This window comes from Canis lupus, chromosome 13, assembly GCF_048164855.1.
Source record: "Canis lupus baileyi chromosome 13, mCanLup2.hap1, whole genome shotgun sequence".
In the NCBI taxonomy this organism is placed as follows: Eukaryota; Metazoa; Chordata; class Mammalia; order Carnivora; family Canidae; genus Canis; species Canis lupus.
The window spans coordinates 44,523,715-44,595,803 of NC_132850.1; the positions used below are offsets into that span (position 1 = coordinate 44,523,715).

The 72,089-nt window shown below is 38.3% G+C and overlaps 2 long non-coding RNA genes across 2 annotated transcripts; one reads left to right on the forward strand and one right to left on the reverse strand.

The window, feature by feature from the left end:
• Positions 1-2,916: 2,916 nt before the first annotated feature.
• LOC140602223 (uncharacterized) lies at positions 2,917-32,477 on the reverse strand. The gene is made up of 3 exons (XR_012005201.1): positions 32,373-32,477; positions 9,795-9,925; positions 2,917-3,187 (listed from the first exon to the last, which is right to left on the reverse strand). It is a non-coding gene; the product is annotated as an uncharacterized lncRNA (long non-coding RNA).
• Positions 32,478-46,480: 14,003 nt separating this feature from the next.
• On the forward strand, positions 46,481-49,920 carry LOC140602224 (uncharacterized). The gene is made up of 3 exons (XR_012005202.1): positions 46,481-46,605; positions 46,920-47,051; positions 49,546-49,920. It is a non-coding gene; the product is annotated as an uncharacterized lncRNA (long non-coding RNA).
• The last annotated feature ends 22,169 nt before the right edge of the window (positions 49,921-72,089 follow it).

Here is a 72,089-nt window from a genome sequence, read left to right on the forward strand (position 1 = left end):
CCATGGTTCTGTTTGTTTATATTTCCATTCTTATTGATCTGGAATTTATTGTAACATCTGGAGGCAGTAAGAATCTAAATTGGTTTTTTGTTTCCAAATAGATAACCAATCTTCTGCAGTATAATATTTTTTCATAATCCATTAATTTTCAAAGGATTTGACATGCCCTTTTTTAAAAGCAGGTATTAACTGCTTATATATTATAGGTTATATTTAGCTTTCTGCTGTTATTTATTATAAATAATTCCTAGCCAGTTCTACACAGATTTAGTTATTAGTGCTTAATGTATGTTTATATATCCAACAGGCATATTCACCAACCATATATCTAAATGTCCTGTCTTATATTATTCTTCTTCCAAAAAAATCATTTTGACTTATCTTTAACACTTTAGTTCATCATCATGAACTTATTTTATGAACAAAACAAAATCTTTTCTATATATTCAGAGTTCTGGTCGTGAACATCAAATGTTTTGTTACATTGTGATACCATGGTACCCTCTGGATGTTTGCACTTAAATAAATACTGTGGTATGTTTCACCTAAAAAGTATTTCTTGACCAAGAACATTTGGGAAATATTGCCTAATTACTCCCCTCATGAAGATTCGCAATAAATATGAACATATAAAAGAGAAAAAAATCTGTACAGTGAAGAAATCTATACAATATTGTTTAACTCAGTATTTTCCAGATTTTCATGTTATGTTATTTTGTGCTTAGTAATTACTAGCAAACCACCATAATGGTTTTCTTGCCCTGTGTGGTAAGAATGATACTTCCTTTGGCTACTCCCAGTGCTTTTTCATCATTTCTGCCTGAAATGCCCATTGGTCCCCCAGATCAGCAGAGCATTTCTGTACTATAAACGTGCCTCTAGTTTGCAAAAGACAGAAGTGGTTAGGGATGGCAGGGATGCTGAATGTGTGCTCTGTAGACCCATCAAAGAGATTTCCATTCCTTCAAGGTGCAGGAGCTAATGGAAGTGACTTCAGTCAAGGAAACAGAGAAGCTGGAGCGGGTTGCCTGAGCCTTCAGAGGAGAGGCAGTCTCCCAGCTCGCCTGCAGCCCAGGGAAAGTGGGTCATTTCACCACTGAGGAATGGCTCTGGGTGGCACTTCAGAGACACTGTGGTGAGGGAACAGACCCCTTATTCATCAGGGGGCAGATAGTGTTTTTCCTCTCCTGTGATAGATTCACGCTGGCCCAGCAGCCTTTATGGTTAGGCGTGACTTCCTGAGGGATTTTCTCTGGATTCACAGAAGGTTCCCTGAATCCCAGGGAAAGCCTGACTCACCCTCAGTCCTGTCAGGGTGGGGCTGGCATGACTTGGATGTGACTGCTACTTGGCTGAACTTACATGATGGTAATTTCAGCCCGAAATCAGCTGCCTCTAGGAGAAATGGAAGCACATGAGGCGGAAAGGCCCCGCGAAGGTGCTGACAGGGGTGGAAAGCCTCCTCTCACAGACTCCTCCCTGGTGCCCTAGGGTGACATGTTAGGGAACTTGGAAAATATTTTTTTCTCTACAACTTCCTTTTTTCCTACAGCAGCTTCTCCCACGAGTTCACGTCCTGATATACTAATAACTGATGCCAGCCTAATACCTGGTACCCTGCTTTGGACAAGTGGACCCGAGCCAGGAGCTGACCGCCCAGCTTCAGTCCTCAGCTCCCATACACATATGCTGAAGACTCCTTCCAATGCCATGTCTTGTGTTCTTTATCACTTTAAATTACAAGCATGATCTTGTTCCATTTAATGACATCCCTGGAAGAGGTACTTATGTTTTTATACACTGTCACACCGGTGCCGACACAAACACATGTATGAGTTCTGTAAACACACAGGGTGATGGAGCTGTCCTGTCAATAAGCATCTCCAAGGAAGTGAAGGGAGTGTTTACCATTACTTAAAGCTCACAGTAGCCAGCCACCAGATTGAGACCAGAATAAGTTGACTCTGAGATTGGTTAGGGAAGGACCTTCCTGGTCAGAGAGGAGGAGAAAAGACACAAGGAAGGGACACTTTACCAAGCTATTGGAATCCCAGGTCTGACTCTGACTAGCTGAGTGGCTTCAGGTGATCCACTTAATCAAATCTTTAGCGTCCTGTGAAACCAGGGGTGGCAAAGGTGGTTGCTTCATGGGAATGTTGTTGACAATTAAGAGAGATAACGTGCATATATAAAATGCAATTTGCACCCCAGAAATGTGCAGAATTGTGGTGACAACAACAGCCTTTGAGGGGTGAGTGGAGCCTTGGAAATTCGGTGCCCATGAGCGGCTATCTGAAGAAAGGGTCCATAAGTTTCATCGAGAGTCCTCCAATGATTAATGGCTCCCGGAATAAGGGAAAACAGTTGGAAAACATTAAGAGTAGCACCAAAGTAAACATAGTTGTTCCAGATAAATTGATCTTTCCAAAGTTACAAGGATAACAATTTCAAGTTGCTATATTTGACTAAAACATGTGTTGCTTTTCTTCACTTACTGAAATATTACCCTCCTTTCTTCAAAACTCAGGTCATGTGCCCCCCTTGCTTCATACCTGACCGGACCACTCAGGTGACACTTGCGTACTTCCCTTCTTACAGCTTGGCCCTGTTCCTCTGGTTTGTTTCCAGCCGCTGGCAAGCAGGGCTCCAATTTTACACCTTCCTTAATGCCCAGAATAACCCTTTGCACGTGGTGACTAAGAAATAAATGCATAGCACTGATAATGACATGTTTTGGAGTGTGCTTAATGAACTGCTGAGGAGATCCACATCATAGCCTACCCTATCCATACAGCAAAGAAACCAACATGTCATAACTTCCCCATGAATAAACGGTGAGGGAAGAAAAGAAAATGGGTCACTATGAGAAGTAGTACACCAATAAATGGATACATCAGGCAGGTGAGAACACTAGGAAGTAATTTTTTAAAACGATGCAGGATATAACCGACCCTCTAGGCATGTATTTCACACAGTTTATAGTTTTCAAACATTTATGACTTGTGCATCAAAAATTCATGGCGGCAATCTATTTTCACCAGGAGACTGAAGTTGAGGTTTAAAGGATAAGCCATCTTTACATTCTGCTGGAGAACAAAGTCCCAATCATTGTTTCCTCTTATGCTCCTGACGTGAAACGCATCGCCCATTGTTGACTTGTACATTTATAGAAGTCTCCCAGCACTACCTAGGATAAACAGAATAGGAAAGGAAAGATTCTTAAAATCAAAAGAAAAGCAGCCAAAATGGCAAGTAAATTATCTTTTGTGGTGATAGGGTTGGGAGAGAAAGGGGATATGTTTGTGCAAAGCAACCACAAAGTGCCATCGGAGCTATTGATGGATAAGCTGTTTCTGAAACCTCTGCTTTTTAAAGAACCGTATCAGCAGCACCAAGCAGCTCATTTGCTGCAGATTTGTCTTTAAACTGTTTTGCATAAAATGCTGATAAGTACAACTTAATTTGAGAGAGAAACTATATACATTTTTCATTTAAACACAGAGCAAATGGGAAACCACAGGACATATACAACTGTGGGAGCAGGAGATGAATATGCTTAGGAGAAGGCAAACAAAGATGCTGGATGGGTAAAACAAAATCCTAGGCAGAGCACAAAGTCAGAGAAAAAAAAAATGACCATTGTGAGTGGAGGTGAATTCCTGCTAAAAACTCAGGCCGTTGCTCTTTTTTCTCCCACAAAGGAGCATTTCTGCTTAAAGATCCTAAGAATTTCTAAACCGAAATTATACAGTATCAACTAACAGCTTCCTCTCTGGCCAGTGTATTTTTATGAAGCCCCAGACTAGAATTGGAAAAATTAATTAACTGATATAGATCATTGTGTCTTTAATAAAGCAAGCAGTGATGTCATATTCTGAACACGGTTAGATACAGAAAACCAGCATCAACTCTTGGGATGAATAAGGGTCATGTAGCCCCAAAGCATCATTTGTAATATCAGGGAATACTGCAGAGCCACATTTCTTAAATTATGTCACACAAAACATTAGTAGTATCGAATGTTAGCAGGTGATAATGCCAAATTAATGGTTCTGTAGTCAAATCCCTCACTCTCTTGCTAATAAAGAAGCACATATATACAGATACACATAAGAAACATGATCAATGCAGAAATGTTTACAACATGTGTTGATTAATTTTTCAGGCTATGTCCTAAGATTGATCATAGTTCTCCATCCTACTTCTACTTCTATATCCAGAGGTGTCCAAGGGAACACATGTTTAGAAAAACTACACAAATATATACAATATATGTAATATATAAATAATATACTTGGTAAATAATTTAGAGAACTTCTGTACTATATCCCTTATTTTAAGAATCACAATATACATTAAAGACTTCCAAATGTCCAATAGCAGAAAAACCCTGTTTAACCCAAGACTGCTAAGATTTAGCTAATCAAGAGTCTTTTCTTTTCTTTTTTTATATGTAATATTTATCAATAACTCATGGAAGACAGAACTTACTTTGCAGTATACTGGTTTAGGAAAACATTTATTAACATAAATGAAAAAAATGTAAAAGAAAAATGTCACTGTATACACGATGATCCTATTTTTGTAGATAATTACATACTTGTTTTTCTATTTTTCCATAACATATATTTTTGTTAGAAAAAATATGCTATTGATAACATTTTTTAGATGCTTCATATTATTTTATTTGGCATGGGGGAAAAGTATATAGAGTATGACCCATTTTCTAAAGTTTCCAAGCTTTCAAATCTCTATAACTGGAGCCAAACACCTTCAGTGAGTGACGGCCTAGTCTTGCTATGCTGGGTGTTGAATGTTGAATATTGAATGTCATGGGAAGTGCCCCAGGCTCCTATTTCTACTCCTAATTGGTGCACCTGAAAAATAACCATTGAACTGAGCTTTGAATCGCCCTGCATAATTAGAATAGTATATAACAAGGAGGCCAAATGTAAAGACGAAATATTCCCATGCTTTTTCCCCAAACACTAACTTAGGCACCTGACCAAATACTATTCAATTTCATCTGAATGTCTCTTTCCTGCTTGACTGAACAAAAGGCCCGGGTTTCTCCCCAACTTGGGCAGATGGGCAAAGGGGAGTTGAGCAGCAAGCACTCACCCCACCAGAAGCAGCTGGACTAGAGGGAGAGAGGAGGCACGCCTGGGTGGCTCCGTGGTTGAGCTCTTTGGCTCAGGGTGTTATCCTGGGGTCCTGGGATCAAGTCCCAAATTAGGTTCCCCACATGGAGCCTGCTTCTCCCTCTGCCGGTGTCTCTGCCTCTCTCTGTCTTTCGTGAATAAATAAATAAAATCTTTTTTAAAGAGAGGGAGAGAGAGAGGGAGAGAGAGAGAGAGAGAGAGAGAGAGAGAGAGAGGAGGTACATGGCTCTTCATTCCCCATAAGCCTCCTGTTTTAAGGAAAATAGAACTTACAGAAAGTTTGCTATAGCAAAGAAGTCTACTGTATATGAAAATGTGCTATGTGTACATTTTGCTGTAGCAGAGAAGGAGCTGTGGGGAGTGACAAAGAGGATGGGGGGGATACAGCTTCTGCCTTGAAGGTGCTTATAATCAAATGCTTAGTGCAAGAGAAAGGTAGGTAGTGGGATTCATACATTTCAGCTCTACTGGGACGCAGCTCTAAATTATGCACAGTCAGGGAGGTGGGAAGGATTAGAGAGCTGGACAACATGTAGTGTACAGCATTGATTGATCTGGCAAGACGGGGTAAATAAACCAACCAAGAAGTATGTGTGTGTGTGTCTGTGTTACTCACGAGGCTTGCCACAAGACGTGTATGCGCAGGCCCATGCCCTGGGGAGCAGGCTTTTTTTCTGATTGGTTAGATGGCATCCCTAGAGGAAACATACATACGTACATACATACACTTTGTAATTTGGTTCTAAATAAAGGGATAGAGCCTGGCACTGAGCCTGGAAAATAGGTACTTACTACTTGTTTATTGAATTTAATCAGACCTGTAAGCAGTCAGAGGGCTAGACAGGAGACCACTGCGGTAACACAGGAAATGAGGATTCCTAAGAACCAGAGTTTCTGGTGAGACTGCTTGAAGAGAGAGAAGACTTGAATGAGGTTAACTTACAAGTCTATTTCTAGGTTTGTCCTACAGCTATCATGACACTATCACTTCAGAAAAATTGCTAGGATTTGAGGATAGACTCAGTGTGAAGGACTGAAAAAAGCTTATACATGGTTCATTGCACACAATTCATTTATTCTGAAAATCTGCTAGGGCATTCGGCCACTGTAAGAGATACGTCATGGTGACTCCATCCCTTTTGTAGTATAGTTGACACACAATGTTACATTTGTTTCAGGTGTGTAACGTATGATTCAACTTCTATGTTATGCCATGCTCCCCACGAATGTAGCTGCCATCTGTTACCCTCTGTATCATCTGTGCAATGCTGTTACACTATCATTGACGATACCTTTTATTCCCAGGAATTACTCCTTCCATAATTCTACCTATTTTTGTAATCAAAAGACATGTAAAGTGTTTCACTACTTGCTATGTTTTAAACCATTAATTCTAATGCAATACAACTGTGTGTGTGTGTGTGTGTGTGTGTGTGTGCAAGCACACATCTGGCAACTTGGGAATTCCTGTCCAATATCTGGAATCCAGCAAAACCAAAAAGCATTCATATGGACTTAAAAAACAATAATCTGAACAGACAAGAAGATCCTCACTGCACTGACATCATCTTAACAGGGAGAGGGAAAGGAGGACATGGCTGAAACTTCTGCTGGAGTTTCAAGTGATCTGCATCTGACATGGGAAGTGAGCCTTCTCAAAATGAATCCCCCTCTTCTGGTGCTCACAGAGCATACTGCTCTTGAGCCCAACCCCAGGACAGCCCTGTTTGCGTTGTCAAGTCTTGTATGCATTTGCCTATTGCTTAAATATGAATGTTCTATTCTTGGCTGTTGATGGCAAAGGCCATGTTGCATGCACATCAGACATGAGCAGAAGAAATCCTTGCTTAATATGTGACTCACATGTCTCCCTTCATCACAGGCAGAGCCACAGATATTTCCAAACCACAAAACAAAACTCATTTATATCTCTGCCTATAGAAGCTATAAATACTTCAATTCTGTGCATTTGTACAATATTAGGCATAGCTGAGAGTGTTTGTTCTTTCACACATCTGTCCTCCCTGCTTGTCTGGGGAAGCAGCCCCCGAAGAGTATGATGCTATGCATTTCAGTTACTGCCAGCACAATGCCAAAGTATATGGACATGTCTTTTTGTTGCTTTATTGCTTAGAGTGGAGTTCTGACGTGTATTCTGAACAAGGCTTTGTGTGAGTTAAGTTACCAACTAATAATCCAGTACTAAAATCTCAAAGAAAAATGTGTAGGTTGGAGGGGTGGGGGGAAAAAAAGTTGCTTCTCTTTTATAGTATATTTGTCTTAATTAGATTAAGAAACTGCCCATCTTCTCTTTCAACCTGGAAATTTTGAAAAAAAAAGAACAATACAGGACCTTCTAGCTCCAGGATGATTTCAATAGCTTCACCATTCATTTATTTTCCTAAAGGCATTTTGTCCCTGAAATAATTATTCCAGATAAGAAAATTCCCTATCACAACTATGTGAAATCAGACCCAGAGAACACATTCGGGCAGTGTTTCTTGCCGAAAGAGTGGTACTCAGTATCGGGACTTGTTTTTCTCCCAAAGACAGATACCACCAATGTTAGACTGCATTCGCAATGGAAATCATCATTTGGGCACTGAATCCAGCCACAGAGGATTTGGCAAAAAGGCTGTAACCTCTTCTCTCTCCTAACCAGTGAGAATCCCACCACAGTTTTCCATCCGTTGGTGACCTCCATCCTGGATTACCTCAATGCCCTTTGCTTAGGGCTATGGTTAAAGACCTCCCAGAAGCTCCAGCTGTTGGTACAGAATGCATCAGTTGTCTAGTTGTTAACGGTCATAGGCTGACATGACTGAAGTGTCTCTGCCTCCCCAGGGCCCATCTGGCTTAGGTTGGTGGTCTCATGCCCTTTCATCAGCCTGAGTCACTGAGCTTTTTAAGAAATGTATTGGGACTGTTGATATTTTGCAACTTTTGAATCTCCATGTAAATTCACCACTTCTAGGCAAGGAAGTGGATTGGATACAAGTACAAGGTAGGAAACACCCTTGAGAATGGATACCTGTAAATGGAAGTTTTGGTGAGTTCCCTCAGCTTCCACAATAAAGTAGGTAGCAGTAAGATGGCATGACTCTTCGTGACACGGTGCCATGAGGTACACACACTTGCTGGCTGGACGCCACAGACAAGTTGGTCTGCCTATTCAGCTCTTACCATCACAGAAACTAATTATGATTTTGAAGAAAATGAATATGAAATAGCAATTTTCAGTAGAGAATACCTACAATCTGATTCTTCTGCCTCCAGTCTTTAATGAAATCCAAGATTATTGGCTAGTATTCTGGGTCTGTTGACTAAGGAAATATGATTTAAAAATAATAAGGCCAAATGTCATTGTCCTTAAATGCTTCACTTCCAAAAGTTTCCTTCTGTGTAACACTTACCTGGAAATCAGAAACAGGAATCCGCGTACCAATTATACGGAAGGCTCTGATGTACCCAGTGGTTATCTGAGCTCATATTAGTGCAGTATTTTTGGTTTGGACTAGGCAAGCATTATTTAAAACTGGGCAATAGAAAACAACTTAAAAATATTGAGAATAACTGAAATAACATTGTAGATATAAAATACGAAGGTATACTAAATAGGTCAGGCATGTGATACAGTGGTAACTTCTGTTCACTCAGAAGAATCAGTTAGGGACACCTGGGTGGCTCAGTGGTTGAGTGTCTGCCTTTGGCTCAGGGCGTGATCCCAGAGTCCTGAAATCAAGTCCCACATCAGGCTGCCTGCATGGAGCCTGCTTCTCCCTCTGCCTGTGTCTCTGCCTCTCTCTTTGTGTCTCTCATAAATAAATAAATAAAATCTTTAAAACATAAAAATAAAAATGAAGAATCAGTTATGATTGCTGATAGCAAAACTTGAGTTGGGCTCAAGGAAGATAATCCATGCACCAAATGGGATGTCCCATGAAAGTGGGACAATCAGCATCCATTTCAGTGGCAAAATATTCTAATGAGTAGGCGGAATGACCTGCACAGGTATAAGCATGAAATCATCCACTATCCAAAGGAGAAAGATGGCAGATAATCAAGCATTTTAAGTAAATGCTCATAAGTTGAGAAAGTTAGCTGACAGGAAAAATAGAATTAGCTTGATTTGTAGAACCAATTCCCAGAAATAATGCCATTTTATACTACTCAGTGTATTAAAGTCACTGTAAGCATTATTACCATCCATATTTCAGATATTCCCAGGCAAGTGACTGTTAAAAAAGGTCAGCATATTCAATGAAAATAATTATCTTAGAAAATGCATGTCAGAATATAGGGATAGAGATACTGTACACATGTCACAGGACCTTGAAATACACGTCTCCCTAGAAAGAGGCTGGAGCTTCAGTCTTGACTCCTCATTATACCCCCTTCACAACACCAGTTACCTTCATACTGATCCCCACACTAGCTGAGGTAGTTACCAGTGACAGGGCCACAGGTCTGTCTGTGCATTTACTGCAAGTGTAATGACTCTGCCAATGGCTTCAGCATTCTGCCCATGGGCAGCGGCACATTGCCTTACATCATATTGGAGTCAATTTCCCTTCATATTTACTTCTAGCCCTTAAAGACCCTTTGGATCCAGCACCCTAAGAACAAACATACCTTTGGTTCTTCTAGTCCCAAAAGTCACCATCCTTCAGAGTCAAGGAAGTTACTTCTGACATTCCACAATGTCTGATGCTTCTAAAGGCCAGTGCAGTGACCAAAATACTGTGTTGAAGTATTTTGCTAGTCTGTGGCAAAACACAGAAAGGAAACAGAGGGCAAGGTAGTGATTTGGTTTTTTTTTTTTTTTCCCTAAACTTAAGGTAGACTCTATAGAAGCTATCTAGGGGCGTCAGGTGGCTCAGTCAGTTAAGAGTCTGACTCTTGTTTTCTGCTCAGATAGTGACCTCAGGGCGCTGGGATTGAGCCCCATGTCTGGCTCCAGGCTCAGTAGGGAGTCTGTCTCCCTCTCCCACTGCCCCTCCCCGTGCATGCTCTCTCTCTCTTATATAAATAATTTTTTAAAAGGTTATCTGTAGGCTAACTTTATGTATTTCTAAGAACCTTTCCACTTTTTGGTGTTCTTTCTTCTAAAAAAATGATGGCAATGAACCTATGGCAAGTTTTCCCTTATATCCTTACTTTGTGAAATACAAAGATGAAAATCATGTTATTCCCTTCCCTTCCTCCCTTCTTTCCTCTCTCCTTTCCTTCTTCATCTTTCTTTCACTCTCACATTAGTTTGCTTATTCATTCTTTGCTATTTTACAGTTTTGTGAAATTCAACCATGCAGAAAACATAGTGTCATGGACTCCCACTGGTCACCAAGACAGACTGTCATGTCCTCCTTGTACTGATCATGCAGCTCTTTTTAAACCTCCTGAAATCTATCCCTGCACATTCTTAGTATGCAGCTCTCTATTTTCCTTGAAGGACCTGTGGTAGATCCAGAAAGAAGTGAGGAGGGGCTAGAAAGGAAGAAAAGAAACATGAAAAGACAAGACCAGAGATACTCTGTTATCGTGGTTTCCCATGTTTTCCATGTGTCCCCTCAATCAGGCTCATCTTTGCTGCTATTTACAGCTGACTGAGAGAAACATCTCCTTCATTTGCTCCAAGTTTGGGTTGAACATGTACCACTTGAGTAAATTCAATGGATCCAGAGAGGCTGTGGGTCACTTTCTTTCACTCTAGGGAACTCCAGAGCGACTGGATCACTCCTGTGACACCTTCCCACTGACAGAACAAATCACATTGTCGAAGCACTGAGGGCATGTAAAGACCTGGGGCTCCTAGAGATAACCTGCCCTCCTCAAAATGCAAAAGCAGCAAATGAATAAGAAGGAGACCAAGGTCCCATCCCAGCCCTGCTCTCTCTGACCCTGTGATTTTGAGGGTGTCAGCTTGCAATTTAGGATCAGTTCTCATTTTCTACCTATAATAACTGAAGGTTCCAACCTGCCAGAAAGAGATGTCAGAATATGATGAACCATGCCTGGATCTGAAGGATGGGAGTACTCCCGAATCTGATTTAACCAGTACCCCTCAGATGGGCTCCTGAGGTGAAGTGCCACAAAACAATATTATTCATTTGAAATACAAGGGGCTAGCGACTAATATTCCAATTATTCATTAAAATTTCAGCTACAGACTAAAAAGAGAAATTCTGTCCATAGCAAGTAATATTTACCTCAAGACATCTGACACATTTCTATTTCCACTAATATCAGAAACAAGGTAAGAAGGTCCATTACTGCCCCACCATTTAGGATTATCTTGAAGTTTTAGCCAATACATTGAGATATTAAACATAAATAAGATACCTCACAAATGAAAAGGGGAGTGAAAATTAATCTTAATTTCTCATGATTGTGATTCTGCCTTTTTAAATAGCCAATATAAGGAACTGGCAAGCAATTAAAACTAATAAAAGAATTACAGCAAGAGGGTGTGAAAGTTAAAAAATATATGTAAAAAGTAATTATTTTAAAAATTATTAAGTTGTTAAAGAGATTATTTAGAAGATTAATAGCATGAGAAGGGAAGTGGGTAGACGTTGGTGGCTGGTGATTATTAGAGTTGCAGACAGATACCTGCCCTGTGAAGGAGACAAAGGAGCAAAGACAAAGAGCAGATGGTGTGGTTGGAAGGGTGGGGTGAAGGATGGGGTCTAGTTAAAGTGGAAGTCAAGGAATATAGAGGAAATAATCTGGTTACTCAGAGCCTTCAAATCGAGGCAGAAAAATTTAAACCTGATACAGAAAGACATAGAACACAAGACCTAACAGAGAAAAAAATACCAGTGGTGTAAGGGTTGATTCAAAGCCCATTGTTCTTCTACCTTTCCTCAATTTTCTGCTATTTTATAGTGAAGAATAGGTACTTCTCACAAATCTCCTCAGACTGTGTTTACTGCTTAAAATTGCATTCTTCCATAAATATTTGTTGGGGAGCAACCCCACACTTAGCATATAGCAGTAAAGTAGAAACATTGTCTTCTTAAAAGGGAAAAAAGTACCATGTCTCTAGATAAATGTTGTGACAATAGAAATTTTTCTTAAATAAAACTTTTGGTGGTCTAATATATATTTAGTCAAAATTTTGGTGAGATTTGTGTTGATTAATAAATGGATAACTAGATCAGTTGAAAATGAAAATCAATGGAGAGGTGCATTCAGTCAGTTCTCATTGTTAAAATCCTTATAAGAGGTGTAATAATTAATAATATAAAGATTCTACAGTCAAATAAATGGTACAAGAAAGGAAAGTCAAAGACAGATCCTGTTATGTGTAATAATGTTATATTATAAAGGCCACATTATAAATGAAATAAAAAAGAAAAGGCAAAGTTCGAATACAATCTATTAATCAAAAATTGATAATAAAAAAAAGGCAAAAATTGATAATAAAATTAGAGCTTTATCACAAACCATTCACTAAAATTCTTTTCAAGTGTGTTAAAGAGTTAACTGCATATATAAAACTATAAAAAAAGGAAATATAGGTTAGTTTTATGTGCTCTCTGGATGGAGGTCTTTCACGGCATAAAAATCAATGAAAGAATACAGAGAGTATGTACAGATTCAAATACATAATAAATCACTGCTTGTCAAAACTTACACATTAACTTTTTAAAAGAAAAAATCTAAGCAAATGGCCTAAATATTGATACTAATAATTAAGAAAATAGAAAACAAACAGAAGTAATATTTGCAGCATTTATGTTCTAATTGTGAAGCAGGCACTTACTTGATAAATCTAAAAGATGTGATCTGACACTGCTATCATCTGAATGCTTGTGTCCCCCAAAAATTCATACAATGAAATTCTAACCCTCAAGGATGATGGAATTAAGAGGTGGGGCCTTTGGGAGGTACTTAAAGTGATAAGGGTGGAGCACTAGTGAAGGGGATTAGTACCTTCACTAAAGAGGCTGCAGAGAGATCCTGGCTTCCTCCTCCATGAAAGGACCCAGCAAGAAGGCCCTCACCAGAGAACAGGATCACACTAGTGTCTAGATCTTGAACTTCCCAGCCTCCAGAACTGTGAGAACTAAATTTCTGCTGTTCATAAGCTACCCAGTCTGATATTTTGTTATAGTGGCCATAATGGACTCAGACAGACACACAGCCACAATAGCACACTAGGAGAGAAGCATTGGATTTTTTTTTTCATCTTTTTAATTAAAAAAAAAAAAAAAAAAAAACTCTTCAAAAAAATCCAGTGAAATAACACTAAAACTTCTATGTTTTAATGATGAGTTGTGTTCAGTAGACATTAATTCAATTTGGTACGCTTCCATCCCAACTGTCTGATACAATTTTCAATTCCTTCGTTGATTTTATTTTAAAGTGCTACTTTGCATCACCCTTGTCTCCTAATTTTAAGCTAAATTGGCCTCCTCAACAGCCCTATCTCAGGAACCCCAGAGCTGCTTCTTGCATCAAATCTTTTCTTCTGTAATTAGAAATGCTAACTCTCTTATTGAAAAATGTTTCCTATACACGCTTTCTCATCTAATAAGGTAAAAGATTACTTTTGCCTAAGTCTTTCCTGGAAGTACAAAGAAATCCACAAGGAGCTGACCATCTCCATGGCAGCACTATGGATTCCTCAGCTGCTTTTTCCAGTTTAAGGATCTGTCTTGACATGCTCATCACTCTCTGTTTCCTGCTTCAACCCCCTTCGCTGCATTTCCTGAATTCTAAGAAAAACATTACTTTTTACATTTTTGTACTTCTAAAACTGGAATTTTAAAAAAATATTTTAAGTAACCTATATACCTAACATGGGGCTCGAACTCACAACCGCAAGATCAAGAGTTGCACACTCTACCCACTGAGCCAGCCAGGCGCCCCTCTAAGACTGGGGTTCTAATTGAATTTGCCAAAATTTCCTAATTACCTTTCACCCGTTACCCTAATCGCAATGCAGAAGTCCTTTCAAATAAAGACAATAGATTATATTCAATATAAAACTTGTAAAATACAAAGCATCATTTAATGAATGACTGTTTTCTCAAAAAACGGATCTCTCCCCTACAAAAGAAATCTTTAAATTGAGATTTTTAAAGATGTTAATGTTTTTTCTTTATTTAGATTTTAAATAATCCCTTCAAATTTTTGGAAGGACGTATATTACAAAATATCGTCCCTGGCATTCTAATAAAAGCAATTCTGGATGATCTATAGAAACATTTAGGGATCCCTGGGTGGCGCAGCGGTTTGGCGCCTGCCTTTGGCCCAGGGCGCGATCCTGGAGACCCGGGATCGAATCCCACGTCGGGCTCCCGGTGCATGGAGCCTGCTTCTCCCTCCGCCTGTGTCTCTGCCTCTGTCTCTCTCTCTGTGACTATCATAAATAAATTAAAAAAAAAAAAAAAAAGAAACATTTAACTACTCAGAAGTTGGAAGAAACATTGTTTTGCAAGGAGACACCTGCTTTATTGAAAACAACTGGGCTGCTACTAGCGCATGCACTTATGGGGCAAAAATGACCGTGCTGGTTTTGATTGGTTCCCATTCTGCACCTGTCACTAAAAGCTCTGCATATCGCCCAGTTGTGTGTTGGTGGATGTTTAACAACTGGTTCTCTGGGGAAAAAAATGGGGGGAAGGTAGAGGCTCCCTTGATGTGTGGCATTTGCCAATTTCCTTGGTTTCCCATCACAGCTAATTTCAATCTAACAACATGGCGTCGCTGAACACCATGGGAAGACATGCAAGCACACAGGCTCCTGCTTGACTGTGGTGCATACCTGAATTGAGTTTCTTTTTTTAAATTTATTCATGAGAGACACACACAGAGAGAGAGGCAGAGACATAGAGAGAGAAGCAGGCTCCATGCACGGAGCCCGATGTGGGACTCAATCCCAGGACCCCGGGATCACCCCTGAGCCAAAGGCAGAGGCTCAACCACTGAGCCACCCGGGCATCCCCTAAATTGAATTCTTGAAAAAGAGAGTTGATAAGCTATGCGTGCCTAAAGAGACCCTCAGGCTGGTATCCAAACTTCTTGAAAGAGAAGAATTATGGTAGGAGATCAAGGATAGAAATTTGAGTGCAGAGGGGTAAGGGCCTGAGTCAGATGTTATACATCCTGTTGGGGAAAAAAAAATTGTTTACACATTTGCCTGGGGGGAAAATCGTGTAACTGTAGCTTACTAGCTTACTTATTGTACGTATTTGGGGTGGGGAGGCTACATAAGCATCCTTTCTATTTCATCTGTGAAATCTTTGGTAAGCTCTACATTGCTCCCTAGTGCTTTGGGATGAATTTTGTGTGGCAGTAGGGGTAGGGTGGGTGAGTATGAATTTAAAAATGTGGAGGCCTGCTTCAGGATTGGTGCAGAAATAAAATTTAGGTTGACTCTGGGGGTAACAAACTTGCATGTCAAAAGTAATTTCAGAGAGCAAAAAGTAGAAGTCAGGTGGACAGAAGGTTTCTAAGAAAGAAGAAACAGAGGGGGTTTTTTTTTGTTTGTTTTGGTTTTTTATTGCTAGGGAGTTTCAACTCACATGGCTGGCCATAGTTAATGGTAGAGAAAAGGCAGAGGAAGGGTAATGTAAAATACATGAATTGCATTAGGTTTCGGGACTACGTGGCTAAGCCACAATGTTATGACATCATTATCCAAGATCTCTATGTTCTCTTGATGCAAAACATGGATCCAATTTTGGTACAGTCTGATACAGCCTTCTAATCACATTAGGCCCTCAATTTTAAATATTTAAGACTCTCTCCTGGCTAGAACTTCATTAATTCTTTTCATTTTCTGAATCTTTTTCTCAGATTGTTACCTGAGAAAGTTTCATGGTAAAGTCATATGGACCCTGTGAATCAAGATGCATGCAAATACGATTTATTTATCACCATTTTGAATCAACTGGGAACAGAGTAGAGGGATTGACGGGATTTGTACCTAAGCATCTCTTTTGTTCAAGGATAGATCTGGAAATAGAACCAAGTCTTCAGACTTCTGCTTCTATGCTCTATGTTTTAAGACAGCATTTATCTGGCTAGGCTGCCAGCTCTCAGACGCACAGAGGCCCCAGAAAGAGAGAGAAGGGGTGTGGTTATACTCTAGTTTGAGAGACATTGGTCCTGTACATTGGTCCTCTCCTGAATAGAAGAGAGAAATGGGGAGGAGGACTGGACGAGGCTGTTGTCTGTGTGGTCCAAAGGCCTTTACTGCTGGAAGTGGGCCCTTCCGGCCACAGTTCTACCAGGAATCTTCTTTTCCCCTTATAGTAAAAACCCTGTTTATAAATATACATGCACCCACACACAAACATATACATCCCTCAAATGTCCAGAGCAGTTCTGTATCCACAGAGATAAATACAGAATAAAGAAGCATGACAGAGACAGATGGATATAGAAGTATTTTTAATTTTTTAAGAAAACATTTGCCCGCTTTGGGGAGAAACAGTTGTTCCTAAGGTTCTAAAGGAAAGGAAACCTGTACTTAGGCTAAACTTCCTCAGGATTAATTATTACTGTATTTGAAATCCAAATGACTTGACCCATCATTAGTGGATAAGTGTAGGCCAGGGAATAAATATCCACACTGTCCACAATAAGACAGGTATCCACACCAAGTTCAAAGGCCCCCGGACTTTACCACACACACATTTAGGCCATCTTTAGAGTTGTAATGATGACGAAAGGTTGGATGTATTCTGAAAGCCCAAGGAGGCAGCCAACACCACCTCAGGCTAATTAGCAGAAACCACAGGTATAACCAGCTGCTAGGCCATTCACGTAACCAATCCTTGAGCCAGATGCCACTTTTGGAAAAACATACCTCAGTACTCCTCATTGAAATTCCGTCTCTGGACTTATAAAGAGTGTACTGTGTGAGCAACACAGGCATGGCTTGGGGCAACTGGGGCCATTCTGTGAGATATAGTGAGAGGCTCTGCTCTGCTTTCCAAATGGCTACTCATTGTAAACAGCTTGTTCAGTGTGCCTGGGAACACAGCACAGACCCAGCCGGCGGGGATTTTATGCACGCCTATGATTCCAGTCTTGCTGTAGTCTGACTTGTGGAGGAGAGGGATCAGATGGGTATGAAATCTCATATGAAGTAAATGAATGAAGAAGTGTTTTATCAATAAAATTTCATTTACACCTCACAGGCGTATCACTTAAATGACAAAAGCACAGGAACACCTCACATCTTCTTTAAAACATATGTCTTTTTTTCTGTTAATAAACAGAGTACAGACCTCAAACACTTGTGTACTTAATAAGTGTTATTTGAAGATGGTGGCATGTGTTGAATCGAATTCATGCACTAGGCTTACAAAGGGTTCTCTTTGCTCCGTCCTATTTAATGTGACTTCAAATCAACTACTATTCCTTCTCTGAGTTTAATACAATTTGGTACCATATTCCATCCATGTTGGCCTTCAATGTTTTTAATATCTACGAGGCCATAATTCAATTTTAATACACTGTCTCTTACTTTGAACATTTTCTATAGAAATATCTACTCTGAAGAGCAACATTTGGCAAGAAAACTAAACAGATGAGGTCACAAAAGAGTATTTTGTTATAAATAGTCTTTTGCAACTCGGGACAAACACACACACACACACACACACACACACACACACAAATAACCACGTAGGGCCCATATAAGTTAGCATAATGCTTTTTCAGAGTTGGGGAGGGGAGAATTATAAAATCCAAAATGCAAACAAACACAAAAAAGGGCAGAGGGAGGGAGGGAGAGAGGCAGAGACAGAGGCAAAGGGAGAAGCAGGCTCCATGCAAGGAGCCCAATGTGGGACTTGATTCCGGATCCCGGGGTCACGCCCTGAGCCCAAGGCAGACGCTCAACCACGGAGCCACCCAAGCATCCCAATAAGGTAACTTTATGATTCGCAAAAAGGTTGGCAGAGGATAAGAGCATGTCCCACATACTTTTAGTTTGCTGAGATACACTACCTACTCTCATCATCCATTCTTACTTTTCTGTCTACCCATTTTTCACATTCTCTACATGATTGCCCAGAATCTTCCTTCTCTATATCATGGTTTCTTATTTTTCCAATCAAACCGTTTAAAGTCCCTGATAAAGCCATACCCAGAGGCATGTTGGCAATGAACTAACATGTCCTGATGTGTTGGTGGGAAAATATTTGAGGGGGTTACTCAAGTAAATCTGAGTTCATCAAGGAGCCCCCATTCTTCCTGATCTCTGTTGCCCACTATGACCCCTCCCTTGAACTGGCCACATCCCTTTGATGTTGCAAGAAACAGGGAGCTATACAGTTGTAAATTCTCTACAGCAGAGTAGGAGCGTTCCCAATATGATTAATATTCTTAAAAATACTTGGTTTGTTTCCTCAAGTACTTGGTGACTTTTTATGGTGAGTGCATTATCTTCAGTAAAGGTCGTTGCTTTTCTTGTCAGGCATGAGTCCTGTGCACCAAGGGTTGTGAAAACATTTTTAAGGAGTGGTTTTGTCTTTGCATCTGCTGGAACCCCACTGGTCCTAGACCAGTTTTTACATAAATATTTAGCAGTATGCCTTAGGTCTTATAGTTTCTGGCATTGCATTCCTTATTTATTTCTGGCATCTGGGGGTTTCTCTTTCTCTTGTGCTTGGTTTTGTAGGACTTCTGTTGTTATTCTGTTTCATATTATCAAATAAATGGAATAAGAAGGGGTGTTCATGTCAGCTTCATCTGCCATATTACCAGAAATTCTGGTCTGATTTACAGTATTTCTGGTCCTTGTAAGAGTAATTTCTCAATGTAAAGTGCTTTAAGGTTATAATTTGGTTTCTAATAAAATCTGACCACAGGAAGAAAATGGACTAGGAGTGCTGTGATTCCTATGACTATTCCTGTCATTGCCAATTCATTAAATAGCCTCTTGGGTTTGAAACAAGTGTCATGAATCTTCTCTAAAGAGAAGGATCAGTTCTCAGAGTATACATAAAATCAACTTTCAAAGCTTGTCAGTCTCAGAGCTAGATGCTGAACTTTGATACAACTTCCTAATGTCATAAATGCTACCTTCTGTAGCTTCTTGGGACACAGCCTGACTATAGATAATTTTCTCTAGTAATAACAGCTCAACATGGCTGTTGGCTGCACACAAATGTGTAGTTAACATCTATATGCTCTGGCACATGCCCAGGCTCACAATGCTTTAGTTGACATTGCACATCATCTACCTGAGTTTTTAAAAATTAATTTTCAATCATGTGAATATTTAGCAAATTATGTTTGCACTTGTCTTATTTAAAGGATATGCCATTAATTATGTCCACTGTTTAAATTTAGAATTATTAGATGACTTCTGAAATTATTTCTGCCTTTTAAGAAACTTAGATAATTTATAACTATAAGTGATCTACTAAAAAGGACTATGGAGATTATATAGAACACATTTCTTAGAGTCTTCATAGCCCAAAACAGTATTTAATTTAATGTAATTGAGAAAATAGAATAGAGTGTATGAAATAATTCCAAATGTTTTACTTTATTACATTTTATGTTTTCCCTTCTTTTATTTTTTAAAGATATTAAAACGTAATTCCTCCCCATTACCCATTACCCAATAATAAAAGACATTTTCTTCAAGGTCCAGAAATAAATTAAATTTATTTCTGACAATCCCTGAGGGCTGAAACTGAAAAATGTTTTAATTGTTTTAAACAATTAAGAAAAAAAAAAGTAATGGAAGCCATGTTAACTGAATAGGAATAAAGTTATCAATGTTCAAAGCCAAATACACTCTCTCCATTAATTATTCCTAAATATGCTCTGGCCATAATTGAATGCCTAACAAATACATTTTCATGGAAAGGGAAAATTGAACCAACTCATACACACATTCTATTATGCTACATGGCTCAGCACTGTCCACTGTGATTATCTACTTCCTGCTATTCCATTCCTCAATTCACATTCAACATTGAAAAACACTGCACTACATGCTGAGGGCAGCAAAAAGATAACCAAGATAACATTGGTCTTTAAGACCAGTCTAGTTGAAAGTCAGATGTCTAACTATATACTGTCTAACAAAACCTCCTTTAAATATAGAAACAAAGGTTAAAAAGAAAAGAATAGGGAAAGACGATCAGAAGACTAAGACTACAAAGACTATTCAAAAGAAAGTTTATTTGCTTTATTAATATCAGATAAATGATTCCTACAAGACACTACTACCATGAAAAAGGCATATTCAGATCAGTTTATTAAGAAGACATAATCCTAAATATGTATGTGCCTAATAACAGGACTTTAAAATGCATGAAGAGGGGCCCCCAGGTGGCTTAGTTGGTTAAGTGTCTACCTTCAGCTCAGGTCATGATTTCAAGGTCCTGAGACTGAGCCCCAGGATCTAACCCTGAGTTGGGCTCACTGCTCAGCAGGGAGTCTGCTTCTCCCTCCTGCCCCTCCCCTCAATCACTTTCTCTCTCACTCTCTAATAAATAAATAAAATCTTTTTTAAAAAAAATGCATGAAGAAAAAAATGTGGTAGAACTCAAAAACTAAATAAATACACAATTACATTTGGGCTTTTTAATACTTTTTTCTTAGTAGTTGATAAAACAAGTAGACAAAAATATGAATAAGGATATAAAAGATTTTAACAACACTATTAAGCAATTTGATCTAATAATTATAAAACACTCCAACCAAAGTCCATATAGAACACATATTTTTTCTAATGCAAATGGCCTATTCATGAAGATAGACCATATTTTGTGCAATGAAACAAATCATTAAAAAACTTTTAAATAAAATTATACAAAGTATGTTCTCTCATGTAATGGGATTAAATTAGCAATCAATAATTTTTAAAATCTGAGAAGAATAAATGAAATAGGTTGAAAGAGATTAAGAGGTACAAATCCAGTTATAGAATAAATAAGTCACAGGGATGAAAAGTACAGCATAGGTATAGTCAACAATATCATAATAACTTTGTATGATGACAGATGATAACTATAGCTATTGCAGTGAGCATCTCATAATGTACATAACTCTCAGATCACTAGTTGTACACCTGCAACTAATATAAGATGTCAACTGTACTTCAACTAAGTTTTTTTAAATCTGAAAATTCCCCAAATATTCAGAAGTTAAGCTTCAAAATAGCTTTTGATTGAAGAAGAAACAAAAAAAGAAATCAGATTGCATTTTGAACTGGATGTAAATAAAAGCAGACTGTATCAAAATATGTGGAAGGCAAAAGATACAGCCATTACACTGGAGGGAAATGTATAATTTTAACGTCTATATCAGAAGATTTGAAAGGCCTAAAATCATAAGTTTCCATCTCAAGAAACTAGAAAAAAAAAGAGCCAACTTAAAACAAAGTAAATAGATAGAAATAATAGAGATAAGATGAAATAGAAAAGGGACAAATAATAGAAAAAAATCAATAGAATAAACAAAACAGACTCTGAAAAATTCAATAAAATCAATAAACTTTCAGCCAGACTGATCAGGAAAAGCACAGAGAAGATATAATTTATCAAATCAAGAATGAGAGGTGTAACATCTCTACAGATCCTACAGAAGTTTAAAAAGAATATTATATATGTTTTATTGATAATAATTTTAACAATGTAAATGAACGATAAATTTTTTTTGAAAATTGCACACTATCAAGCTCACTCAAGAAAAAATAGACTACCAGTGTATGTATTAAAGAAATTGAATTTGTTTTAAAAATTGGATGCCTTCCTCCTGGATTGGTAAGTAGACACAGAAACAGGATTTTCATTCTTACCACTTCTATTTAACATCATACAGTAAAAGAGAAAGAAAAGGCATACAAATTAGGAAGAAGAAAAACTATCATTAATTGCCAATGACATGACTGTATGTGTAGAAAATCTTATGAAATTTAGAAAAGATACTTCTAGAATTTATAGAAGAGTTTGGCATGACAGTAGGATAAAAAAAGTCAACACATAAAAATCTTAAAAGGTTAAACATGCATCTGCCAACTGTTTCAACAATCTCCCCTTAGATATATCCCAAGAGGAAAAAACATTTCCATATGTATTGCTATACAACTGATATGTGAATGTTCATAGAAATGCACAGTTGAAAACTGAAAATTTAAAAATTACAAAAGCATTAATTACTTAGTTATTCATTTAACAAAATATATGAAGACCTATACACTAAAACATTGCTGAGAGAATTTTTTAAAGACCTAAATAGATAAAAAGATATATCAGAAGGCTGAATATTAATATAATTTATCCATATTAACCCACAGACTTTATATAATTCCAATCAAAATCCTATCAATAAATTGAATCTGAAATTTATATGAAAATGCAAATGTTTGGAAGACCCAAAACAAATTTGAAAACGTAGGAAAAATTTGGAGCACTCACATTACCTGATTTCAAGATTTTCTATAAATCTACCTCAATCAAGATGATGTGGTATTGGAATAAGAATAGGCATAAAGGTAAAAAAAAAAAAAAACAGACTTATGTATATATGGCATATGATATTTAACAATACTATCAAGGTAATTCAGTGAAGAGAAGAAAATCTTTTCAACAAATAGTTCTGGAACACTTGAATATTTGTATGCCAAAACAAATGAACCTCAACTATCACCTCATGTTGCATACAAAAATTAACTTGACATGATCATAAACCAGACATAATGGCTAAAACTAGGAAAATTCTAGGACAAAACTTAGGAGAAAATCTTTATGAATTTGGGATTGGTAAAATTTTTCTTAAATTAGATATCAAAGAAAAACACAAAATATTTTAAAAATTATAAATTGAACTTTATAAAAATTTAAAACTTTTTAAAGGGTACTGTTAAGAAAATTACAAAACAAGACACAATCTGAGGGAAAATATTTGTAAAACTCCTATCTGACATAAGACTTGTATCTAAATATATAAAGAGCTCATACAATTCAATAACAAGACAAATAATCCAAAAAAGGGGGCAGCAAAATATTTGAAGACAGCTCACAAAAAGAAACATAAAAATTATGATGAAAATATGCTCAATAATGTCATCAGGAAAACAATTTTTTTAAAAAAATGAGATTTCAAATATACCCCCTAGAATGGTTAAATTTTAAAAGAATCACAATGCAAGAGTTGTGAGGATGAGGCGAAACTAGATTTCTCATGCTACTGGGAATGCAAAATGGTACATTCATTTTGGAAATTGGTTTGAAAGATGAATCTATCCTTACCATATGACCTCCCATTTCTACTCTTTGGAATTTAATGAAAATATGTCTTCATTGAAAAGCCTGCATGCCAAGTAACTAAAAATGGGAATAACTGAAATATCTATCAGCTGATAAAATGTGGTGCAGCTATACAATGGAATGGCACTACTTAGCAATAAAAAAGAATAAACTCCTGATGTGTGTGTTCTGTTAAGAGGAAAAAGGCAAGCACAAAACAATTCTATCTTCTGTTAGGTGGTAGTTACCTGACTGTAATACATTTGTCAAAATCCTAAATCTATATACTTTAAAAGGATGAATTTTATTGTATGTAAACTCTACTTGAAAATATACAAGCATAACTTGAAGTAGGTTACTGGATTAGAGGAGAGAAGAGATAACAAATTTAAGAAATGGGTCGAGAGGCTCAAGAACTGAACGACCTGAGTTTCAGAAAGAGTAGAGAAAATCAAGAAGCGTGAATCACCAAAGAAATAATTCAAGAAAATTTCTCAGAACTGAAAGACATTAGATTCCCAACTCAAAGAGACCACTGTATACTCAGTCAATGGATAAAAATAGACTTATATCAAAATACTTTTAGAATACCAGGCAGAAAGGGAATATCTTAAAAGTCTCCTTGCTGAGGGTTAGGGCAGGGGGAAATGTGACAAGTCACACACAAAAGTATCAGAAATCAGACAGAGTCCACATTTATCAAAGCAAGACAGGAAACAAAAAGTCAAAGGAGCAACCTTTCAAAAGTATGCAAGAAGCTATTCTCTCTACCGCCAAACTGTAGGTTTTAATTGTCAGGTACAAGAAAGAAATGTTCAGATATACAGTATTTCAGACTTGTTTCCATGCACCTTTTCTCAGGAAGCTACTGGGTGAAGAAGCTTTGCAGATAGCATGAAGAAGTAAGAAGATCAGAAATCCAGGAAACGGGATCAGACTAAGAAAAGGTGAAAGTTTATACCTAGAATGGCACGAAGGATTGCCCTGAATGAGAGCTGTCCAGGAATAGGCTCACATACCCTGACTAGAGAAGGTCACAAAAGGAAGCTGATAGAACTCTAATTTTGGAACACAGGGAGAGAAGGTTTAGCACATGGGGAAGAATGTGAGGATGAATTAATAAGAAGACTATAGAAAACCAAGCAAATAAAAAACCATGACATTTATTAGCTCCAGGATAAGGTTTTCAAGGAAAAGAAGGAGGAGAGGAGAAGAGGAAGGAGTCACAGAATATACCCTTGCTCAGCTCTGAAAAATATTTACATGGTCATAATAATGCAAACACATAACATTGCTCAAAACCAAAGCATAGCTAAATTTGAAGGCCTAGAAGATGTGGGAGTTGTGGTGAGGAGAAGGATTGGCTTTAAAAAAAGAAGAAAAAAAAAAGCGCTAAATCCTCATTTTCCATAGTGGCAACACTTCGCATTGAAACGTCAGGACTAGCAATCTAAGCATGTTATTTAACAAAAGACTTGAAAGGGGTTGCCATTAAGGGGTGGAAAATGAGGAGCCAATGTGGGCAGAACACTGTGGGGTTTGTAATTATTATTTTGTTTTTTATATTTTTTATTATTACAAAATGTAGAACAACAGGATTATTCAAACCATGTGCGTGTATAGATTTAATAAAAATTAAAGTCAATTTTTAAGTCTGAATGCCAGCTAATAAAACCATCACTCCAACCAGGTGTGCTGCCTGGGGCTTCTGTGGGAACGCAGTGGGAGCACCGACCTGCACCTCGGTGCACCCTGACGCTGGTGCACCACACAGACTTCACAAGGCCCTGTGCTGCGTTGATATAGGAGTGTAGCACTTCCTTAGCACTTACCTGTGTCACACTGGTCATTATTGACTCAGGTAAGCCTCACAGCAACTCTGTAAGGAAGGAGCCGACTTTACCTCCAGGTTAGGGAGGAGGAAACTGAGAAAGAACTTCACTACCTCCCGTGGTTGCCCAGCTGTTTTGCAGAGTTGCTGACATGCCTTATCAAGCAGGATGGCCCTGGAGTCTGTTTCTCAGCACAGAGAGTTAAGGAGTTTTACGCGCCCCTAAGATCTCACAAGATGAAGGATCTTCCTAACCAGGTAGGATTAGATGCCAAGCAGCCCAAACCCACATGCCCATCACAATCCATAAGCTGGAAGGTATACGGAAATCGCTGCATTGGGCCCTCGGTAAATATGAATGCAAGAGAAAATCCTGTCTTTCTCAAATATTTTTCAAGGGAAATACAACAAAGAAAAGCAATAATCACACCAGAAACCTGCTCCCTCCTCAGGTAAGATACTAGTTTTGGAGACACTGACTTGAATATATAACTGCTAACTAATGCTTCAGGAGGGTGTGTTCTAACATATCTTGAATCTACCCTGAGGTATTACGTGAGTAATTAGGTAATTTGGACGAGAATTATATTGTTCAAGATAAGTTCTATTTGTAGTAAGAGACTTTTTAAGCATTTCTTTCTTTTTTTTCACTTTAGACGATTTCAAATAAGAATTCAGGAATTAAAATATTTGGGAAGATCACAAAGTATCTTAAATTTGAGTGAAATTTCTCTTTCAGCCAACTTTTGTGTCATTATTTAGAAGTACGCATTAGCCAGAAATAACCATGATAGCTCAGTGTGCATTTCCCCCCATTTTTCTAAATTTATTCAATGACTCAGACATACATATCTGCAACAAAATAAAATTATGTTATAGATACTAGGATGCAACTTGCTTTTCTTTTGTCTGTAATACATAATTAAAACATTTCCAGATGAGGTACAGAGTCTTACTTGGTTATTTTTAGTAACTACATGGTATTCTATAATATGAATATGTTCTAATTCATTAACCATTATTGATAAACTATTAGATTGTTTTCTTTTTTCTTTGCCTTTCTTTCTTTCTTTCTTTCTTTCTTTCTTTCTTTCTTTCTTTCTTTCTTTCTTTTTCTTTTTCTTTCTTTTTTGCTATTACAAACCATGTCACAGTGAACATCCTTGTGCAAATATATTTACAGATTCATATTTTTAATTCTGTAAGATATGACCTAGAAGAGGTCTTTTAAAACACAAATTAGATCATATTTATTTGCTTCATACCTTCTAATGTCTTCCCATTTAGAATAAAATCCAAACTGTTTTCCATGGCCTTGCCAACCACTCAACCCCACCCTGTGTTTCACAAGAAGGATAATGGCATTTTGACTTTCACTTCTTTATCCCATATACAATTTCCCTTGTTCCCTCAACCCATCACTTCCATGTCGTACTGCCTCTCGTGAAAGGACATCGCATCCCTAGGCTTTGCTGTAATGAGCAGAACTCATCACTAAATGTTCACCTTATGAATCTTAAGGCCTAAGCTTGACTTTAAGCAAGGGGCCACATGATTTTGCTGGGCCATGCGAGCCACCTGCAAGGAGCCTGAAACAGTCAGTTCAAGCACATTGACAAGAACCTTTCCAATTCGTCTAGATAATGTGACATATTAGTTTTCTGGCCAGGATACCTCAGAAGGACCCAGTCAAATGTCTGCGAGTGGATTTTCTTCTGATCCTTGAAAGGATACCACTCCAGATTCAATCTGACTTAGAAAAATAAGAAATGTGTTCTTTCTTCTACAAATATAATAGAGCTAATTGTACTAAATAGAACTTAAGGAGAGCACTAGAAATACTTTATATCTCATAAAATGTCAGCAATTGAGAGGAAGCCAGCACCACACCTTTTTATCCATCTAATTTTAATATATTAGTTATATACATATATATATTAAGATTCATAGACAACAATGTTGAAGATCTAAAATTTGTCAAAAATTATTGTACCAAAGTTGAAGGTGAAAAATCTCATTAGACAAGAATAATGCTGAATTCATGATCAGTATCAATAGTGAAATGGCCCATAGAGTTAATCTATACACTGATGCTAAAAATTATAGATTATAGTAACAAATTGTAGGTATAGACGTTTCCCTTTCTGTTTCAGAAATAACCCAGAGGAAAATATCTTTCTCTGCCTAGAATTCTGTGAAGGAGGCTCTGGCTGATTCGTTAACAATGTTTGACTTTCAAGACTACTAACATAAGTCGGTCAAAGTAAATAACATTCAGAAGGATGTTGGATTGTTTTAGACACCGAAGATATTTGACATGGCAGCTGAGTCAGGATGCTGGACCAGAAGAAATACATTTTCGTTATAGATGTCACATAATTTCTGATATTAACTAAATAAGAAAGGACCTAAAAGGTTGAATATGGAGCAATTTGCTTCCTAAAAGCAAGTTATGTTTGTTTTTGTACACTGGTGATAATAATGCCAGGGGGAGAAAAGGCAATAAGCCATAATTTTTTTAGTGTTTCCTCCACGGAGTTCCACTTAACAAAAGTATTTTTGTAAATGGAAGATATATTGTAGAACATACAAAGAATAGGAAAATAATACAAACGTTCACTTTGAAACTTTGAGTTATATGATTCTGTAATTCCTGACTTATAGGTACCAGTAGGAAAGGTTCACCCAACTCACTGAGGCTGAGGGGGAGCCACACTGACTGTTTTTCATGAAGCAAGAGGCATGGTACAAGTCATAATTCAATCCATCTCAAATGAACAAGTATCTGAGAGACACGTAGCAAAAAAAAAAAAAAACTATAGACAAAATGGGAAAACATATCTGCAATATTTTGTGCTGTAAGTAGTTTAAAATTCTTAAGATAGTAAGTAAGACCTCTTATGACTCAAAAAGGAAAAGATGGACAACCCAATAGAGAAGGGGACTACAGATAAGGACATGGAATTCACACAAAATAGAAGACTAAGTTGCCAATAAATGTGTTTAAAAAAAAAAAAAAAAAGCAACCCTAGTATATGGAAATAATGAGATTTTTTCTCTACCTCCATTACATGAGCAAGTTTTCAGTGTTTTTTGTTTGGCGGGTTGGTTGGTTTTTCTTTTTGTTTCTGTTTCAAGTAATATGAAGTTCTGTTGCCACTTGATTATCTTGTCAGAAAGCAGTTCGGCAGTTCATAGCAAAAGCTGGAAATGTTTACGTTCATTTCAAGCTGTTTGGTGCCAGATACTCTGCTAGGCACTGAATTAAAAACTATCAAAAATGACCCATCCCAGGTCCAGCGGACCACATAGACTCACTGGATGCAGGAGCACACATGCTGTTATGAAGAGAAGGGGACTACTATGGTAACTCAGACTGATATTTTTCTTTTTTTTATTTTAATGAGTCAGAGTAAGTAAGTTGATTGGAGGTGGTGAGGGTCAGGGAAGATTTTTATAAAGTTAATAATTACTAAAAGCTGCCACGGCCCTTTATCAGCAGGAACGTAACTTAAATCACTAACCATCTCCTAGAGCAACTGAAGTAACAGCAACAAATTTCTTTTAGGGTGTTGGGAGCTAGATCAAAAGTGATCCCCAAAGGATCTAATAAGCATGAGGTCAGGGCCCAAGCTGCAAACTAAAAGGGTACATTCTCCAGACCCTCCCAGTAAGACTGGTATCTACACAACCTGAAGCAAATAATGCCTCTGGCTCTCCCTGGGCCCACATTCCAATTCCTGTTCGCATTACTCCCTTCCCTGTGTGATTTACAGTGCATGCTTTTAAAATGCAGATTTTTTTCAAGGTTTTATTGTTAGCATTTAAGTCATTAGAATTGTGGCCTCAGTATAGTTACAGAAATTGACTACAAATTCCAAGTGTCTGTGTACGCAGGACTCAGTTATAGATTCTCATCTTTAATCCTTTTCTGATCTATAGTATTAAAGAAATTACGTCTTAAGACGAATGTAGAACCAGTTCCTCTTTAGATTTGTTATCTGTTTTCAAGAACTTTTTTTTCCTTCCTGCCTTCTTTCTTCCTGTATTTGGAGATTATTTGAATACCATGTACTGTAAATGTGTGTGTTTAATGCATATAGAAATGTTTTAAATCAAGGAATTATAAAGAGGGTATGGGTGTATTCAATTCTTTTTTCTTAGAACACAGCTCTGATGGATGCTAAAAAAAGATTTTTTACTTAATGAAAGAAAAATACAAATACAACAAATTAGATTGGCTCTTGTAATTGGCAGGTGTTGGGTTTTCAATGGAGACAAAAGACTACATTTTAGAGCCATTCTTTTCCTTGTGTCTAATTGAAATTTTGTTTCATTGTATGAATCCACAGGGTGGGGGAGTATCTATCCAAGGTATTCTTTGAACTGTCAAAACAGAGTTTCCATCAGTCCTTGCCTAAGGGAGCTATGACCTGGATAGAAAATACCACAAAGTATTAAAGCAAACTTTAGTTTTTTTGACTGCCCCAGTATCTTCCCCTTTTCCTCCCACCGAGGAGTTGGTTCACTGTGGTCTTGTTTGGAATATTCCATGAAGAACACTGACAATGCATCAGATTGGTCATGGTATGAACAATTTTCATGGATGGAAATACAAAGGCCAGGGTTAAATGAAAGCCTTTATAGCAGCTTTGAACAGTAATAAATTCTGATGAAAAGTCTCCCGCCCTGCAGACCATCTTAATCTTTTTCAGGCACACACTGGATAGCTTACAGGAGAAGCAGAGTCTTCTGCAGGAGAGAAGGAAAGAACAAAACCAGGGGCCTTTCATTTAAGCTCAGAGATAAAATTCATCCAAATTTCACAAAACAGTCTTGGGATGTAAATCAAATGAAAAATTCCTTTCATAGTTGGCCCACTGGTGTGCCACCTAAAATGACCAAGCGTGCTCTTCCTGTTTTCTGTGTGTGCCTAAGGGTGAGCTGGAACAATAAGGTGCTGGATGCTGTGATTTATTTGATATTGTAACCCAATGCAAAATGACCTCTGGTATATGACAGAAAATAATCTGGCTTCTTTGAAGGGGGTGGGGAGTGGGGGGAGGGAAGGGAATAAGTACTGGTGGCGTTAAAATAAAAAGTAAATAACTTATCACTGTAAGGGTTTCCAAGTATTGCAGCCCACGAAGGCCTGCACTCTGCTTGGAATGTGATAAGGTGGCCAGGCCAGTTGTGAAATACTTCTTTGGTAGGAGCTCTGAGCTGACAAGCCATATAAAGAAGTGTTGCAGATTAGAAGCTGATTTCTTGTCAACATATCAGGGGTGGTCCTTTCACAGCCTAACAATGTGAGGGACACTGAGCCTTGACAGAAGAAGAAACAGAAAAGCCTCGCTTCTAAATAAGAGGAGAAAATGCACTTCAATAATCTAATCTGGACTTTAACTTGAATTGAGCACAGCCTTCTACAGTTGATAAGCAGGGGATATGGAGTGAGGCCAGGAAGCTCACAGAAGGAGCTAGAGCTTAAAGTCAGAAGAACAAAGGTTGACCCCTTTCTTCGTTACCTACTAACTGGAGGATCCTGGGTGAATCCCTAAGCCTCCCTGGGTCTCAGCTTTCTCTGGGTTGAACAGATATAATGATACATGCCTCTCATTGTTGTGAGGTTTAAATAGGATAACAAGGAGGCTGATCTGCAGTGTCTGCCTCATCCTGGCTCCTTCTTCACCCATTCCCTTGAAATAAGAACATCACCAAATCAGTGGGCTCTACCACTTTTTATTGTACCTATGATACAGAGCACATTTATCTCACCAAGCACCGCTCTTCGACAGTTTCTGGCTTTAGTATTCTGTAGAATGAATTTAGAAGTTTTCTACTGGATTCTACAACATTGTCTGATGTTGGCCTGAGTCTTATAGATTTTTTTTTTTAAAACTCCAGTTGACAAGTACTTCTCTGGAAAAGTCACAATGACTCTATCTTAATTTCTACTTATCCTGTACACCATGAATCAGTGCACACTGGTCAAGGCATGACATAAAAGTCATCTAAAAGAGAATGAACTCTAAGCATGCTAGTTACAGTGCAGTGCATGCCTACGGTTTAAGGAACCATCTCCTAATAGGAAAACTAGTCATGCAAACCTAAGTTCCTCTCATCAGGAAGGAGCAGCGAATGTCTCTGTAAATTAGCATTATAATATTGACACAAGCAAGTTTTATTACTTATGTCCAGCCTACGAAGAGCTTCAGTTGGTCTAGAATTGATCAGTAGGGATCCAATAAAAGAAAACAGAATTTGTAACAGTGAAATCAGGCACTTCATAGTCTAATCCTTACATAACAGAATAAGAAACTGAAGCTCTCTGGAGGAGCCTGTGACCTGCACAGTTACTGAGTATCTGAGCCAGAACACAAACCCGGCTTTCTCCTCAGAGCCCCAGGCTCTTTTTGCGTTGCTGTTTCAGATCTCCCCAAACAGGCTCCCGGCTATAATCACAAGCTGGAAATAACCTAAACATTTCCCAAAGTTTTGAAAATGTCACATACATCAGTGCTTTCTAAGATGGCTTTCACAGAGACGTTTAGTGACACTGGAAAAAAAACGCTTTTCGCAAAAATGAAGCCAGCAGATGGTTATTGTGGAATGGCCATCCCAGTTTTCAACCCCACAAGGTATAAATAAGTACAGAGAAATATCCACTCTTTTGAATGATCATCCAACCCTCTTGAGGTTTTCATCCTCACCAGCCATAAATATCACTTAGCTCTTCCATTCATTTGTGGCCTGGTAATATACCCCACCAGGAATTAAGAATTTCTCATTTCCAAAGCTGGTTTGACCACCCACTTACTGTGTGGCCTTGGACAAGTCATTTAGCGACATTCTCAATCTCAATCATACAGTAAGAATCTTGATTTGTCTTATGACAATGACCTTATTTGCACTTACTACAGCTTTCCATTTGTAAAGCTGATTTAAAAAAAAAAAAAGTAGCATCATGCTATCACATATATAGGTTGTGTCATCCAAACATGGCAAGATTGGAACACAGGAAAAAAAAAGTGGGAAAAACCCATCAGCACACCACAGTTGAAAAAGAATCTTAGTAACGAGCATTCTTACAAATTATGTTATTAAAAGAAAGGCTCTAATGAGGAATAAATGTCCATAGAAATTTACCACATGTCCATTAAAACACAGTTCTTGCATGAAGCTTCTTTAGGAGGTTCCAGAGACATAGCCTTCACTCTTAGGCTGGGTTAAGAATGGTTTCTCTATGATCTCATAACCCCTTGATTACACTGATGTCATTTCACTTATCACATTACATTATAGTTATTTATTCGTGTATCTGTAGGCCCAGTAGACTTCAGGCCTCACAGGCAGGAACCATGTCTTACCATCTTTACATACACATTGCCTGGCACACAATAGGTATTAAATACCTGGTTTCTTGAGCTCTACCATAATGGGACAGTTGGCAGCATATGGGAGAAGCTGTGCAATTCTGTTCTCGCAGCCAGTGGAGAAATGAAATGATGTTTTTCTGGTAGAATTTTATTTCCTCAACTTATAAAAAGACACTAATAAAGACTTGAACTTTTATGAACAATATTTCAGTCTCTCTCACACCTATCTTACTTTAGGGCCTTGAGACAGTGGTTTAAGTATGACTATATCTTATTGATTCTGGCTGAAACACATACACACACATGTGCACACATACATACACTCACATGCATGCACATACACCCACATGTTCATCACATATTCACACACACATTCACATACATACTCTCTTTCTCTCACACACATAGATACACACATGCTCAAGCCAGAAGACATGCAAAAGGAATAAAATATTGAAAATTTGTATAGAGCTAGAAGTACGTGGTAATTATGGGAAGGCCAATAATTTACCTCATCAATAAGACCCATAGACTTTAGTCCAGGAAACATACCTTTGAGAAAACAGTGAGTGACAGCTTACCATATCGCTCTATACAGGCCTGCTGGCACTCAGCACCTCCTGACTGCTGGGAGAATCTATTGCTATAAATTGTACCAAAGTCAAAGGGCCCTCATTCCACCTTGAAAAATGCCATTTTTCCTGTGAATATTCTTCTGAGTGTGTTGGAACTTCTTGCCATAGGAATTTAGGTTGGGGTATAGATAACCTAAGGATCCTGAAGAATGCCAGCATTCATTCACAATTGTTTTATAAATATTTATCTTTGATACATAAGTCCAAGATCATGCAGAATATTTACCTTTTCTGAAAAAAAATCCAAATACAGTAAAAAAAAAAAAATCAAGAAACACAAGAGCTAAGCTGCTTTTTTTTTTACTACTACTACATTATTTTGACAATTTTAGTATATCCTTTGTTGCAGTTTCCTATGTTAATGCAAGATGACACTAATTTGTTGCTATTATTCTGCCTTCAATTCTTTCCTCTGTTTTGATAAAACAAGGAAGAAAATGCTATCATAAATCTATTATTCCTAAGGTAAATTGGCATGAATCAGTGTCACTACGGTAAAGAGAAAGCAGCCAGTAAAAGTCGAGGGGGAGGCTGTGGGCTCTAGAGCTAATCTTTAGTGGCCACATGAATTTAGTAGAGTTACTAAACCTCTCTGGGTTTAATTTCTGCACCTGCCAATGGAAACATTCCTTAGACAGAGACCCAGCAGTTTAACAGCTCACTCAGAGCCATAAAAGAGGAAAGAAACTGTACGGCCCTCGCCCATCATCACCCTGGTACAGAAACTGATCCTCACCACCGTAGCCAGCAAGATCGAGTGACAATGAGCAATACTGTCCCCCATCTACCACTACTAAAGTCTAGATGCTACTTGAGACTCCAGCCCAGGAGTTTTTCCTATGGAAGGGGTGGTGGTGTTTTACACAGAAAACACTAGGGATTTGGGAATGGAGAAAACAAAGAAAATGATGGAGGTGTGGGGAATGTGCCAGAATCCAAGTTAGAAATGGGTGACATTAGCCACAGGATCCCTTCTTCGGGGGTCTCAATCTTTAAGAATTTGTCATTTTTGAAATCAAAGAGAAAGCCAAAGGGAACTATGGCTTTAATCTCATTCTTCCTTTATTGTAACTTCTTTAGGAAATTGCCTTGACAATTTAGGATAGAATGTAACTAATCTAAATATATCTAAATAGTCTGCTGTGCTCCTCTTCCCCCGGAGACCGAATTGGCACAACAGCAGGAGGTGTGGTTCCTTCCCACTCTTTCTGGGCACCAGCAAAGTGGGGTCCTCAGCCTGCTGAGTACATGACAACACACAGCTCCAATATGCCCTGGAACCTCTCCTAGCAAGGAGGGGCTGGGGAGAAACTCCAAAGGTGAGAGGAGCTTTCTAAGGTGGGCAAGCTGGAGAAATAGTAAAACCAGCCCTTCTTGCTGGCCCTGAACGTTAGGTAACTGTGGACCAAAGAAATATGGCAAAGGGCCCATCAATCAGATGGTGTGAGGGAGGGGAGGAGCAAGGAGAGAAAATAAAAGCAAAGCCAAAACACCACCAACAGTGACGCAAATACAGTCAACAGCCTGAAACCACAAAGGAGTCTTCACATGTAAACAGTACCTCAGTCCAGTTCATTATCCATCTATCATTTGAATCCAGCCAGGACCTGGAGAAGTGGAAGGGGTAACCTGAAGCATCCGGGATCTGTCACCATGTGATCTGTTAAATGCAGACTTCAGCATATTACAGAGATTTATCTTTGATCTCCAAATTTCATTGATTTTTTTTTTTGTCTTTTCAGAAAGGATATTGCTCTTATTCTTCAATGTAATCAACTCATTACTAACAGTTCTAAGCTCAGTAATTTTCCAAATACAATTTGATTTGCAAATATCATGACTCCAAGAGTAAAAAACAACATGGAATTTGTAAATACTAGAATCTATGAGGATTCTTCTCCTAAAACTAAATTTCATATAACCTCAAACAAATTAGTAAGAAAAATCTTCAGCCCTCGCACTCCCACCTCCAGGTCGACAGCAAGTTACAAGTAGCACCAATCAGGGCCATACAAAAAATAAAAATAATTGTCACAGTCAAGCTCCCTATAAAAACTTCAGCGGTTAGTAGAAGCCCTGCAACAACTTTTCCTCACTTTAGAGGACATAATTTTCAAGTTCATTTCTCAATATCTGGAATGTATTGCATACAACTCTTTAGATATAATTTTTCCCATCCAAACATGGATGGCTTGAGGGGATTTTTCATATTTCTTCCCCCATCACTACTAAGGAAGTGCAGTGCTTAAAGGGCTTTCCAGGTTCCCTGGGGCAGTTTCCCCACTGACCTGGGGGTACCTGTAAGAACTCGAGTTTTCTCCATCCTGTTCTCCGGCCTGCCAAATGATGATACTGCTTCTTTCCGGTAGCCGTGTCATTCCCTGAAGCCACATTGCATAATACATTTCAGATCTTTAGTCACAATATACTAAACATACCCAGGTCCTTTTTAAGACTGATTTTGCCCCCTAGTTGTCTCACATAGTATCAAATAGGAGAGGAAATTAGGTCAAATTAAAACTGACAATAGATCGCCAGTGCTAAGTAGACTTAATGTCCCAGGCTTCTAGTATTCGTTTTAATTATAACAGGAAGGCTACACGTAAGTGAAGAAAGAGCATTCAAGGTTTAAAGATATTTCTTATTGATACAAGAGGTAGTCATTAATTTTTTGAGCATTATAAAGTGTTTTATTGAAGTATGTTACTCTTAACGGCTAGATTTAGATCATTATATTTTTGTAGTCTTGTACATGGTTAAGACAGCTTTTTGCATTTGTTTCCTTTCCAAGAAAAACATCAAAACAAAATTGAAAAAACATTAGCTAAGTGGTTAACTCTTATTAGGAAGTAGCTGAAAGCTTAAGGTAAAATTGGAAGTACAGGCATGAATATGACATGCTTCCATTAATAATGGAGAACTTGAGTTCTTATCTATTATACTTACTCTTTGGAACTTGGACAGAAATCTCAGATTTCTAAAGCTAATGGATCCCCCAGATTTCCCCAGCTCCCCTAACCTAGGAAGACCAATGGATTACACAGCCACCTCAGCCAGACATCCCTTGGCCTTAATATGGCATCTGCCTTTCTCTTCCACTGCTGTCTACATGCCATCAAGATTCTCTGCTCACACCAAATCGAACCAAACTACCTATGTGTGACACCTTCTTCCACTCTTTCCTCTTTCCAAGTTCATGGAAATCAGGTTCTAGGAGACCCCACAGATTTCATTCAAGTATGTCAAAATGCTAGCTCTTAATGAGCACATTGGATGAAATTTCCCTGGTTCTGCACATTCTGTCTAGGGCAGAGGTTGGCCAAGTAAAGTGCTCAGGCCATATGGTACCAGCATTTTTTTGTACAGGTCATAAGCTAAGAATTTTTTTATATCACTTCAAAAGGCTGTGGGAAGAAGGAGAAGAGAGGATGGAGGCCAACGAGGAGAAGAGAGGGCGAGAGGAGGGACAGGAGGAGGAGAAGAAGAGGAAGGGGGGAAGGCAGCACAGCCCCAGTGGCAGAGACTGGATGTGGCTTGCAAAGTTTAAAATATTGTAGAGCAAAGTTCTGGTCTGGAGACCCCTGGGTCTAGAGACATGGTTGGCCTTAGTTGCAGAATGTGATTTCATTTTAGATCATTTAGGATGAGGACATAAAGAAAGTGCAAGAAGGAAACTGTAGCCAAATCTGACCCTGACACAAAGGAAATTCTGATTAAAGCCTTTTCTAAATAGTTTCCCTTGTGTGGCAAACACTGTTGGAATATCTCCCCAGCAGATATTCTCTGGCAATCAGGATTGCGTATCAGGCAGCCATGTGTTTCAGGGGAGCCTCAGGCTGTCCTCCTCCTCAGGGAGGTAAGTTTCAGTGAATCCAGTTGAGGTAATTCCATTCCCCTTGCCAGTGATTGGTTTGGGATTTGGCAAAAGTTGTAAATCTGGCCAATAAATCATAAGGGTAAATTAGCTGTGGGATGCATGAAAACAATTTACTTATTCTTAAAAGAGAATCCAAGGAAAAAAACATGTCTTCTTCTCCCCTGCCACCTTTGGACATCACTCGTAAAGACATAATGCCTGGAATCGCTGTAGACATCCTGTAACCCACAGACTAAGGAGATAGGTCTAGTGAAATGTTGACAAAAAAAAAAAAAAAAAAAAAAAAAAAATCAACTTTCAAGCCACCTACCTGGGAATTTGGTATGTAAGGTAATGAAATTTCTCTAAAAGCAAATCTGCTTCTAGTTGTTTCTTTCCCTGTCCCATCCCCTTCAGATCAGAAGCAACCTGATATACCCTGTATAGGTAATGGCTTACAGGAAATATTTCTTGGCTTCATCTATCAAAAAAGAAAAAAAAAGAAAAAAGAAAAAGAAAAGAAATGCTGATCTTGTCCTAATGGAATAAGCAACATATTTATTAATCTATCCCTTCTGATACATACGTTTTGAATCTGGGATAAACACATCTCTGGGTACAGTTTTTACAACTAATTCTTAATTTAGAAGAACTATCATAAAAAAATAGACTGAATCCTCCTAACTGTTGGTAAGTAAATGGTTTTACTTGTATTCAGAAGGGAGATTAGATTTTGGCATAGTTTATCAAAGTTTCTAAGCATTCTACTCAGCGGTATATGCATCCTTTCACTCACAGATATTTTTCAATAATACCATGGTATTTTGACAATAAATGTCAAATTACTGAATGAGATTAATGTTAAGAGTCAGAAGCAAAATTCCCAAAAGGGCAGAGCAAATCTTCAAACCCAGGAAGCCAGCTTCTCCACCCCCATGGCCTCTCCCTCTTCCCCACCCATGTTGACATATTCCACACTCCCCCTGCATCCAGCATGCTGTTGGCCATGTGTGTTACCACACTTGTGAGAAGTTACAATAGTTTATTCTTAATGTCTTGGCTTTTACAGCCTAAATTGAGGCCTTTAGTGGCACTTGGAAATTATTTTTGTGGTTTACTTTTATAGATAACACATTTCCCACCCTTACCCCTTTTGCTGGCTCCTTCAGAAACTTGGTTGAGGGAAACCACACAGAATTCTGAAATCTGTAGGCCAGGTGCCCACATCACAGTAACTGGGATCACCATACTGGTGGGTTTTGGCAAGACATCAAAGTCGGTTCTTTCTCCTATTATCATTCCTAACAGGAAATTTGACTCCAGTGAATATATATAATATTTTCAGTAGCTTTAACTCATAACCCATTAATTACTTTTGGTTTTATTTATTGTGCTTCTGGTATTTCTCTTAAATTTAAAACTCTCCAAGAGTCTTTTAATTTTAATATTATACTATTATTTATGGGAAATTGTAGCAGGGATACTGGTGGTAGTAAGAAGGAAGAAATTGATGAAAAATTTTTGTCACTATGCTCTTCCCAGATAACTGAATTCACCAACTTATTTTGCAACGTATGCTGTTGTCTCAACTTCAGCCTAGGATATTTTCTTGTCTTTATCTCAGCACACCAGTAGGCTGGCCACTTATTCACTTGCTCACTCATTTATGAGTCCACAAATATTGATTCATAAGGTGCTATGAACCAGATGTTTACAAAGGCCCTGGGGGATTCAGTGATAAACACAATAGACCCAGGCCCTGTCATTATGGAGCTCACAGCCTCATAGAAGAACAAAGCCAAAACAAGAAAAGAAGCTATTACAAGTGGTGGTAAGTGTCATAAAAGAAACAAATGAGGAGCTGAGAGAAAAAATAGGCAATTTTTTCCTTTGGGAAGATTTGAGGAGATGAGTAGTGAAGGTATAAGAAGAAGACACCCATACAAACACTGATGTTGAGATTATCCCTAAAAATGTTGACTCTATCCTCTGATTTTACTAAAGTTCATATCATTGTGCGTTATCTATAAGAACAGACTCTGTCTTACTTCCTAGCAGTCTCCAGCTGGAAGAGCCTTTATTATCTTTATCGTTCCCCTGTGTCAATTGACCAGAGCTATAGGGGAGAAAGCTCTTTCTTTTGGAACATTAGGACAAGTACAATTGGCTTCTGGCCTAGAGTTCTGTTAAGTGACTTCTGCACTGGAGCAGAATATGCAAGAAAATTCCAGAAGTGAATAGTCTTGTTAGTGAGGAGTGGGGAGCAGAAATCTTCTAAGTCATATGCACTCAAGCATGGTGCTCTGTCCTTGCCTCTCCCTTGCCCTATTTCCCTCACATCCTCATCCTTATATACTCATACTATTGAGGTAAATGGCAAAAATGGTATAGTAAAACAGTAGCTGTGAAAATCAGCTATAGGTAATAGTGCCCCATGAAAAGAAGCTCACATTATTAGAGAAGAGACAGAAGAAAAAAAAGAAGATTCATATGTATTCTTGTCCCATAGACATCACTGCAACCTGAATTCTGAACAGGAACCCTCACTCCAAATAGGACAGAGTTGTTTGTTTTTTGTTTTTTGTTTTTTGTTTTTTTTTATAATCTGGAAAATTTTATTTTAAAAATAACTCCAGTGGGCCTGGATCTCTAACATGTCTTCTGTCTCGGGTTGGTATGAAGGCTCTGTGCCACTGTTCTAGTCCTACCACTTCTAGCCGCACAGGTGGTTCTTGCCACTTCAATGATGGAGTGGATGCCTTTGCTTCCAATTTGCTAATTTCTTCTTTTGTTTACATGTTTGTGGGTTTTTTTGTAATAATAAATTTATTTTTTATCGGTGTTCAATTTGCCAACATACAGAATAACACCCAATGCTCATCCCGTCAAGTGCCCCCCTCAGTGCCTGCCACCCAGTCACCCCCACCCCCCGCCCTCCTCCCCTTCCACCACCCCTAGTTCGTTTCCCAGAGTTAGGAGTCTCTCATGTTCTGTCTCCCTTTCTGATATTTCTTACCCATTTCTTCTCCCTTCCCCTCTATTCCCTTTCACTATTATTTATATTCCCCAAATGAATGAAACCATATAATGTTTGTCCTTCTCCAATTGACTTACTTCACTCAGCATAATACCCTCCAGTTCCATCCACGTGGAAGCAAATGGTGGGTATCTGTCGTTTCTAATGGCTGAGGAATATTCCATTGTATACATAAACCACATCTTCTTTTCCATTCATCTTTCGATGGACACCGAGGCTCCTTCCACAGTTTGGCTATTGTGGACATTGCTGCTAGAAACATCGGGGTGCAGGTGTCCTGGCGTTTCATTGCATCTGTATCTTTGGGGTAAATCCCCAGCAATGCAATTGCTGGGTCGTGGGACTGAGTGAACTCTGCATAGCTCATAATCTCCAATGCTGCCAAGTCACTCTGATGAGTTTACAAGAGTTACAAATCCACCATTCTTTTCTTCTTCACAGAAAACTGATGTGAAAAATACAAGTCATGCTTGGCTACCTTTTCCAAGATTTAATATTCAGAGAGGTGATGGACTCATCATAAGTGCCAGAACTCAGAATTAAACAACATTTCTGGCTATCAGCTCTATAAAGTGGTATTCTCTGGGAGTCTTTGGGAGACATCTGAACACTCCGGTACCACTCAGTCTAATCTTCTGGGCCAAGCCTATGGATGTTTCAAAAGAAAGCCAGAACAGCCGAGGCACTGGTTTTCATGAAGGTCTCGGAGGCTGCCTGCCAAAGCGAAAGCAGCTGAGTAAACTTGGTGGCCAGACCCACAGCTCAGTAAGTTAGCCCCACCGAGAAGTCAGCCTTGGCAGAGTAAATCCAGCCCCATCGAAATGGATTAAACACAAAGCTTATCTAACAGTTTGGTGGGAGATACTACAATTCTCAGACTGCCTCTAAAAGAGTTAGGAAAGGAGAACATAGTCTGGGATGGACCCAGATTTTGAAAAGGTAACATTAGCCTGAAAATGTATTAGGAAGGAATGGATTCTTCTTCCCTTCTTGCTTCTTTTCCTCCTCCTCCTTCTCCTTCCTTCCTATCAAAGTTAAATTATTTTAAAATGGAAATATCTTCTTTGCATTCATGACTTACCCAACCCATCAGGTTAGCTGCATGATTTTGTGATGGCCAATGGTCGAATGGAAATGTTAGGTAGAAGCTATAGACAGAAGCAGTCGAAGGAATGCCCGGAGGCAGAACCCCAAGTCCTTGAAGGGGAATAGAGACAGGAGCTGGAGGTAAGCCACGATAAATAAGCTATATATTAAAAGCAGGGGCGGGGGAGGGGGGGCACAAATCCTGAGTTTGTGGCTTCTAAGACCCTGGGGCTGACAAATCAAGAGCCACTGTGACACACAGGTACTCTCCTCTTTCACCTCTGCCCCAGGGTAACCCCTTAGACTCATTATAATTAATTCATTTGCATTGCACCTACAGCCCCACCCAATGGAGAAAAGCTACCAAAGCAGTTCTGATTACAAACCTTGTAGCTTCACAAACTCCCCTTCTCAGCCTTTGGGAGGAGTTTCCTAAATGAGTGGAAGGAGCCTCTATTAGAGACCACCCACCTCCCACTGCACTGCCAGCTCCTCCCAGCCCAGAAAGACCCAATAGTAATCAATCCCAAAAGAACCTAGGCCAGTTCCACCTTCCAGAACCTGCCCACTCTCCCACCTTGATAAACTTCTTTGGGAGCACTTGGGTGGCTCAGTGGTTGAATGTGTCTGCCTTTGGATATGGCTGTGATCCTGGGGTACTGGGGTCCTGGTAATCAAGTGTTGCATCAGGCTCCTTGGAGGGAGCCTGCTTCTTCCTTTGCCTATGTCTCTGCCTCCCTGTGTGTGTCTCTCATGAATGAATGAATGAATGGATGAATGAATGAATGAATAAATAAATAAATAAATAAATAAATAAACAAACAAACAAACAAACAAATAGATCCTGTTTTGTCCATGCTACTTTCCTTCTGGCTGTCTTTATTTCCAGGATTCTCACATAAATCTCATGGGGAATCCAAGGACAGAGACCCACATTCACACAGTGCAGACTCTCATCCATAACAGAAAGAATATTGAACTTACCCAGGGTTGGGTACTAACCCTAGACCTACCCATCTGAACGAGCCAGTTAAAAGTCACATTGACCTAAGTCTGAGTTTCCTCTTTTGTTAAAGAATGCAGTTAAAGTGAATATGGGGCCCTTATTAAAAGCATATTGGGAGAAAACCCAAAATATCAAAAGAACAATGATTATTTAAATACATCAGTAAGTTGTCAGGTTTTAACAACTTTCAAATCCATCATAAGCCAATAATTAAAGACTCCCATAGAAATCAATCCTGCAGAACTTATGTATATCACTGGGTCTCTTATATACACTAGAAATGTGTTCATTCCTGTGGCAAAGTTTTGCATGGTAGCACCTTAAGGTAGGACTTCCTTAATTTTAAAAGTATAAAGACACCATGAAATAAGTGAAAATGACTCAACAAAATGAATACATAACAGCACAAAGATTGGGAGTCCCAAAGACAAAGAAAAAAGAAAGAGAAAGATTCTTATTAGGCCAATAAGAAAATTTTAGGTGTAAAATAAATAGGAAAGAATAAAATCAAAATAACATTATGTGTTGATAATTGTGAGTAAAAACTAAAGTATAAAGATCAAGAAATGAAGTCATATAGGAAAACACTGGGCTTTGTGGCTTTTTATTATTATGCAGAAGGCTTAATGGCCTTTGCTTTCTATCTTAGGATAGATCATTTTATATGATCTATATTTCAATTTTCTCTTTTTGCATATTTATAAACATCACTTAAACAGAAGCATTGTCACAGTGAAAGGGACCTACATTTTCAAAGGGTCCTGAGATCATGAAAGAAGTGGTCAGTGTCCTTAGCAGCAGAGCACTCCAGGGAGGGCCCCTTCCCCCTCCAGAAAGCTGAGAGCTACTTACTGGTGCGTGAAGTATTTGTGTTCTCTCAAGACCCTGCAGTTAAGGAGAGAGAGAGAGGGTGGACCCGGGGTGGACCAGATCAACGTTAGCAAAGCAAACCTGACACTCTGAAGCTTCTGGTAAAGCAACTCTCTTTCTTAAGGAGTAATTTTCTGGGGCCCCCAGTAGGGGTGGGGGCAGCAGCAGAGCAGCTCCCTCCCATCACCTGCTTCCCTGTCTGTGGTCATTTTCACAAGTCAGCAGGGGGTAGAGGCAGGAGGCAAATCCAGCACATCGTCAAAATAACCAAGTGTTCTGTGCCAAAAGGAAATGTGGGCTAAGAACTATAATGAGAGGGTAAGCAAGGAGCCACTGGTTCCAAGCAGCAAGATGTGTCAGCGAGAGAGAACAGCAGCCCTGCTGGCCTGGGTACAGGCCAGAGCCTTAATCTGTAAATCACTGTGAAGCCCAATACGTCAAAAAAATGTGGCCACCCCTGGAGTAAAGGCATAAGGCAACAAAATAACCTCCTGCTCTAACCTCCTGCGGATAACCCATGTGAAAATACAAAAAAGCGCCAGCGTCCAAGAGAAGGGAAGGGTAGCTTGCCAGAACCTAATTATATTTAATCAAGATGGCGAAAAATGATGAGCACGTGTCCCATAATCCCAAATGAAAAACACACGCATATGCACACACACGGACACACACACACACCACTCCTAAGAAGGCTTGACTGTACATTCTCTCATCTCCCTTTATAAGCCTACTCTAAAATTTCTGGCACGGGCCTGAAAGTCATTAGTAATTTAGCTGAAACGTAAAATTTTACTGCATCGCATTGGTAGCTATTATAAGGTATAAATCTGCGTGGCTCTGGCAGGTTGAATTCCCTCCTACTCCCCTTCATCATGCTACAAAAAGCATTTAACTGTGCTGGGGGTACAGGACTCACATTTTAGAATTAAATTAGAGACATGAGCATACTAAAATACCCTTTCTTTTCTTGATCCACACCAACCATTTTGAACTGCTTTCTTGGGCTATGTCCCACTAGAGAAAATGTGATCTTCATCAAGAAATTTGGATTCAGCAAACTGCCTTACAAAAAACATAGTGTACAAAATCATCAGCGCCAACAAAATCTGTGTTTGCTTTGCCCACATTTATCATATCTTCCCAGGCCCATCATTTTTGGAGGTTGTTGGAGAACACAAACAAGTATCTTACTCATAAATTCCAAGTTTCCCAATCAAATGAAGCTAAAAGAAAGACCACGGATGCTGTTGTTTTGTTTTGTTTTCAGAAATTTTTCTTGTATTCTTACAGTTTATTTCGTGATTTTCTTCAAAAAATCCTTCCTGGAATCTCTAGGGCTCAGAGACAAATATATTTTCATCACTAAAGTATTTTGTTTTTGAGTATAGTACCATTAGCACATGAGCTCTGAACCTGTACTACCAGAGTGACTTAGTAGAAGGCATATGGCACTGGGATTGACACCTAAATTCTATCTCTTTGGCCAAGGATAGCAATTATAAGAGCTGGTTCAACAAGCCTGCCATTCTTGTGACCACAGCAGCTAGTATTGATGGTCACAGAAGTAGGGGCTCAGGTAAACCTCGATCCAATAGCCCCTTCTGATTGAATCAAAACACAAGCTGAGTCTTTTTCTCAACACGAATTCACAGGTAACCATGACCAATTTATCAAAGTTAGCACTTGAAACAACAAAACTCATTTGTCTTCTCAGGGATAAGCTGTACATACTAGGAGCACAGGGACCATAGTCATTCACTGTGTGGCTCTGGAACGTACCTCAGTATCCAGCACATAGCTGGCTTCAGAAAACATTTATTGAATGCTACTGAACTGTCTGATCCCGCCATTAATTCCAAGAGCTTCCTTCATTAAATAACTTCTTTTCCTTATTTTGTTTTCTTAGAAAATTGGTAGTGTGTTAATTAATTACTGGTTACCTTATTCTGTTACCAAAAAAAAAAAAAAATTAAATGTTAATTAAATGTTACCAACATCATTAACTTTTTTTTTCTTTTTACAATTAATGCTGTGTTCAGTATGACTTAGAGCAAAGTACGTGGGCATGTTGTCTATTCCCTACTCCCTAGCTGGTTAGTATCTGGAATGGAGTAGCCTGAAATACAAATAAATATAGCTTTATGGGTTTCCTTCCACTTTGGTGTCCTCTAGAGGGAAAACCCAGTCACCTTTATCAATCTTGTCTAACTTCATAATGTCATGAGAATTTTCTTTGTCTGAGGAAGCAGAACACTTTTTTGCCATGCTATTGGGAGTATCGATAGAAAGGTACTTTACTCCTTTACTAGTAAGAATACTTTCAGTAATAACTAGCAGAAAACTTCACTGGATGTGTTTAAACCGTAAGGGAAGGCTCACTGGCTCATGTAATTAAAAATACCAGAGAGAGAGTAAGTTATAGGTAAACTTTGATCAAGCCACTCAGTTATGAATCCAACATCTTTTTTTTTTTTTTTTCTTTTTCACTTCTTTCTAAGTAGCATTCATCCTAAGACTGGCTTACCTTACGGTCCCCAAATGGATGCAACTGCCCAAAGTAACACACTTTCTCATTAATTTCTTCAACAACAGCACCGATGTTCCAATATTTCCAGGAAAAGATATGAGATTTAATCTATACAGATGGCTTAAAATGTATGCCCCAACCTTAACTAGTTATTATAATTTGTGAATAGGACTCACTGATTAAATAAGCCTAGCAAGCTCATGTGTTCCACCTTAGACCCAGAGGTGAAATCATTTTTCTCAGAATCACACAGACCTCCAAACAGAAATCAGTACTATTAGAAAAGGATTTTTGTAAATGATGCCAAAAAGTCAGCCAATAAATATCTGCCATATTTAGGGGCAGTATCTCTTTCAAATGACCTGAGGCAGAAACTCCTGTGTGGTCTATAAGCCATGAATTACTGTCTCCTGAGCATCTGTTATGTTTTACCTCACAAACATTGTAAACAGTATGTAACTCAAATATCTTCTAATCTAACAGCCTCTAAGGACTAATAGAGTTTGGAGGGAATGCATAATTCTTACTGTCACTATAGCCTCTGCATTTATGCCTTCAAGGATCACTCTCCCATAATATTCTCCTACTTTCAAATATTCTCAAGAGGCCCCATAGGTATGTCTTGGGCATATGGAAAAAGGAACACATAGTCTCTGGATATTTTGCCTCCAGCCAGGGTGTATCAGAAATCTACTTGTCCATAGGGCGGTAACCATGGCGATAGGACATCAGCCATCCTTGCCAGGCTCTCACTGGCCCTTCACCAGACTACCACACCCGCTGGAGAATTCGACCCTGGCTATGATGTCATATCATGTATCCAACTATAGAATTACACCATGTCCATTTCAATCCTTACAAACCACCTCACATAAAGCACTGCTTCATGTACTTGTTCTGATTCCCAGTTACCAAAACAAGGGCCGGTTAAGCTATATGTGGTCATGTCCTAGTTACTATCTCTGTAACACCCTCTTCTCACCCAGGTGCCCATCAAAACCGTCTTTTCCTCTGCCCACTTCTGTTTAAAAAAAAAAAAAAATCAACTCCTGTTAGACTTGAGAGAAGAATAAGGGTGTATATCATACTTTTAATTCATTTGAGACATCTGGATACTTGGCAAGTTTCCTTTTTACATTAGTTCTAAAAAGCTTAGAATTAAATATACGGTGCTTTGCCTCAAGAATATGTGCATTTTAAGCTTTATTTCCCAGTGCACATTCTGTCTCTCCTTGCTTCCTTCCCTCCTTATCCAGTGATTCTCATTTCCATTTTCCTGATGATTTTTTTTACCCTGTAGGTGCATCTCACCCATTGCTCCGCTGTGGTACATTTCCTACATCGTACTCCATGCTTGCAAGATCCTCCAAGGTCTATGGCTGAAGATATACGTGGCAGTCCCAAACAGTGAAGCCTTTTGCTAGTTCAGTGGGTAAGCTCAGCCTTCTCCCCACCAGCCCTGACCCCCCACTGTCTCTCCTTCTTGATAGCTACAACAGAAAGTGCTGGAAAAATGAACAACTCTTCTATTACCAAAGTGAGGTCATATCCCTCAACTAGGGAGAATTTCTCAATGAAGGCTGCTGCCACCTCGAAGATGATGAACCCTTCACTCTTGGAGACGGCTTCTGCAGTCTCTTAACTGGGATGAGGGCATCACTGTTAACTCCAAATAGTGTGAACAATATCTCACCCTGAGGGTAGCATCATTCCGCTCCTGGCTGGCATCTCAAAACTGGGTTTAACCAGGTCATCTGATTCAGCCTCAGGGTTCTTTCATGTGGCCTTGAGGAACATTGCGAAAATTAAGTAAAACAGTTATTAGTTGTTCTTCAAACAAATATTTGGTTTAAATTTAAAAGGTATCTGTTTACAAGTAATGAAAGCAAAGTACTTAAAGTCCTTGATGTTTCCCTTCTTGGAGAGAGACAACCTCAGATGTTCTCATGCCAGGGTAGAGAGGGCATAAGTAATTGAAATACAAAGTGAACCCTGCAGTAAGTTCCAGGTAACAGTGGAATGAAAGCATAGACAGAATATTGTTCATCTGGTCTAAAAGGTGTGGTACACTGGGAAGGAAAACTGAGTTTGAACACCCATGAGACATTATATAAAGTACGGAGCTCTGTTCAAAGGAAGCACAAGGTCCATTCTTGCTCATCATGAGTAGTGTGAAGGAAGCACGTGGACCAGTGGGGGAAAAAATATTGGGAAACATTGGAAACATTTGGAGGGGGGTTGATAATCAAATGCCCCAGGAGCTCTAGGCAAAAAAACAAAACAAAACAAAACAAAACACCCAAAACAGTAAAGAGTAATCTCAGATATTCATAAGAGAATTCTTCTTATGGAAATGCTACTCAGTGTCAGCAGAATGAGGTTTCTATATAAAATGGACTCTGCTTGTTCCACGGTGACTTAAATGACAAATGTGCTATCATTATAAGAATAAATGCCTTCCACAAAGTTTCCACTACCAACTCTTAAACTGTTCTTTCTAAGGCATTGATAATGTTCTTGAGTAGGGAGAGAATGAGGGAGGAAAAATACAGAAGATAAGCACTGATTACATGTTTCAAGAAAGAGAATGAACCTAAAAATAAAGTTCTTTTAAAGGTTGAAAAGAGTAAAAATGAAAACAACATGACACTCCATGTCTTGGAAAATAACAATTTATGATCCATAAGTTAATTGCATCCCACAGATAAATAAATCGAATTGTAAACCATCAGAAAGAACAAGGAGAGAAGGGCATTTACAGAATTAAAAAGAATTTTTTAAAAATCACTGGTCTAATAAAGCCATTTAGGTACTCATTGATGCACGAAACTTTTTTCTCTGTCAACTGAAATGAACCTGATTTGTTTCACCATCTGACTAGCTTCTTCCTGTTATCTTATATTTGTTGTCTTTCAAGCTGGGACAGCTGAACATTCAACATTATTTCCAAAGAACCGGCATGTGTGTTTTGTAAAATGCAGAACGACACCCTAATTGGGAGACAGCAAGAGGCTGTAGGACCTGCTGCAAGCTAAAACCTAAAATAAACAGAACAGAGGCACTAGTGGATACTTTAAAAAGGAATTTATGGCCCATTTCCTCATCTCCCCTAGGATTTTGCTTGTGAAAATAAATTTGATATTTTCAGCATTAAACAAATATATTTTTCAGAAAGAAAACAGGCCAAAGTTTCACATGTCTAACCCACCATTCCAGTAAGACACCACAAGTGTAATAGCATTAGTGGGACCCTCCATAGGGACATGGGCTCTGAAGTCACCAGTCTGCAGAGCCACCCACACCTGAATATACTGTGCCGCTGCCCTGGGCATGCCAGGCCCACTCACAGGTATCCAATTACTTATTTCGGGACACCTTATCCGTTGAGAACTTGAGAAATGGCAATTTACATTAGGCTAATAGTCTTTCCCTTATTGTTAGAAGTTTCTTTCTCCACAACACTCTTTTCCTTCTAGGGAATAGAAACAGTGACGTTAAGCAAGATAAATCACAGTGTCATAAAATAGATCCCATTTATTTAATAGCTTTCTACTCCAGAAAATGTTGCAGACTTTGAAATTCTGTATAAGTCATATACTCGGTATTTCTAATATGCCTTAAAAGCCCATTCAACTCCCCCCAGCTGTTGAGGACAGGAAGTAAAGAAAATGAGTCTTTTTCCTGCTAATCCACCTAAGAGGAGTTGAGGGGGCCAGCAGAGCAATTTTGGAATTTTGCTGGGAAACAAGGGACACGAAGGGACATCTAAGGGACACTACCTGATTGTTTGATTAGAATAGTGTTGCCAAGTTATTTTAGATGGGATCCAAATAACACTAGCTTGAGGTTGCTTTGTGCACCTCAAAAGCTGTCTCCAAAAAGCTATTCAATGCTGGTGACCATCCATTTCTCTCCTCTTCCTAAAGCCACTGGAGAAGAATTGGAGGATCGGAAGGCCATTAACCCACTGAAGGTATTCAATCTCAGTCTTTCAAACTTTAGAAGCAGATTCTTTAATTTTCTGGGACTCATTGAATCCAACAGTCAGATTAAACTAGAAAATGGAAAATTCCTCAGACATTGGAGAAATTCTGTGTGGGGAATGCACCACAGTTATAAAGTTTCTTGAGGACAGTGAGCAAACTCCTTGAGGACAGGGACAACTGTCCATTCAACTTGGTGAAATTTCCTGCATCCTAGCACAGTATGAAGCAACTGTAGATATTCAAGAAATGCTGAATAAACAAATGAATGCATTTAGTGGCAGTTTTCCCAAAGCCTCCATTCTTTAAAATGTTTTGTCGAGGGGATCCCTGGGTGGCTCCGCAGTTTAGTGCCTGCCTGGAGACCCGGGATGGAGTCGCACGTTGGGCTCCCTGCATGGAGCCTGTTTCTCCCTCCTCCTGTGTCTCTGCCTCTCTCTCTCTCTCTCTTTCTCTCTCTGTATATCATAAATAAATAAATACATCTTTAAAAAAAATAAAAAATAAAAATAAAATGTTTCGTCGATCGAAACTAAGTATGCATTATGAGTATTTCATTATTAACTACATGTTGCTACAGTTAGGAGTTTCTTTTGAACCTGGCTTTCCTTTATTATTTAATTCTTTTTAAAAATGTTTTATTTATTTATTCATGAGAGACACAGAGAGAGAGAGAGGCAGAGACATAGGTGGAGAGAGAAGCAGGCTCCCTGTGGGGAGCCTGATGTAGGACTCAATCCCAGGACCCTGGGATCATGCCCTGAGCCAAAGGCAGATGCTCAACCGCTGAGTCATCCAGGCATCCTTTAATTAATTCAATATAAACCTATTAAACAATATTTTGTACCATCATCTAGATTAAGTGCTATAAAATACTTGCCCACAGTAAATAAATACACGTATGGATTTTAAAAACATGTTTGGAAAATTATGGAGTCAACTTTACTTGCTTTGACTATTCATCCTAGAAGTTTTAGTGGGTATAAAATCAATAGAATCACTAAAGGAATAATATCAGCCTTTAAAACTAAAAAATCTCTATATAAATCCTTTATATATTTTTGAACTCATCTATTATCAACATACTGCTATGATTCATCTACTCTTGCATTTTTTTAAAGCTTTTATCTATTTATTTGAGAGAGAAAGAATGAGAGAGAGCGTGAGCAGGAGGAAGAGGGAGAAACAGGCTCTTCATTGAGTGGGGAGCCTGATGTAGGGCTCAATCCCAGGACCCTGAGATCATGACCTGAACCTAAAGCAGACGCCCAACCAATTGAGTCACCCGGGCATTCTTATCAACTCTTGTTAAGAGCACCTGAAAGTTTTCTACCTACAGATGGAAAGCTAATAGGAGAATATCTTCTTAACTTATGATATAACCCAACCCCTGGAGTGGATTTTTTAAAAAGATTTTATGTATTTATTCATGAGAGACACAGAGAGAGAGAGGGGCAAAGACACAGGCAGAGGGAGAAGCAGGCTCCCTACAGGGAGCCTGACGTGGGACTCGATTCCTGGTCTCCAGGATCAGGCCCTGGGCTGAAGGCAGCGCTAAACCGCTGAGCCACTAGGAGTGCCCTGAAGTGGATTTTTTAATGTACTTTAGGCATTGGGGATCGCAGTTCTTATGGACAACATTGGGATTGAAAATTAAATTTGTATAATATAACAGAGCTATAAAACCCACCAGCACATTTAAAATACAAAGAATCTACATAAGCACCTTAGAGCTCTAAACAGCTCTCTTATTGCATCCCAATTGCCCTTTAGATCTTCAAAAGTTTGTTTCCTTGCAGTGTTTTCCCATCCCACTTTCACGGCATTTTTCCTTATGAGGGGTGCAGGAAAGTCTGGGTATTAATTGGTGGAGTTTATGAATTGGGAGAGAGCTCACTGAGGATTTCAATTCCCCAGTAAAAATGCCTTTTTTTCCAGTTTTTTTTTCTTTTTTCTTGAAGTACTTAGATAATTGCATCAGCTCTTCATTTTGCTTGTGTTGACAGTCTGAAAGTGCAATGTGATCATCCCAGCTGGAAGGCTCTGGTACTTTCTTGAACTGTCTCAAGACAGTGAAAATGGGTGGTTTTCTCTCTAGACCAAGAACTCTGGTGGAAATTCATGCCCCTAAGCCATGAGGTACAGCCATACCAATTGCATCACACAAGCTTTCCAAGAAATCTCACAAACCAAACAGAGCTCATTCTCAATTGATTTGTCTTTGTCTTCATCAGCATCATTTCAGGAGACGGAATACATCCCGCTATGAGATAGATACTTTGGAAAATTCTACACATGCTTTTTGCACAGGATTGACATTTACACAATCATGAACAACACTTTATGTGGTACTTAGGATTTCTTTAGAGGACCTTTATCCATAGTGCTGACCTGGCTTAACCCTACTTAACTTGTAAAAAATGAAGGGATTATAGAAGAAGGTATATGGCCATGGGCCACTGATGGATTAGACTTCCCATTGTTGTGTTTTCTTAGAGCCTTTGAAGTATAGATTGAGTACAATCTTCCTTAATGTTCTGTGTCATCGATCTTGTTTTGATACAGTAGCTGATCTTCTGGAATTAGGAAAGTGGCAAAAGAATGCATTGTGCTTATTTTTCTCATAAATGGGCTACCTTTGTAAGGACTTAAGGTTTCCTTCATAACATTCTGGGGCCTGCTCCTCTGCAACTATATAAAGTCTCTGGAGTCTTATTTTTATTTCTTTTATTTTGTTTTTAAAAGATTTTATTTATTTATTTATTCATGAGAGACACAGAGAGTGAGAGAGAGAGAGGCAAAGATACAGGCAGAGGGAGAAGCAGGCTCCATGCAGGGAGCCCAACGTGCGACTCCATCCCAGGTCTCCAGGATCAGGCCCTGGGCTGAAGGTGGTGCTAAACCGCTGAGTCACCCGGTCTGCCCTGGAGTCTTATTTTTAAACTTGGTCCTGCCAAAGAAATAGGCCCTCTCATACATTGCTTCCTGGTGGAAACTGTAAAAATACAGGTACTCATCAATCTGGCAATTTCAATTCTAGAAATTAATCCTAAGGAAATACTAAGGATGTGTGCAAACATTTAATCACTAACACAGTCATTGCAGCATTGTTTATGGTAAAGCAAATTTGAAAACACATAAGGGTAAAATGAAATATACCTATAGAATGGAAAAGTAGCCCTGAAACTACGTATTGCAAAAGTGTCTGTAATATTGACTTTGACAGACTTTCTCAATACACGGGCAAATAAAAAATATAGTCCCATTCTATACCAAATGATCTCATTTGGGGGGGGGGGGGAAGGGAGCTATAAACCTGCCTAAATGTATGCATTTATACAGTCAAACAGCAGGGTAGTCCCTAAAATATAGATAGTTATTATGTGGTGGGATTATGGGTGACATTTATTTTCTCCTTTTTTTCTTTATCTGCATTTTCCAACTTGTTTTAAAAATGTAATTACACATTACTTGCCTAGTAATAAAAAATATTCGCAGTTTGTGGGGTTTTCTTGGGTGGGGGGATTTGTTTCTCAAGTCAATGAAGTCAATTGATGTTTAAATTTCAGTAGACTGGTAGGGCTAGCCTGCATGTGGAGGGGAGATAGATCATAGAAGGAATTTTGGACTTGGCTTCAGGCCTGAAATCCTAGCTTGGCCTGCTTGCACAGCTTCACTCAGTGTGAATCAGTGATCCCTTTACTTTCCTGGGTCTTAGTTTTCCCACCTTTTCAATAAGGGCACCGCGGCTACCCTGTATGTCTCACACTATTATTACAGGCATCAGATGAAATAATAAAAGCAAAAAGACTTGGAAAAATTAAGTGTATCAAGCAAAGAGAGTAAGCAGGAATCAGCAGAGGATGCAAACAGCAAATCACAGGCCAATCCAACAGGCTGAGGCACTCTCCTAATCTATCCACCCTTTACCTGCTTCAGCCTCTCTTCTGCACTAGCAAGGAATTCAGCTCACCAGTTTCACAATGGAGCTCACTTCTCCGTTTCCATCCATGAATTCAGCACTAGCAGATGTGCAAAGAGTCAAAAAGCCAGCTCTGTGTTTTCTTACATTCATTTCTAGTAACCCAGTGAGCCTGCTGCTAACTACCCACCTGCAGGGTGTAGCGCCTCAGACAATTCCACTGCACTTTGAAGCCCTTCCTTGTCGATGTTAAATATGCCATGGTATACACAGTGCACTCTGTTTTCATTTTTCCACCAGAATGTCACAATGGCCGCATGAAGGAGAGGTCCTACTTCACAAATCTGCAATATACTTTGAGTAGTCACTCTAGACAAAAATCCCTCTACTTGGGAGACTTTCTTCATCTTTAAATTTCCTGCTGCTTATCTAGCTCCTGTCCCTGCATTGATAAAAAAATGAAAGTCTAATACAGAGTTTATTATGTCTGAAGACTTAGCTGCCCAAGCTGTGGAGCCTAGACTATTAGTTTTTGAGTCACATGCTTCTTGGTTCTCAAGCCTGCAGAAAACAGCTTGGACTTACATGAGAGAGATGAGTTTCCTCAGGTAGCTGGAAAGGAGGATACCATCGTCTGCTTGCTGAAAAAGAATCTTTTACTCCTGTTTGCAAAATGACAAACCAAGTTACCAAGGGAGCATCTGCCTGGTTTGGAACCTTCCAGGCCCCCTGGCCTCTGAGTTAAGAATGATAAGGACATTCTAATAATTCTTACTTTATATTGGATATTTTGAAAAATACTGAAGGCACCTTTATAAAGTGCTTGGGATCCAGTCTCTACTCATAGGCAGAACAATCACTTCCATAAAACAGGCTCTTTTTTGCCAAATGCCAGGTATTTACCAGATTAGCCAAGAATATGGGATCCTGCTGGCAAGAGGAATAAAAGTGGTTTTAGGACAATAAATGTATGTCCTCAACCTTCTGGTGGTAAGCATTAGACAGAGAGTTTGGCTGGCTTCGATTCTGATAACCAGAGAGAACCTTATTCCTGGCTGCCCACCCTGGTACCCTACTGCATAACATTTTAAATCATCTCAGCTGGGCAGCCCTGGTGGCTCAGCGGTTTAGCGCCGCCTTCAGCCGGGGCGGGATCCTGGAGTCCGGGGATGGAGTCCCACATCGGGCTCCCTGCATGGAGCCTGCGTCTCCTTCTGCCTGTGTCTCTGCCTCTCTCTCTCTCTCTGTATCTCTCATGAATAAATAAATAAAATCTTTAAAAAATAAAAAATAATAAATCATTTCAGCTGCGGTAGATGACAGCCAAAAGCACAGCTCAGCCCAGAAGGGACAAAAGGACAGTGTTGGAGAAAGAAAAGCAGTGGTATTCTTGCTTCATTTTAAAATTAATAGAGTTGGTTATAGTTTCTAAGTACACTTGGAATTCCAGCTGCCAGAGAATGGGTTTGAACACTGAAAGCCCTCTTTAATCCGTGGCCGGCCGACAGGTAGTGGCTCTCCAGCAAGCAGGGCGCAGATAACAGCACTGTGAATCCAGCAAAGGGAGCCTGCCAGGAAGCTTCCACACTGTCCTCAGGGAGCTGCCACCACGCAACCAGCGGCTTTGATCTCTACTGAGCCGCCACGGGGGTGCCAACGGTGCGGTGGGTGTCAACGAGGTCATTTTACAGAGACCATCAAAGCCGCTTTCACATGGTAAAGACTAACAACCTGGCCTCTATTTGAACAGCTAGCAGTTCTTCCAACTGTCTAATTCCCAGAGCCTATTAAACAGAAAGACAGCTAAGAAAGAGAGGACGTTGAATACTGGACAGAAGGGAAGGGAGAAGCAGGGAGCTGGCCTGGGGGTGCTTCTGCTGGGTGCTGGCATCACCCAAATATCAGTTTTCTTACCTTTAAAATAAACTATTTCTCAGGGTTACACCATTGCAGTACACAGTTGGAGGGAATCATGATTTGGCCAATGATGCATATTAAAATATTAAAAGAATCACCAAAATATCACCAATAGAGATTTGTCAGAATACAGGGGAAAAGAATACCCCTGGAGAAGAATTTAAACAAAATAAAACAAGTAAATGGGTTTTCAAATCAGATTTAAATCCACTGGAAAGAAGCTTAAAGAGATATAATTTAGCAAATAGCCAGTCATAATCCTTATAATCTTGCTCTTCTGACTTAAGAAATCAATGATGTGTTTTCTAAATATTATTTTTCATTAGCAATACAAAAAACATTGGAAGATAACTGAAAACATTTTTTAGTGTCCCTACCATCCCCTCCCAACCTGAATTTCTTTCTATGTGAGAATCATAATGTCTTTCATTAAAACATTAAAACAAAACTAATTAGGTGAGAAGTGCTTACCTAAAAAGACCAATTCTATGACAGAGCAATAGCTATCTTTGGAGAGCATGATCTATTCTCCTTTGGATTGAAAGGTAGTGTCTAAAAACTAAACATCACTTAAGTGTCATTAATTAGTCTTAAGTGTCAGTAGTTAGTCTTTAAGTAGAAGATAATTTATCATCTAACAATATAAAAGAATAAAATGAATTACATTAGCACTTTACAAAAAAAAAACAAATATAAATAATCAATTAACATGAAAAGATCTCACCAATGGCCAGGGAGACACAAAATAAAACAACAATAAGACAACATTTTTTTCTCCTATTAAATTAACAAAACCAAAAATGAAAAGAGTAATAACATTTAGTGTTGGTGAGAAAAATAAATGGGTCTTCTTTTATATTATTGGTAGGGCATAAAGTGGAATAACCATTTCCAAGGAGAAGGAAAAAAATGTAATGGCTTAAAACATTTTAAAATATTTTTTTTTTTTTTTAAGAGAGAGAGAGAGGCATAGGGGCAGAAGGAGAGGAAGAGAGAGAATCTTGAGCAGGCTCCACACCCAGTGCAGAGCCCCACGCAGGGCTCAATCTCACAACCCTGAAGTCATGACCCAAGCTGAAATCAAGAGTCGGACGCTTAACTGACTGTGCCATCCAGGCGCCCCTGATTTTTAAATGCACAAATCCAAAATAAATAAATAAATAAATAAATAAATAAATAAATAAATAAATAAATAAATAATTAAAAATAAAAAAAATAAATGCACAAATCCTACAGAATAGATAAGAATCTCAGTAACCAATTACAGAATCATAGAAACTCAATTGTAACCATTTCAGGATTCCTCTCCATCCCTACCAACAATGCTAAGTCCTGATGTAATGTCAAGATGTTCATGAGACACACATGATCTTCTAAGTCATTAGTCCACATGAAATCCTCTAGGAAGTTATTGGCTCACCCAGTCTTCAGCTATCACCCCAGACAGGTCACTGATGCAATGTCCCTTGTTCCTGGTGACATGATCATTTTACGTCCAGCAACTTTCTCTGATCCTTTCATGCCAAGCTCGAGGGCCTGGGAATAATTCTGTGGCTCCTCTGCTAAGCTGGAGATTTGGAATCTTGGCAAGGTTGTTTGTGGGCATATTTGCCTCTATGTAACACACAGCATTTCTTCTCTGGGGTCCCACTTCCTTCATTCCCTGGGGCCAGCTTCCTCACTGAGATTACAACCTGGGAAACATAGGGCCTGGCCTGGCTCTAGACCTGCAAATGCCTCTGCTGTCCTCACTTTCCCTCCATCCCTCCTCCCTCTGCACCATGCCAGAAAAACTTTCTCTAACCTAAAACAGAAGTTCTGCGGTCTTTTATGATGTATCTCCCACACATTTTGTCTTTGCCAGTTTTCTTCACTCCCCTAAGGATTTGGGCTTTTGGAAACCAAAGTCCTGAAGACATTTTCCCCCTTTTGATTTCATAACTGGAACATAGTTTCTCAGTGACAATGAATATAGAAGACCCTAGCTGCTTGAATACGGCAGGGACAAGAGGGAAAGAGAAAAAACACTGGCAATATTTCCAAAATATCAAATTTATAACCTAGCAATCTACTACTCTCCTGCAGAGCTATAGCAATCCACTGCTACCCTACAAAAAATATAATCATAGATATGTGTAAAGAGGTAGAGACAGACATGATTATTGCACCAGTGCTTGTAATAGTGAAAAATTAGAGATAATTTAAATGTCTACCAAGAGGGGAGATGGTTAAATAAATCACAGTAAATAGATACAATGGAATTCTATGTAAACATTAAAAACGATGTGTATGTCTTTACAGGCTGACTTGGAAAGATCCTATGAACGTTGTGAAGTGAAAAGGCAAACTATAGGATGATATGAGACTGATCTGATATTTTAGAAGATCTGATCTGATCTGATCTCATTTGTTTAAGAAAAAAAACCATGCTGTTTCTGTGTATACGTGTGTGTATCCCTATGAGCGCAGAAAAGGAAGGCAAACATTACTAGTAATAATTCCTGAAAAGTGAAATTAAGATGAGGAAGGTCTCTTCCTTTCTTTCCCTTTACAACCCTTTTTAAGATTTAGTTCAATTTAGCAAGCACCTGTTGCCTTTAAAGATTTTTTTAAAGGTTGAAAAATACATTGTAGCAAATATTAATTTAGTTCTAGATGGGACCTCACTCACTCTCAAAGCATATAGAATTTCTCCAAGTATCAGAAGTTCAGACAAAAAATGAAGACTTTACATTCACTGAAGTTTATGGTTCAGTTGCAAAGATTAATCATTTAAGACCCAACGATGATTGTAAGAATCATTTTCTAAAACCCTGACTGTAAAGTAGATTCCCACTGTGAAATATAAGGAAACCAAAATTTAAACATAATTGAAGAAATTTAAACACTGTATCACTCTCTGCCAGGCTCTATTAGTCAAATAAATGCAGGAGATCTTGTTTCAAACAAATGATGACAGTTGACAACAAAGTATAAACATGATCCAAGCTAATATATGTGCTTATTGTTCTTTGTTTTAATCCCCAATACACATCCTCCATTATCTGTGAGATCAACCCCTTTGTGTTGAGTCAAATCTAGGAATAGTGTTTTCTGCCATGAATACCACTGCAATATATAAAGAATCTGAAAGGTCTGAAATCAAGGCCCAAAATGAACATGTGGCATGACTAGAGGTGTTAACAATGGCGTAGCAGAGGATGAAATTATAAATTCAATGGATATGCTTGGCACAGCATTACGGTGTGGCTGTCTAATCAAAATGCTGATACCATAGATCCCAAACAAGATCTAGTATCTTTATGGAGGATGACAAAAGAAGAACCAAGAAGAATATTGGAAGAATACGCAGAAGAACTGCGTAAGAATATTTTTACTTGGTATATAAAGACAGTGACTCACACTAGCAAATAAGAAAATGACCATATTTGGGTTGCCTGGGTGGCTCAGTTAAGTGGCTGGCTCTTGACTTTGGCTCAGGTCATAATCTCAGGGTCCTTGGATCGAGCCCTGTGTCAGGCTCCATGTTCATCAAGGAGTCTGCTTGTTCCTCTCCCTCTGCTCCTCCCCAACCTGTGCTCTCTATTTATCTCTATATTTCTTAAATAAATAAACAAATAAGATTTTTATAAAAAAAAAAAGTTGGAATCGCCTCAACAGTAAGAGATGCTCATTCAAATATTTCTAATAATTTTTCATCCCCTGAATCAACATTTGTTTAATCAGTGCTATGTATCAGGAACATTTAATGTTTATTTAGCACTTACTAGGTCCTGAGCAATGTTTGAATTTCATAAATTTACTCATTTAATCTTTATAAAAATCCTATGAGTCGGGTATATTGACTTTTAAATTTTACAGAATTGAGCATTGAGTCACAGAGATGAAGTAACTCAACCAAGCTCACACAGACTTTTGTCACTGAAGAAGCTGAGATTTGAACCCTGACTAGGGGTTAAACTAGGCTAAAAAGGGGAATTTTTTAAATTGTATCTATAGGAGATGATGGATGCCAGCTAAATGCATTGTGGCACTCATTTCAGAGTATATGTAAACCAAACTATTATGCTGTATACCTTACTTATACAGTAATATATGTCAACTTTTCTCAACAAAACTGGAAAAAATCTTTTTTGCCCAGAAAAAAAAAGTAATAAAGAAAGAATGCATCCTAGTAGGGGAAACAGAAATATAAAAAAATAATTAAAATGCAGGGCACATGGATGGCTCAGTTGGTTGAACTGCTGACTTGATTTTAGCTCAGGTCATCACCTCGGGATCAGGCTTTGCACTCTGTTTGGGATTCTCTTTCATGCTCTCCCTCTGGCCCTCCCCCACCCCATTCATGCATGCACTCCCTCTCTCTCTCTCTCTCTGTGCCAAATAAACAAATCTTCTAAAAAATAATTAGAATGTAATGCTTTGGGAGCATAAACGTAGGGATGAATAGAGAAAAACCACAAGTATCAGGGTTAAGGTAATAAATACTATGGAAATGTGCACAGGAGGGGTGGGAGCTGGGTAGTTGGAACTCCATATTAGCATATATATGAATACATGAAAAACTTCCTTAATCCACCCAAATTAGAAGTCTATAAACTAATCTTCCAAATGTACTAAACCTGGGTATTCTGGAATTTACTTAGTTTCAGGAGACTATGATACTATTTAATGCCTTACTTCTATAAGAAACACTTTGTGATCCTGAGAGAAAATACTGCAGCACTTCATTGATGAGATGAAGCTCTACGATGAGCAAGATCTTTACCTTTAACCCATAACATATGGGGTCCTGGAAGACTGACCAACTGACCTTTAAAACTTTGTCCTTCCCTTCTTAGAAATCATGCCAATAAATGGAATGCCCATTTTCTTTTTCTTCTAACTATTCTAGACACAAATACTCATTTTGCAAAGACATTGGCATGTCATTGGCAAAATTCACTTGTGCTATTTCTATTTATTATCCTTATACCAGACCTCGTCCCAAAATAGTCCTGCATAAGATGCCACATGTGTCCTTTAGCACTTCAGGAATTAAGAGCATATGGTCAATAAAAATGGAATCCCTATGACTCCAGACTAAGTTACCCAGAAAAGACATCCATCCAATGCATTTAGTTCTTTCTCAGTGTCAGCTTTTGTTCTAAGCTCTGTTAGGTATATCAATATAAAATTCAGCTGTACAACCCAGTACTTTTAAAAGTTCTATATGAAAAAAATTAAAAATAAAAAAATAAAAGTTCCATATGTTAACACTGTCTCAGTCTGTTTGAGCTGCTATAACAAAATACCACACATTCAGTGGCTTATAAGTAACAGAAATTTATTTTTCCCAGTTCTTTTCTCTGGAAAGTCCAGGGCACCAGCAGATTTGGTGTCTGCTGAGTGCCTGCTTCTGGCTTCATCGGTGGCCATCTTCCCCCTGTGTCTTCACATGGCAGATGGGGCAAGGCATCCCTTTCATAAAGGCACTGATCCCATTCATGAGGGCACCACCCTCATGACTTAATCACCCCCTAAAAATTCCATATCCTAACACCACCAACTTGGGAGTGAGGATTTCAATATGTCAGTTTGTGGGGGACACTAATAGTCCATAGCAAACCCATTTCACAGTATCCAAATAATGGGACTCTCCAAAAAGCCAATGGTCATAGATGCAGATGAAAAGCATAAGCAGTCTTATTTAAATTCTTATTATGCGCTAGACAATGGGAACACAGAAATAGCAGACACACGCTCTGCCCCCACAATCCCCAAACCAAAGTTGGAGGAGTTCAATAGACCTGCTTCATGTTCATCACTTTGTAGAGTATATTTTTGAAGTACCTCCTTAATTCAAAAGTAAAGTTTTTGTCAGATAAAGACATCAGGAGCATCCTCTCCAAGACTGAGGGCCAAATTCCTTCCCTTAGAATCCTCACTGGACATTTTCATACTACTAGAGTAAACATATGTAGCCAATACATGGATTTCAGCCAAGGGAAGATTAAAAGAAGAATCTCTTAAATATAACATCAAATCAGTCACTTTTAAGGTACTGGCATAATCATCTGCCAGACAATGACACTTTTAGGGAACAACCATCTGCTGGGGAAAAAAAAGAAAAAGAAAATCTAAAGGTCATCTCATTTCCACTCAAAAGCTGAATTGTAAAAATTATGGTTGGCAAAGTGATATCTCTTCAATCAAAATAAAACATAAAATGATCCTTACTAGGCCAACAGCAGCTGTCCAATTATAATAAACAAAATTCCTCAGTTGATGTCTTTTTCTGGACCCATGTTTTCTTCACCTTTTATTTTTTCCTCAAAAAATTAAATGGAAAGACCCATGGATGGGGTGAAGAAAGAAAGACACTTGGGTCTGGTTTTATGTATGTGTTGGATTATCTGAACTACGCAGATAAAACTGGGTGTAAGCCTTAAAATAGAGCAAAGTGTCAATTTCAAAATAAATAATGATAATGGTATTTTCAATATCAGCTCTTTATTCATGTTCTGTGCCAAAGCATTTAAATGCCCTGTGCTACTCATAACATAATGTGGGTGGTAAAAGAAAAAAAGCCATCCTTACTTCAACATGTAATTCCTAAAGAGTCTATTCATGTCAGGCTGCAAAGATACAATTAATTTATACAACCTCAATATCCTGATGCTGAAGCACAAAGTACACAAAGCAAAACATTCTCTTATTTTGAAAAGAAAAGAATGAACATAAACTCTACTTTATGCAATTGTCCAAAGCTATCTTAGGTAAATAATAAAATAATTTTAATTAACAAATTATTCTAGTAAACCATTTTTATCAGACACTTAAGTATGTTTTTAAGTCCAAAGTTTGAGCCCACACATACTTTTTCCCCATGGGACTTAACAATTGCAGTGCTGGCAATTTTGTAGAATTTGAGATGATCTCGACCTGGCACACCTTAACTCAGTCTAGATGATGACATTTTCCATTCTATAATGAAATGACTGGTTTCAGATACATTTTTAGGCCACATATCTCACCTATGTAGCTATACTTTGTTTTGGGAATACCTTTTCATTTAAAATTAACCTTTGGCCCATTAAATCTAGTTAGCTAGAAACATCAACCACTTAAACTTTTCATGTAATCTGTTTATAGACAAGTTTCATACATTTCTCTTGAAGAATTCTTATATAATAATAAGTCAAATTACTTTTTTCAATAGTTCTTCTCTATGTGAAAAAGAAACAAACAAAAATCTGTAAAAAAAAAAAAAAAAAAGTCTTTTCCAAACAACCCAAAATTCAACTCTTCAAATAGCACATTCAAAGCCAACTCAAAAACATTTTTTCAAATTAAAGTATATTTTAATTACACCTGTAAATTACAAAAAATTATTCTAGTCTTAGCTTACAACTGAGTTGCCTTAGAAATTTGAATATACTGATTAAAACCTTATCAAGAATTTGTGAAAGATGCTTTAAGAAAAAATGTACAGTTTTTCCCAGAACAGATAGTCTTTTCTGTTTCTGTTTTGAAAGAAGTCTTGTGAATTTAAGAAGGGCGTGTGTGTGTGTGTGTGTGTGTGTGTGTATACTTGACAGAGAGGGAGAGAGAACACCCATTAAGTGTCCAAAACATATATTTAAATATCACCAATTACAGAAGCATTCCCTACACTTAACATTCATGTATAACCTTTGTGTACATATTCAGGTGGGGTCAGTAGAGTATTTATAGGATACAGGGCAGTATTGCTGGGAACCACTTCCCCTTGTGACAGGGTGGTAATGCTATGAGTGGACCATATCCCGGGGAAATACGATAGGGACTGCGCATGCAACAGCATCCTAGAGAGGTCAGAGCTATAATTTCCTAAAGTCTCCAAACCTTGGGAGGTAGGGAGGAGAAAGATAGTTTTAATTCTACAAGCTAGTACACGAGTAAAGAGGTTTTATTTCTTGTAAATGTTTAGTTTATTCTGAAATCAATCCTTCTGTCTTGTTTCTGATAAAGTGTATCTTGCCATTGACCTCAACTCAAGCCAGAAACACTTAAGTAACACAGTATATACAAAGGAGAAGTTGGTGTTCATAACAGTGTAAGGGGTTGGTTCAGTTGCCACCTGTCTTGATGATTAAAATAGAAAGAATGGGCAAACTTCTAGTGGAAGCTCCTAACAGGAGGATTATTTTACGTTTGTGTATCCCACCCATTAATCCATTATGTGTGTGTGCAGTAGGGGTGGGTAGGGCAAGTAATGCACATGCTGAAATCTATCTGGCTAGAGAATTCTAAATGCCCATGTTAATGAAATAAGAGAGAATTAAAATCCCAAAGACTAAGACTTGGTCAAAGGAGGCAGCACAGTGTAGTGGGAAAGGCAAGCATACTCAGGTTTCACTTTTACCATATAATAGAGGTGCACACTTGAGCAAGTCAAGTTGTTTCTCTTAGCAACAAATTTCCTCTTCTTTAATATAGAGTTGATGGGGTCTTTGTAGGAAGCGAGTGGGGCAGTAGCACTTAGTAGGCATCCAGTTAATGCTTGCCTCCCCCTCCACTTACTAATCAAAACTTATTAAGAGGGATCCCTGGGTGGCGCAGCGGTTTGGCGCCTGCCTTTGGCCCAGGGCGCGATCCTGGAGACCCGGGATCGAATCCCACGTCGGGCTCCCGGTGCATGGAGCCTGCTTCTCCCTCTGCCTGTGTCTCTGTCTCTCTCTCTCTCTCTGTGACTATCATAAATAAATAAAAAAAAAAAACTTATTAAGAAATCTAAAAATGATCACCTCCTAGCATGTGACCACTTTGCCCAGGAATCTTCTCAGGTACCTCCCATAGTGCATTTATCACTTCCATGAACTAATGTTCTAACTATAGTTTGTTCCATAAAGGCAAGAACTATGATCCTCCTATACAAACTTGCATCCCAGCTCCCAGCCCAGGGCATGGCACATAATGGGATCTTAAGAAATATTAGAACAAACAAAATAAATGTAATGAAAGTATAACCCACATGCACCCCCAATATGGTGAAAGACCAATAGTAAGGCCTTCAAAAAACCTATTTATTCTTATTCCATCCTTATTTCAACATATAAAAGACTGAGGCAAACTTAAGCCATCATAAAAAAAAAAAAAAAAAAAAAAAGAAGGAAAACTCATCTCTGCCACATTTCTGGAACACACCACTTCCAGCTACTCTTTTGCAGACAGTTAGTTGCCTGTGGAGCCACAAATGTTCTGCTTTTCAATTTTATCATAAAAATAAAGGTGTGGTGGAAAAAGCATTAGAGTTAGAAATTTGAAGACCCAGATTTTGGTCATTCCACATGTGACCACTTGAATAAATCACATTATCTTTGTCAGTCTCATTTTTTTCTCATTTGTAAAATGGAGATAAATCATTCCTGTATTAAATATATGCCTTACCAGTTCACCGTCAGAGGATGAGATAAGATACACAAAAGAGCTGGAATACTGTAAACCTCTATACAAAAGTAATGAGCTATTATTCTATTTTATTTATAGAACTTATATAAATTCACATGTTGTTAGAATGAATATGTTCTTAGAAGGAGGGCAATAGCAGCTGCTGCCAGAGCAGGCATAAGTATGTCTAGTCTGGGCCATAACAACAGAGCTGTTTGAAGAAGATATGAGTCTAGTGGGAAGAAGCAGATGTGTGTGTGTTTGTGTATGTGTGTGCATGTATTGAAGGAATAGAAATGAGAGGCACCATCATTTATTGAGCATTTATTATATGCCACAATAAGCCAGTGTGAACATACTCTCCAACAATTAATCCAAGTCCTTTGCCAAATCCCAATATATTTTCCCCTCAACAATCTTGTTTAAATTATTGTCATATACTTTCTATGAAGAAAGCATGTGCTAAAGGATATGTTAAGCCTATCACCTGTCTCTAGAGATAATAAGTTCTAAACCTACAGTATGAAATGAGCAGTCTTATTCTGACTTCATTCTTCAACAGCATAATTCAGTGGTGTACTTAAGCCACTTACCTCGGACTCTCAAGAGTCAATGTCGTGCATTATCTTTTCAATTCCATTTTCATCAACATTGGCCATTTGAAATCAGCATTGGTAGGAGTATTTTCACCATACAAATGGGTAAGGGAACAATTGAGGGTTTGCTTTCCCGTGAGAGCCAGTTGTTAAACATTTAGCAGAATACCACTGTTTTATGATTTTCCTCACATCAAGCTGTTTAATTCCTGTATGTCTGCAATCTCCTCTTCCACAAACACTTCTGAGTCTTCTTTTAATCACTAAAATAACTTAAAGGTTAAAGGTTCTGTTTCATAAATTAATTGAGTTCAAAGATTTGTCTAGAAACAAACTGACTCATTTTTGCTTTCCATGAATCTTCTGTCTTTCCCTTTTATTTTCCATTTTTTCTAAACTGTCATAATACCCACCTTTCCCCATTCTATAAATTATTCTCCAACTAAACTCTCCTAGTCTCTGAGCCTTTCCCCTAAAACTAGCAGCAAATTAGATATCCAAATAGAAACATATGTCAAGTCCTTTTCATTTTCATGCACATAGTCAGTATCTATAAAGTATTTGGGGGAATTACAAGTAAATGAAAAAATGTACTTCTGTCTGCTTTATATTTTATGTGTACCCACATTTATATGTATCCACACCTCATCTAGGAAATTTCTTGCAGGGACAAAACTATAATACAATGGATTGGCTGTAAGAGAGCAATCAATAATAAACCTTACTAGCCATTCACTGCAATCCTTCTCAGCAATGACAATAGACCTATTTGTGAAATAAGTGTCAGTTACCATCTCCTCATCTTAAGTACAATCAGGCATTTCCATGAACTAGCAAATTAAATTCAGCTTCACAACTCCTTAGCTGTAACTTGAACAAGTCACATAGACTCTGTGAGCTTCAGTTTATTGTAAAATGGAAAGAATAATAAGAATAATATTCCTTTTGCAGAACTATTGTGAAGATTAGTGATAATATTAATAGAGTAGCTGACATAGGGCTGTATTATTATTATTATTATTATTATTATTATTATTATTCATCTGGGAAGTGTTACACTGATGCTACATTTTCTTCTTGGCCACTGAACAATGCACTTTTTGACTTTTGTCACTTTCTTGACAAATGTCTCTCCTTCTTTGTCTGCTACTAAAACTTGTCTATCACTACAACATACTTTGAAATAATAAAAACATCATTATATGACATTCTTATATACGTATGTATTGTATATGTATATTTTAAAACATTTTTTAAATAGTGATAAGAGAAAAGGGAATACAAAATTTGTTCCTCAAAGATATTTTACTGATACAGTCTTATATATAAGTCCAGGCTTTCTAATATGCATATACAATTATAAAGTGAAATCAAACTATTCATGCACTGTTTTACAATCTGTCTTTTCCACTTAATATATCACGGACCTCTATTATGTAAATAGATATAACTATACAGTAAAAGTTTAACATCCACAATGTGTTCTGATTTATGAATGTCACACCATCTATCAGAGAGAAAGTCCAAACATGGCTCTGATAACCCACTGTAGTTTTTAGGCAAATGTCAGGGATCCTTTTCCAAGGTGCCTGATGGTCTGAGAAAGGGGTTAGCTATATAGTGTTACCACTTCAGAAAAGTCAAATGCAAAGTGATGAGTGCTGGATCCTTACTACCATGATCTTAATAAGGCAAAGAAGAAGGGAAGGAGATGAACCAATGCATTATAGCTAGTTGGCTCTACAGGGTAGAAATTTCCCATGAGACTCCTGGAGAAGAAGACCAAATAGGAGGAAGACAGTGTCAAACAGCTCTTCCTTAAGACTAAGAGCATTGGCCAACTCCAGCAGACTAACAACATAAAGGCCATTGCTATTTGTCCAAATTGTCTTCTTTCTTTCTAGGTTTCTGAAAGGAATGAGGAAACTTTCAGGCAATTGGATGTTTAGTGCAGACTTCTGGGCTGGTATTGTCTCAGGACAGGGCATAAGAGAGATCTTATGCTTAAATAGCATAAGAGAGAAAGAAATATGGATTGTCTCTACCCACCGTATTTTCTTACAGATTATTTCAAACAGAAAAGAATCCAGTTGAGAAACCAGTCCAATTTCATTAAAAAGCAGGTAAAAGTCTTCATAATTTGAAAATTAACATTAAAATGACCTCATGTTTCAAAACTGCTGTGTTTGAGCCTCTGTGTGTATGTTTGAATGCATCTGGTCTTTCTTGCAATCAATTGCTGCTAGCAGCAAAACATGAGTTATAAAAAGGTTTTTTTAAAAATCAGCACTTCAAAAGATAGAAAGCTATTATTACTCAGAAAAGGAGAGGAAATGGGGCAACTGGCTTATTTTGTAGTTGTTTTTCACATTCTTTTGGATGCAAACACAGAATTGCCAGTGATGTCTTTTAGTAAAATTGAGTTGAGGCAGTTAGTCAGAAAAACCAGCCATAATATTACCCTTTCTAAAACTCCCCCAAGTCACTCTCATTGGCACCATCTTGGAAAACTGCCTTGACTCCTACCCCCCTCTCTGCTCACTCATTCCCCTCTGCTATTTGGCTGGAGAGCACCCACACAATAAAGCAGAAAAAAAAATGCTTGTTACTCTGAGCATGATTCACTTCCACAGAGAGTCACATTTTGAATTGCCTGTCCTCCTCTTGTGTGGCCATCCCTCCCGGCCTTGGGATCTACAGCAGAATAACTGCTTTAGGCCAAAGAGGTTTCTATTCTTTCTTAAGAGTTACCATTTCCTTCCATCAAGAGTGGTTAATAAAAAAAAACCCTCTGATCAGTTGTATTCGCTGTGTTTCAATGTCAAGCTGCCATTTAAAGGATTTAAAATTAGGTTGGTTGCTGTTGCTGCCTTTCCTGTAGCCAGTTAATCACAGGATTCTTTGCCGCATTGAGGCCAGAACGGGCATGGCACACGCAACAAGTAAGGAAACCACTGATTACAGGCCAAGTAGCTTATGTGCTTACACAACATGAATTGTTTAAAACACTTTGAACATTATTTTATTTGTTTATAACCATCCTTTACTTAAGAATTGTTTCTCTAGGACCCAGCACTGGGCTTGGCACATTTGTTAATGAGTAAATGGGTTTCTGGGTTTTGCTTGAAAGGCTGGCCAAAACAACAGGCTTTTGCTTGGGCAAATCAAAACTGGCATTTGAGTTGGAGGGGTTCTATACTCATCACTGAACTTGAAATTGTGAGGGCCCTCTGTTCTCCTTCCTGGTTGGGCTACTGTGACCTATTTATGATAATGTTAAAATTCAGAAGAAGCTCAATGTACATTTAAAAAAAAATCAATGAACTCTCAAAATCATATTTTAAGGAAAAACTCCAGATTGCATTTGCCTGAAAGTGCAGTAGTCAGATTTAAGATCCAAGTACAACTATGATGCACAACTCTCATATTTCTAACATTTCTCTGGCATTGCATTATGTGGAGACCATATCATGGCAGATATGATCTTAACTCTATAGCAAGATGCAAAGAGAAAGGAAAAAAGAACAGTCAAGGAAGCAAAACATGTGCAAATTGTGCAAATGTTAAGCAAGTATACAGACTTACTTTGACCCACAAAAACATGAGATATAAGCAGAGTGGGATATTTTTTTAGGCCTAAGGAGAAAAATGTACTTAAAATGAAAATTAGGACAATAGGCTGGAAAGCTGAAGACCATGAGCCAATTATAACAATAACTAATATAAATTTATCAATAAGGGTGAGCATGCTGCGTAATTTTACGTATATTATAGCATTGCATTCTCATAACAACCTTTTGAGAAATGCATTCATTCTTTCAAATTTATTTATTTAGTCTTCTAATTCTAAGTAGGAAAAGAGTAGGTAACAAGGACAACTATTTCTACTATAATAACTTTTAAAAACTGGTTACATTGTAATATATATATATATATATAGAGAGAGAGAGAGAGAGAGAGAGAGAGAAGTTAAGGAATCAAGGAGTATTAAACAGTTCAGCAGCCTCTCACTGCCCATTTTTTATGGAGAATTTGCCTATGAAGACATCGGCTGATGACTGGGCGTGGCCTGCACAGAGGCACTTCACTGGGAGAATATGAAATCAGCAAAGCTTGTAGTGGTCAGGTGGGGTTGGAGGGACAATTGAAAACTTCAGACATCTTAATACATGGTTAGTTTTTCCAACAGTACATTTGCTGAATTCTGAGACTGGGAAGCTTTTATAAAGCAAACTAAAGTCTCCTGTACTACCATGGTATTTAAGAGGCAAAGTGCAACTTGAGGATGGGACCTGCCTCAAAACACATGACTAGACTCCTTCTCAGTATGTTTGCCACATCTGAAAGCAGTGGGAAGCAGGAGGTCAAAAGGAAAGTCCCAAACCTCTGAAGAGCAGAATCTCCTACAACCTTTCAAGGCTGCTAAGAGACCTATTGACTTTTAATAAAAAGATGTGGAAAAACATGCTTGAGAAAAAGACATAAACTGGTTTAAACTGAGTTGTATATTTCTGCAACCCAGTCCTAACTCAGCATAGTGCAGGTTGGCATGAGACATCAATGCCTAACACTATCTTCATAATGTGAAAAGTTCACTATTAGAAGATATCATTGTGCCCTTCTAAAGATCCATACACAAAATGTTTGTCATACAATTAAAAATTACTAGATTGTGGAGAGCCTGGTAAATGTGGCTGATAATCAAGGGAATAAAACATAATGGTAGGGAAAAAAAAACAAAAAAAAATAATGGTAGGAGATCTTTAAATCATGCACATATGGCGTTAACAGACAAAAGCTTTGAAATAACCAGTTTTAATATATCAAAGAAATTTAAGGGAAAGAGGGGCAAAATTGATGAAAAGATGAAGAATTTTATCAGAAAACTGGATTTATTTCAAAGAATCAGGTTGACACTACAAAACAACAAAATATAACATCTGAAAATAAGAAGTCCTTGAATAACAGCAGACTGACATGCAGGAGATAGCATAATTGCATAAAAGATAGATCAATAGAAAACATCTAAATTTAAACACAAAAAGAGAAAGATTTTCCAATTTTTTCTAAAATTAGAGGTGAGGATAAAAGAAATGTAATATCTAGTAAAAATGTCAAATTTACCTATAATTGGAATCCCAGAAGGACACAAAAATGGAGAAGGAGAAAATGGAGCAGAAGCAATATTTGAAAAGATAATATCTCAAAATTTTTCAAAGTTGGTGAAAAACAGCAACACAAATTCAAGAGTTTTATTCAATCTTAAGCAGGATAAATACGCCCCTCCCCCCAAGAAAAAAAAAACAAATAAACAAAAACACACCTAGGTATATTGTGGTCAAATTGCTGAAAACCAACAGCAAAGAGAAACATTTTAAACGAGCCAGAGGGGAAAAAAAACAACAACAAAACAGAAAGAACAGCAGCAACAAAACCCAGGAACAACCATTAGACTAACAGTGAACTTTTCGATAGAAACCAGGGAACTCAAAGAAAGCAAAATGACATTTTGAATCTGCCACTGGAGTGGGGTGGGGGGTAGGGAGTAAACTACCAACCTAGAATTTTATACCCATTGAAAATGTCCTTCAAAAGTGAAGGTGGGATAGAGATGTTTTTAGGCATACAAAAGCTGAGATCATGTATTGCTAGCAAAGTTTTCACTAAATGAAATACTGAAGGAAGTTTTTCAGGCTGGAAGAAAATGATTCCAGTTGGAAGCAAGGAACTTCATGCAGGAATACAGAACACTAAAAAGAGTATGTGAATATTTCCTTCCAAAAAAATGTGTATATCTCTATATATATATACACATTTATATATAAATACATATATAAATATGTATATTTTATATACATATATATTTTTATATATAAATATTAAAAATTTATATATAAATATATAAAAATGTATATATATTTATACACATATATATTTTTATATATATACATATATTCATTTATATATAAATTATATTTATAATGTGTATTATAAATGTATATATACATTTATATATAAATGTGTGTGTGTATATATACACGCACACACACACACACACACAAATTAAAGTGCTTTTCTAAATATTATTATCAGGGATGCTTGGGTGGCTCAGCAGTTGAGCATCTGCCTTCAGCTCAGGGAGTGATCCCAGAATCCCAGGCTCGAGTCCCACATCAGGCTTCCTGCATGGAGCCTGCTTCTCCCTCTGCCTATGTCTCTGTCTCTCTCTGTGTCTTTCATGAATAAATAAAAATAAATCTTTAAAAAAATTATCATATTCATTTTAAAACAAAAGTTGAGTTTGAGACTTAATGTCATGTAACTAGTAAATGGCAGAGTCAGAACAAGACACAAAGTTTTTCTGACTCAAGATGCCAAGCTTTTTAAAATTATTATTATTAAAGATTTTATATATTATTTATTTGAGAGAGAGAGTGAACAAGAGAGAGAGAAAGAGTGAGCACAAGCAGGGGGCAGGAGAGAGAGAAGCAGACTCCCTGCTGAGTGGGGACCCCCCCAACATGGGGTTCCATTCCAGGACCCTGAGATCATGACCTGAGCCCAAGGCAGATGCTTAACCTACTGAGCCACCCAGGTGCCCCAGACTCCAAGCTGCTAACCACTATGTTAGAAGGTACATT